Genomic DNA, 61,228 nt, shown 5'->3' on the forward strand with positions numbered 1-61,228 from the left:
CAGGTGACTGGCAGAGTCAGCCTTGCTTGGCCTCCAAGGTCCTCAAGCCCCAGAGTCCCCTCTGGGTAGCCCTCTGTGACCCCCGGCGTAGCTGTCCACTGGGCGGTGCCCAGCTCCTGCCCCTCCTGCCCATGTCCAGTGGGTCCCATGCCCCTGCCTCCTGTCTGTCTCCTGGCCCTGGGGTATTAGGCCCGGCCACTGCCCCAGCCTCCCTGCTTCCCTCTGGCTCTTTCCTTGCCCTGACGGGGCAGAGCAGCATGTGACCTGACCTCACAGCCCCTCACCGAAAGGTACTACTGGCCAGCCCTGGGAGACAAGCTGCACAGTCCTGACCGTGTCTCCCTCCTCGCGCGCCCCAGGGGCACTCAGCCCTCCCAGCCTCCTTCTCTCTGTCCCTCTGCCCCGACGCCCTTCCAGACCCCACGTGCCCCTGCAGTGCTTCTGGTCACCCTCCAGGATTGTGGCCATACTCCCAGGGCCACACGCCCAGGGTGGCCCCCGTGACCTCTCTCTGGTGCCTGCTGACGTGTGGGGCCCCCTCCCCGGGCTGCGGGTCCCAGAGGCCCGGCGGAGGTCCCCTGCCCTCCAGAGCCTGCCCAGGGTGGTGCTCTGTAAGCACCCCCAGCCCAGCGGCCTGGGACCCCCACCCTGGGTGTTACCCAGACTGTTGAGCACTGAGGTTGGCTGGAGGCCTGATACCCTGCAGAGGAAACCAAATTGCTTCCTGTGAGTGGCGGGCTCAGATAGCAGCAGTGTTTTTCCGTGTGCTGTCTAGGAGATGTCAGCCTGCAGAGGGGTGGGGGAGGGGAGGCGGAGGGAGGGGAGCCCCGTCCTGGCATTCCCCTCCCCAGTTCACTTCTGCTTTTTTCTGAATTGCAGAGGGTACCAGCAGCAGGAAGGCACAGGGGCCCACTGCTGAAGACCCCGCTGCCCCGGTCTCATCCAGGCCCCGAGGGCGAGCTGCCCCGCCTTTGGCTGCTACTGGAGTCCTGACGTCCACAGCGCCGGGGTTTCCCCAGGCCGGGGCGTGAGGCCCGGTGGGGGGACTCCTAGCTGCAGCGGGCAGCCTCTTCATGGAGGGGGCAGCGCAGCACGATCCCAAACCCTCCCCGCATCCGCCTGCCGGCAGAGCTCCCCCCAGCAGGAGGAATCATGGGGGTGGGAGCTGCCCTGTGCCGCATGGGTTGTTCAGCGTCATCGGTGGGCACCCCCCCCCCCCGTTGTGAAACCCCAGAACGTCTCCAGAAAGGCCAGATGCCCCCTTGAGTGAGGCATCACCCTGGCTGGGGACCACCGGGCGAGGCCCTGGCCTGGCTGTGCCGCAAGGGGTGGGGGTGGCCGGGGGTCTCCCTGAGGCAGCAGGAATCCAGCGGGAAGGGCCCGGTTTTCATTTCCCATCTGCTCTGACCTTGACAATGGGGGATCTGGGGGAAGGAGCTGGAAAAGAAGGCCACGCCGGGACACCGTGTTCTGTGAGCCTTGCCGGCCGCCTGGCCACGTGGCGCTCTGAGCTGAGTCCCCTGACAGGGCGCCTGGACAACAGAGGGGGTCTACGGGTGGTTTGGGGGATTTCTTAGGTCCCTCTGTGTCCTGGGCAGCTGAGACATCCTCTGGCACAGTCTCCTATGATCTTCCTCGGTCCGTGGCTTCACACGCAGCGTGCAGGTCTGTTGGTCCACTGTCCGTCCCGCCAGGTGGGGGCCTCCCTGCCTCGAGGGCCCGCGGCCCCCCAACAGCACCCACGGCGTGAAGACCCCTGCTTTCTTCTGTAACCATGTTGCTCTGTTCCCCACCTGCTCTGTGACCCCCTGCTGCGGGCGTTCCTGTGCGCGAGGAGCCCCTCGCTGTGCCCCACACGCCCCGTAACCCGAGCTTGGCCATCCTCCTCCGCCCACCCAGCCGGGGCTCTGAATGGCAGGACACTGGGCCCACGCATGATCTTCTGAGAGCGGTTTCCGCTGGTGGGGCGTCCGCTCAGAGGAGCTCCAAAGTAAATGGTGTGGACCCCGCCGCCCGTGGGGCTCGCGGACCAAAGGGACAGACAGACAGGGCCCGTGCGGGTCACGGCAGCAGGGCCGGTGTGGCTGTGACCCCCAGGGCTCTGGGATCCTCGGGTGCCCCCAGCACATACTGGTGAATGTGCACCCCCAAAACATGACTGCTTACGAGCTGCTCTCCTACGAGTTCTGGGGTGACAGCAAGCTTCTCGGCATCGCTGTTCCCGCTGGAAGGGCGGAGCTCTGTCTGCGGGCACAGAGGTAGCAACTCCGGCTAGTGCCGGTGGACCGGGGTCTCGCGGTTCTCCCCAGTGACCCTGCTTCCAGAGCCCGATGGCAGGGGCTTTCCTGTGGCTTCCGCGGGGCCTCCTCTCGTCCATCAACCCTTCGGGGGTCGCCCCCAGACCCCCTCTCCCCAGCTTCTCGGGACCCTTTCCTCATCTCGGGGCACTTTCATCCACCCACCTGCCCGGGACCTGCCCTTCCAGGTCAAAGCGGAGCTGGTGACCCCGTGTGCCCGAGGCACGACATGCCGCTTCCCGCTTGGGAAGAGCACCCAGCACGCATGGGCACAGCAAAGATCACCTTCCCCAGCCTCCCCTGCAGCCAGGCAGGGTCCCAGCCCTGCATTCCCAAGGACGCAGGACCAGGAGCCTGGGTGGGAATTCTGGGATGTCTCCTCGAAGGGGAGGGTCTCCGCCACCGTCCACTGCCTTCCTTCCCGACACCTGCAGTACCCATGAGCAGGCTGCAGGTCAAGCAGCCATCTTCGGCCGTGAGATAAGGCACCAGGTTCCCACGGCTGTGGAAGCCTCCAGGCCAGCCCCGAGACAGACAACCCCGTGTGTGGACCGTGGTGATCTGGGGCGATGGGCCAGCCTGTCCAGGGCTGAACTAGGACTCACGGTTCCCAGTCTGCCCCGGTCAGAGGAACATAGCCTGAGAAAGAGACTTTCAGAATCACTGAGCTCTTGGGGTGGCCCCTCTCAAAAGCCCCGTTCCTCCCCCAGCCTCTTCCCTCTCAGGGTGGCTCTGTTAGGAACTGCCCCGAAAACCCCTTCTGGGCTGGGGCCTGGGGAACTCCTGCCCTTTTCTGAGGACCGCCGGGTGCCTGGAAACCCCAGCAGCCCCTGCAGTCCTCTCCTCCAGCCCCTGACGCAGCAGAGCCTGCTGGAGCAAGCAGGGGCGATGCCTCGAGGGGTCGGGGAAGGAGGGAAGATGTGGCAGCCCACGGATCACAGTTACCATAGGAACAAGTCGAAGGAGACAAACCATATAATCAACCCCACAGAGGCAGGGTGGGTCATGGTCCAATTTGGTTCGGAACAGCTTCAGTGTCTTCCAGAATAATGACTGTGGTTCCCTGAGACACACTGAGGACAAGGAGCCTGGCGCCCCCACCTCCCCAGCAGCCAACAGGGACAGCAGCCCAGGGTCCACTGATGAGCACGGACGAGGGACACATGGTCCAGGCACACAAGGGGCGATGACTCCGCCTTCGAAAGGAGGAGCGTTCTGACACCAGCTTGGACGGGTGGTCCTGGAGGGCGCTGTGCTGGGGGAGATCGGCCAAACTCAGAAGGACAAAGCCTGTATGACCCACACGTATGCGGTCCCTAGAAGGTTCCGTGGACACGGGCGGCAGAGTGACGTTTGCCAGGGAAGGGGGAGCTTGTGTTTCCTGGGGACAGAGCTTCCATCCGGGAAGCTGACAGTCTGGAGAGGCTGCCGGCCGCCACAGGTCATGAGCTCAGTGAATACCACCGAGCCTATGCTTAGAGACTTTAAAGTGGTGGAAATTGTAAATGTTATATTACGTGTAATTTACCACATTAAAACAAATCTGGGGTGCCTGGGGGGCTCAGTGAAGCGTCTGCCTTCGGCTCAGGCTGTGATCCCAGGGTCCTGGGATCAAGCCCCGCGTTGGGCTCCCTGCTCAGCGGCGGGTGCGGGGGGTGGGGGGTCTGCTTCTCCCTCTGTCCCTCCCCCTGCTCGTGCGCTCTCTGTCTCTGGTTCTCTCTCTCTCTTAAGTGAATAGATGAAATCTTAACAAAACAACACAAAATTCTACGAGTCCTTCGTGGTACTCAGAGAGGGAGACTAAGTCCGTGGCTAACGCCGTTTGCCTCCCGTTGATGAGAGAGCTCCGTGAGGCTTAGATGAAGCCCATCTGAGATCTTCACGGTAGTGGTTACAGGAGGACTCGTTACATTCCCTCCTTCTCATTATAACGACTTCAGAAACTGGGAGAACGGACACCCTTGTTTGGGTACGCAGATGCCCCGAAGGGCCAGGAGCAGGGCGGTGGGAGAGAGGCCCACCCTTTGTACCTTCTGAAATTCAAATCCATAGGACCTATTTGAAATGGTGAGTGATTTTCGCTTCTCGAGAGAGGAGGAGCCCTTCCAGGTTTCGTGGGCACCTGCCCCCCAGGGGTACTGTCAGGTGGCTGTGGGCCCCCTCCCCGCTGCCTGGAAGGCGGTCGGCCCTCGGGATAGGGTCCAGACCCCTTGGCTGGGTGGGCTCATCCCTGGTTCTCTGCAGCCCCGTCCTCCCCGGCAGCCTTCCTCCCACACCCCTCCTTTGCCGCTCAGGACCGTGCAGGGGAAGAGACGATGCAAGCCGTAGGGGTGGAGGTGGGCCCCGGGGGAGGATTCAGCTGACCTAACTTGAATCAGCGGCCATCCTTGACCGGCCAACCATGGCACGGAGGTCATAATGGTCCAGGCTGGAACGATGCTTCACACCTGGACTCATCAATGGAAAACACGGGCCCCTGAGTGGGGTTCCAGAAGGGAGCAGGTCCCAGAGTGGGGCCTGGGCCACGAGCGAGGACTCAGCGTCCCTGGAGACCCCCGGCCCAGCTGGTCTGAGGTGGGCTCTGCTTCGCTCGGATCCAGGGCCTCTAGCGGCCGCTGCCGAGGACGGTGGGTCTCAGGCCCCCCAGAGCCTTAGCTGCGCTGGCTACGCCCTATCTGGGAGGAGCTGCCCTGGGCCTGAGCCCGGGGAGAGCAGTGGCCAGACCCTGGGCGGGTGTTTCTGGAAGGCTGAGGTAAGCCCTGCGCTCAGACCCACACACACTCGATGCCCAGCTTTCTAGGCACTCGGCAGCCGCCCACACCAGTGAGAAATCAGTGCTCGGGTGGGGCTGAGCAGACTGGGGCGGGCCGTGACCCAAATGTGTCTTAGGGAAAGTGCAGAGTGGGGGTGCACCCTCCAGGGGGGTCCCAGCCCTGAACGTGCCCCGAGTGCAGCGTCCTGGGTCCACCACCATTCACTGTCCCTGCTGCAGGCTGGACACCGATCACCCCCGAGTGCTGGCATGCCCAGCCCTGCCCCCGTGGGCTAAAAGAGCCAGGGCTGAGTCAGGCCTTGGTGGTGGGAGACGTGGTTTCGTCTCACCCCAAAGCCCAGAAGCAGCTCACTGGGCAGAGGGTGGTTGGTAAGGCAGGGGCTCACCTACAGCCCAGGGCATTTTCTAAGGCAAGTGGGGCAGGTGTTTAGGTCCAAGATGTTCGAGCCTGGGGTCATGTAAGCTGGACAGAGGGACAAGCAGGGCCAGGCAGTGCCTTGGGGAGCTGTATCCCGGGGAACCCACGTGCCTCCCCCCAGAGAAACTCACCTGTGGAGTCCCTGGGCCCCGCTGGGGTCAGCTCTAGGGGTCCAGAGGCAGAGCCAAGGACAGAATCTATTGGCCCCTTTCTGCTGGTGGGACCCCTCCCCAGGATGGGAAGCGGGGAGGGAGGGCACCACGTGACGTGGCTGGGCCTGCCCTGGGGAGGACGAACGGGGGCACTAGGGCGGGAGCTGTCCTGGGGCCACTGTGAGCAGAGCCGGAGCCGGAGTTCATCTCTGAGGGTCGCTCCCCATGCCCTGCCTGGCCCTGCCAAGTGTGGGGAGAACAGGCCGGGCAGCAGCCGCTCCTCTGAGCTGGTCCCCTGTCTGTCCGCCCAGCGGGGAAGATGGTGTAGCTGTCTCTCTGAGTGTTGGCACGGCCACGAGGAGAAGAGAGTCTGGGCTGGTTTCCTGCATCTGCCCCAGGAAAGTTCCGATGACACCCAGGCTGCGCTGGCCAACCCAGGGCCTGCTGTTTACGGCAAGGGGAGTTTGAAAGGAAACACTTGGACCCTGCTACTTCCTGAAAGTTCTCAGCTGGGCCTACAGAGCGTGAGTGTGAGGTTTACCTCCCTGAGTAAGTCATGGGCTCCACGTGCTGGGGGGCAGCAGGGTGGGGGGTGGCCGTGTGCAAGACAGGTGGGGGCTGAAAGCAAAGGTGATTCGTTGGCCCAAAGGTGGGGGCTTGGTCAGGGGTCTCAGCCTGCGGTCCTTCACCAAGAGAGAACCGGGGGCACCAGTGCGCACAGATGAGGTAAGCAGAAGGGTGTGGGGGTGACAGGGATGCCAGCTTCTGTCTGTACCCTGAGATTTCCCTCTGTGAAGTTCTCACCACGGCCGCCGGTCCACGTGGCCAGAGAGTCAGAGCTCAGGGCAGGGTCATCCCTGGAACCTCTCCAGGGTAGACAGGTGGAAACTTCTGGGTGCCATGGGGTTGTGGCTGATTCTTGGGGTGCCTGGTGGGTGAGATATAAAGGGTTTGGCTCCCTTGCCTCCAGGGGCTGCCTGGGCTGAGGGGCACGTGGCCAAGAGGAGGGACAGGTGGGACAGTGAGGTCTCCACCGGGGGGACAGCCAGCCTGGTCGCAGGGCATGGTCCTGGGGCACGGGGCTGGCAGGCCTCTCAGGATGCTGTCCGGTGCCGGGCATGGGCCAGTGGGGTGTTCCCGTGTCTGCCGAGCAGGGTGGGCAGGCCACCAAGGATGGGGAGTCGGGCTACACTGCTCTTTCAGGCGTGTCTGTGCTCAGGAGGGCGACGAGATGCTGTCTAGGGACCCTGCCAGGTGGAGGGTGGAGGCAGAGTAGCCTAGGCAGAGGGGGACAGGACAAGTAAGGAGGGACAGCGTGGGGTTGTCAGCCTCTCTATCAATCAAAGAAATGCAAATGAGATTCTGAACCATGCATTTAAAAATCTATCCGGGGTGCCCGGCTGGCTCAGTGGGGAGAGCACCAGTGGGGAGAGCACGTGGCTCTTGATTTCAGGGTTGTGAGTTCAAGCCCCATGCTGGGCGTAGAGATGACAAAACATATATATCACAGTGGAAAGAATAGAAGCGTGGGAAGTCCACATGGGTGATCCGCTGTGGGGGCCGAAAGCCCAGCAACTCCCTCCCCAGAGTTTACCCCAAACACGAGCACAGACATGGAGTCAAGGGGGCGCCTGGGTGGCTCATCGGTGAAGCGTCTGCCTTCGGCTCAGGTCATGATCCTGAGTCCTGGGATGGAGCCCGGTGTTGGGCTCCCTGCTCGGCGGGGGGTCTGCTTCTCCCTCTGCTGCCGCTGCCCCTGCTTGTGCTCTCTCTCTGTCAAATAAAATCTTAAAAAAAAAAAAAGAAAGAAAGAAACGGAGACAAGGATTGGGCGTGAGGTTGTGGGGCCCTTGGAAGAACCGGAAAGGTCTGGCTGTGGTACAGCCAACCCCGGCCCTGAGGGCTTCAGCGGCGTGCAGGGACAGGGCCCACGGGCACAAACACCGAGTGAGCCAGGGCAGGGCGCAAGTCGTCTGCAACCCGCCACTAAGCTTTTGGTTCTGCTTGAAAAGTTGCATAATACAAGCTGAAGAAGGTATTTTGAAAGGCTTGAGGGACGCCCCGCGGTGCTGGGACAGAGCGCCGGGAACAGTGCCCACGAATGCAGGCCTCCTCTCCTGGGACAGTGGGCTGAGTTAGCGCCATTGTGAGTGGGCCACGGGCTCGCGGGCTCCCTGGGGGAGGCACGCTGTGGGCCGCGAGATGAGAAGGAGCCGGGAGGGGGCCTGGCACAGCTGGAGACAGAGAGGCCTACTCTGGCCAGGAGGACGTGGGGGGACCAGGGATGGGGGAAAGAGGCTTCGGGCTGACCCGGCCCACCCACCCCATCGCTCTGTGGCTACCGTGGTTCCCCCAGAGCACAGACCAAGCACAGAGACCCCCGAGGCTCAGGCCCTTTCTGGCATTGCAGGCTTGGCCAGCTTGTCCCTCCCCTGCACCCCAGGGCTGGGAGCAGCCTATCGCTGAGTTGGGTGGTCCCCTGGGGTCTGTCATTCCACCTGCCCCTCCGCGCACACCCGCTTCTGTGGGTCCCCAAGGTGGCCTGCTGCCCGCATGGAGGAGCACAGAGGGCCCCCCCACAGCCCTTGTCCCCTCACCCACCATCCAGCCCCGTGGGAGGACCCACCCGACCCCGGCGGGGGAAGAGCCAGAGTGCTCTGGGGCAGGGACACCAGGAGGGAAAAGTGCACCGCCACCCTGGCCATGCTGGGCCCTGCAGCCAGCACCCGGGCTCCACACCTGGGTCTGGGCTGCCCCACATCCTAGCTGCCAAGATGATGCAGGGGCCCCCTGAGGTTGGCGGGAGTGAGGCCCTGGCCCGCTCTGAGGCTTGCTCACCTCGAAGGGTTGCGGGGGACACAGAATAGTAGGATAAAGTAGGGGCAGTAGGGGTGGTGAGCAGGGGAGACAGGAAACAGGGTCACCGGGTCCAGGAAGACCCTGGGAGGCCCGTGAGCTGAGGTCGAAAGCTACGTATCCATGGGGCAGGGAACAGGACAGGCTCCGGGAGCAAGAAGCAGGCGGCTAGAGCACTGGCCAGCGGCAGCAAGACAGCAGCACTCGATGTCAGAACATCCTGGAGGGCTAGGACCTGCTCTCTCGGGCCACCCCGCACCCCGCTGTTCCAGCCTGGGCCTGATGCTGGCCCTCGGACTCTTCCAGGGTGGTCCCTCTCCGTCCCCGGCCCTTCTGTCCAGCCGGGCTGGCCCCAGAGCTGGACGTCAGCACCTGGCATTACATAGGCCACGTGAGCAGGCCCCTCCAGGCCCCCCAGGAGCCCCACTCAGCCCTGAGCTGCATGGCCCCTGGGGCCCCAGGGGCAGCCCGGTGAGAGGGCCCTTCTGCCGGCAGGCCCCACTTGGGAGGAGAGCACACACTGTCAGTTGGGCCACCACTTCCTCTGGTATATTTGCAGAAGTGGCTTCCAGAGACACCACCCCTGCTCCTCTCCGTGCTGCAGGGAAGAGTGGGCAGTGCAGCCCCCAGCAGGAGGGCTCAGCCCCCCAGCTTCCAGAGTCCTGCAGAGTTCAGTGAAGGCAGCTCAGTGTCTGAGAAAGGAAATCCGGCCCGGGGCGAGGTGGGTGGTGTCCGTCCCACCCATGCTCCTGGGGCTCAGACGCGCCCGCATGCCTCCCAGGTGGCCTGGCCTCCCAGCCACACCTCCCTTGGGGGCCTGCCTCAGTCACCCCAGCCGGCTGGGTCTCTGTCCCGGCGGTGTGCACCGCACAGATGCTGCTGGGTGACCGCGGGGAGCTTGGTGGTCCATCTCTCTAAAGGGCAGAGTCCTGCACGTGGTCCTCCTGGGCCAGAGGCCACACACCTCAGTCAGAGAACCCCCGGGGCGGCCCCGCTTCCCAGCGCAGGTTGTCGGGGGCAGGGGGCTGATCTGAGACCTGGGGATGGGACAGGCAAGGCCCAGTGACCCTCCAGACCCACGCCTGCCGGCCTATTTGGGAATGTCAGCCTCAGAAGGTTAACACCACTTGGGAAACAACCATTTCTAGACTCCCTCTGTCTGGATTTTCCAGGTACAACTTGAAGGTCGTTGCTAAGCCAGCAAGCTTTCCGCAGCGTCAGGCACACACCCCAGCCACGCTACCTGGTGGAGCAACAGTGACAAGGGGGCTGGGCAGCTCATCTACCCCCATGGGCGTCTCCCCCTGAGCAGGCGGCCTGGGGTGGGGTTGGAGCCCGTGCAGGAGCCCCCCTGGGTCCAGCCTCTGCCTCACAGAGCCCCCGGGGTCTCCGGGTGTGCCGTCCGCACGGTCAGAGCATGGGTTTAGAGTGCTGGCCTCCCGCCGGACACTCTCTGGCTGATGAAGACCCACGCCGTTTCAGAGGTTCCTCTGGTTAGGGAAGGAAGTAGGCACCCTGGACGCTGCCCCTCACCTGCCGGGGCCCGCGGTGCCTTCAGACCGGCCCACGCTCCGTGCTCTGCAGGCCTCGTGGGTGCTGTCCTGGGGGTCCTGGTCCTGTGCACACAGGGCGATGTGCTGGGACGTGCTTCCAGGTCGCACACGCTTCCCATCCTGGCTCATTATTTCACCAGGAAACATTCCAAGGAAGGATTTTACGTGATGGAAAGTTAAGCACATTGAGGATTTGGGAAGCATGTTGCAAAATTGTGCTCAAACACATTTGTGCCAGTTAACGCTCCCATCAACACAGCCAAGGGCACCCACTCCCTCACACTTTTGCCAACACTAAGAATCAAAGTTCTTTATTTTCACCAACATTTTGATGTTTCTGTTCACGTTTCTTTGATTATAAGTGGAGTGAGCTTTTTTTTAAGGTGCTGTTTTTATTTATTTTGTGAATTATCTGCTTATTGGCTTTGAAACTTCTTATTTTTATTGATTTGTAGATGTTCTTTATATACTAAGGACCTGCTGTTGTATCCCATAGGATAAATACAAGATTTGGCACAAAGTAAATGCTCCCTAAGCATCTGTTGCATGCCTTAATTTGTGATTTAATGTGATTTCCCCAAAGCCATTTCCCCCCCCCCCCTCTTTCCCCAGGTCATTTTGAACTCTCAGAGCAAACTTCTCAATAGGCTCGACAAGATGTGTGACGGGAACTAGACAGCCTGTTAGAGCCGCCATGAAGTTGGAACCCTCAAATATGCCAGGTGAGAGCGCCCTCTGTTCTCCTCTCCTTTGACTTTAAATATTTGGGAGGGAGCCTGTAAGAATTCTTCTACAATGCGCTTTGCCTCACGCAGGGAGACTTACTTCAAAACTTAGCACGCAAAAATAGATTTACCCAAATAAGAACTAATTCATAAACAGTGAAGGTGGGGTCTCTCCGTCAAGACATCGGGAGGCATCTGTTTCTTTATTTTTTGAAGTGCTAGGAAAAAACCAGGAACAGGACAGAGGGGGTATCGGGGCCTCCTGTCACGCCCATTTCTGGTGCCGTGCGGAGCCCCAGAGCGGACGTCCCACAGGCGTCTCTCACCCCGTCTCCGGGAGCCCCAACCAGGGAGCTCTTTTTCCGGAGGTCACAGTCCCGGTGTGTCCCTGCCGGGGAGCCCCAGCAAAGACGGCGCCATCTCCATCTCCTGCCTGAGAACCGCGGCGGCCCCGCTCCCTGGGCTCCCTCCACCTGCCGCCGCGGCCCCCCTCCCCCAGCCGGGCCTGACCGTGTTCATGCCCCTTAGCGCCGGCCCCTGGCCTGCACGTGGGTTTGGCAGCCCCTGTCCCAAGGCCTCAGGAAGGGGGCGCCGGGGGAAGCCACACGACCACCCCACCCCCATCACGCGGCGACTCTTAAAAATCAAAACGCCAGGTGTCGGCGAGGCTGTGGAGGAACTGGAGCCCCGTGCGCTGTTGGTGGGAACACGGGCAGCACGGCCGCTGTGGAAGCCACTCGGGGGTTCCTCAAAAAGCCGGAAATAGAACTTCCCTATGATACAGCGATTCCACTTCTGGGTATTTACCCAAAAGAAGTGAAAGCAGGCTGTGGAGGTGAAGCTGCATGTCCATGTTCCGGGAGGAAGGGCTCACGAAGGACGGGCCGTGGGGACCAGCCGGGCGTCCCCCCGCAGATGGACGCAGGAACACATGACTCCAACACACACGGACTGTGATTCGTCGGCCGCCGGCTGGAACGTGGGTGGCCCTGAAGGACATGGTCTGAGGGAGAGAAGCCAGGCACAAGAACACCCATGTGGGGGACCTCCGAAAAGCAGGGGGCAGAGGCCCGGGCAGCGGAGGGGAGCTCCAGTGTCATGGGGACGGAAAATGACAAGAGCCCTGAGGAGGGACAGTGGTGGCGGTTGCAGTCGTTAGTGGCCCTGAGCTGCCCACACGGACGTGCAAAGACGGTAACTTTTCTATCATGTGTATTTTACCAGAATAAGAGTGTTGAGGGAGACGAGTGAGCGGAATGACCAGGTCAGGGTCCGGCCGTGAGGCGGACTGACCCTGTCGCTCGGGGACACGCTGTTGGAGGCCTGGCGATGAAGCTCCAGCAGGGAAAACAAGCCAGGCGCCCGCTTGGCCTCCCCTCTGCAGCAGTGGCCCCAGCCGGCCAGGCCGCCGAGACCCCGTGAGTCGCGTGTGGCCTGCAGGAGCCCGGGCCGGGCCGGCAGTGAGGTCAGCATTTGGGATGTGCTGCTTTCCCCCCTGGGTGGATGTTCACGTGGAGAGGTCACGGTGCTGGGACTCGGGGCCGCCAGGCTAGAGAAGCAATGCCACCTTCCGCACAGTCGCCGAGGCCCGGCCAGACCGTGGATCGGTCGCCGTGGCCAGAGAAGGCGTCGGCAAGCATTGGCGTGGAGGAAGAGTGGGGTCCAGGGCTACGATGCCGCGGCGTCTCCTGAGGAAGGGAAAGGCGGAGCCCAGGAGCACAGGCTCCGGAAGCACCGTCCCTACGAAGGTCACAGACGTTCATCTCCGTGACGGTCCCCGAGGAGGGCGGGGAGGGAGGAGAGGGTCCAGGGAGGCTCTGGGTGCAGGTCAGGCGGTCAGAGGGCCCAGGAGAGGAGGCTGGGCAGGAGCGGGGGGCGCCCGGGATGCAGCAGCTTCCGTCCCCATGTCGGGTCCCCAGAGAGCGTGTGAGTCACAGCCGTGTCCCTGGTCCTCAGCGCTGGGGGTCACCCCTCGCAGCACTGCACTTGTCCTTACGACTCATCACCCACCATGTTCCCTGCCCCCCAGGAGCACCGTGAGGTGGGGTGGGTGAGGACCGACCTTGGGCTCTGGCAGCGCGAGCGTGGGGTTGGGCCTCCCGGCTGTGGGGCGGGGTGGTGATTCGCAGGCGAGCGTCGGGCAGGTCACACCTTCCTCCAGGGTCCTCTATGACAAATGGGCACCGGAGTGGGGCCTGAAGGAGCCCTGTGTCTGGCGTGGATGGGACACGGCGGGGAGCACTCCCCTGGGACACCCATTTGGCCCATCAGCCGGCCTCGACACACTCCCGCTGAACAGTCCCTCAAAGCCCGGGTCACACGGTGGCAGAGCTCCGCGAGAGCTCATCTTCACTGTGGGCACTGGGCTGGCTGGGTGCCCGAGGCTGTGCACTGACGGGGCCTCTTGGGTCCCCGGAACGCCAAAGCCCCGAACGTCTCTGGGCCTTGGACTCCACGTGGCCTCGCACGGTGACTCCCCGCGAGGGTCAGCACGGGGACACTCACGGACGGGGGAGGCCACAGTCTGTTTTCCGTTCCTGAGCTGATTCACGGCTGTTCGCTTCCTCACTGATGGGGACAGCAGGGAAGCCCCGGGCTCTCACGTGGGGTGGGTGTGGGGTCCGAAAGGGGACACCTGCCTATGGGACCCCAAAGGACAGCCCCAGCGTGAGGACTGCTGGGAATTCAGCTCTGGAGTGAATCCTAGGAGCCCTGCCCGCTGGCCGCCCGAGCTCGGGGATGAAAGTGTATCACTGACCTTTAAAAAGGCACAGCTTAGACACGACGGAGAGGCTCGCCTGCTGTCGTTGGACATGGGCTGGCACTGAGGATGGAGGACGGGGTGGAGGCCACGAGCTCCCATGGACGGGACCAGGAGCCGTGCACGGCTGACACACGGAGCAGAGCCCCGAGGGACCAAACACAGGGTCTGTGCACAATGGTGGCTTTATATGCTCTCGGATGCAGAAGGTCCAAGGTCAGACCAACGGGTGACGGCTCCGCACGGCTTTAGAGGCCAGAAGCCAGGGCGCCTGCGTGCTGACGCAATAGCCCACCCCTAGGAGACCACCTGCGGGGACCAGGTGAAGAGGGCATCTGGCAGGCTCCTGTTCTCTGCAGGTGGAGGAGGTCCTGAGGTGGGAGAGGGAGGGAGGGGAGCCGGCAGGAGCTTGCCCACCACGTGGCCCGTCTTGCACAGGGCGGACAAGCACGCCCACGCGTGAGGCTGCAAACACAGGAGCCGCCACACCCGGGCCGGAGAGGCACACGGGCTGGTCGGGGCGCTGCATGGACAGCGCCTGGGTCTCCCGCACGGTCAGAAGGCTGCAGGCTCTGACGAGCTCCAGACGCCACGAGCCTGCACGTTCAGTCTTGCAGAGACTACAGACAGACCTAAGGATAATTTCCAGACCAGTGGAGGAGGGGAAACAGAATTCGAGAAGCGAACAATTCCAGGAGTGTGGGCTTGCTTGTCCAGAACGGAGAATCTGTTGCAGTCCCCCTCCCGGGCTTGTGGACGGCCGCCTTCTCCCTGTGTCCTCATGTGGTCTGCCCTGGGTGCGTCCCTGTGCACGAATGTCCCCCGGGATTAGGGCCCACCCAAATGACCTCCTTGTAACCTGACCACCTCTGTCAAGACTGGCTCCAAACACAGCCATGCTCTGAGCTGCTGGGGGGCAGGTCCTTGCCGTGTCTTTTTCTAGGGGTGGGGAACACAATTCAACCCGTAACAGAAGACGAAAGGGGAATAGAAACAGAAAGGGCAGACGGAGGAGCACAAGTGAGGGGCGAACAGAAGCGCATCGCTGTGAACGGGCCGCGTCAGTAACTGAGCTCAGAGTGCCCGGTTTTCAAATCCAGGGGTGAGCTTCTCGTGGGTGTCACCTCTAAAACATGGGGATGCAGGCGGTTTGAAGGTAGAAGGCTGGAAAAAATACACCAAATGGACAGTAATCAAAAGAGGGCTGCTCTTTTTATCTCAAGCAATAAAAGACTTTACACTTAAAAGCATTATTAGGAATTAGGCCTCCTTCCAACGGTTGCTGCTTCAAATTCCCACGAACTTCGAACTTCGAGGCTTAAAAGTGCAAACTTGCTATCCTCATTGTCCTGGGGCTGAACCGTGGGGGATGGGCTAAGATCGGGCTGCTCAGCCCGCATTCCTTCTGGAGGTGCTGGGAAAGGAGCCGTTTCCTCCTGTTTGGGCTCCGGAAGCAGCCTGTCTGGGGGGCGGGGGGGGGGGGGCTCGCGGCCCCTTCCTCCCTCTTCAGAGCCGCGGGGGCTGCCGGAATTGTCACATCTCTCCACACCCCTGTCCTGTCTTCCTCCCTCTTCTGCAAGCAAGGACCCTGTGCTTACGTCGGGCTCGGGATCATCCGTGATCGTCTTCCTCTTCCTCCGTCAGCTACTTAGCAAATTTAATTCCCTCTGCGGCCTCCCCTCCCGTGTGGCGTGTAACCAGAATGCACGGCAGCAGCCAATCAAGCTACCGCATTCACAGGCTCTGGGGTGAGGATGGGCACGTCTCTGGGGCGCAGCAGTTATGCCCACCGTGGGCATAACGAGCATCACGACATGAAGGTACGGGGGTCGGTTCATCAGGAACTGCAGCCAGGGCTCCAACAGCTAACCCACAGGTTACAATAGAGAAAGCAACCTCGCGAGAACCACGGGGAGGAGTGGACAAATCCACCATCAGCACGACGGGGTGGCTCCTCATTTTTCTCAGTAGTTGACAGTCGTGGCAGGCTGCAGGAAGGATGGCGCCGTGCCCGAGCTGGGGGGCAGGGGGGCAGAGCGTCCAGACTGTGGGAAATGTGCGGACGCCAACGCTCGCTCAGCAGTGAACGAATGCACTTGCCGTCCGAGCCCACCAACGACCCTCCGAGGACCGGCCTCGGTGAGTTGCGAGGGCTGGGTACTGCACCAGCCCGTGCGTTCTGTCCAGGATGCCGTCCAGTTGGAGACCAACGATCGCAGAGTCGTTTTAAGGAACACGCTTGCAAACGTGTAAGCACCTGGTGTGTGTAGTCTGGAGTCAGGCTGAATCTTCCCCTTTCTTAGCGCCACAAAGTCTCTCCCAGGTGGTTCCCAGGGACGCCCGTCCTCACGCTTGTCTCTGTCCCGCAGGAAACGCCAGCGCGGTAACCAGCTCTGTGCCAGTGGCCGTGCTTCCCGGCATGGGCGCCGCGACCTGCAACGGGTCCTTCGAGGACAGCAGAGTGCTCCTGGTGGTGGTGTACAGCCTGGTGTGCGTGCTGGGGCTGCCGGCCAACTGCCTGACGGCCTGGCTCGCGCTGCTGCAGGTGCTGCAGGGCAACGTGCTGGCCGTCTACCTGTTCTGCCTGGCGCTCTGCGAGCTGCTCTACATCAGCACCCTGCCCCTCTGGGCCATCTACATCCAGAACCAGCACCGCTGGACGCTGGGCGTCTGGGCCTGCAGGGTGACGGGCTACATCTTTTTCTGCAACCTGTACGTGAGCATCTTGTTCCTCTGCTGCGTCTCCTGCGACCGCTTCATGGCAGTGGTGTACGCCCTGGAGAGCCGTGGCCGCCGCCACCAGTGGACCGCCGTCCTCGTCTCCGTGTCCGTCTTCGTCGTTGTCGGGCTCGCTCACTGCCCAGTGTTTAAAATGGAGGAGAAGGAGACGTGCTTCGAGGCGTCGATGGACAGCGAGATCGCTGGCTACTACTACTCGCGCTTCGCCGTGGGGTTCGCCGTCCCCCTCCTCATCATCGCCTTCACCAACCAGCGCATCTTCAGGACCGTCAGGCGGAGCGCGGGGCTGAGCGCCGCCCAGAAGGCCAAGGTGAAGCACTCGGCCATCGCGGTCGTGACCATCTTCCTGGTCTGCTTCGCCCCCTACCACCTGGTGCTCCTCACCAAAGCCGTCGCCTACTCCTACTACAGGGGGGACCCGGGCGTCATGCGCACCTTCGAAGCCAACCTGTGCAAGCTCTCCGCCATGTTCCTGTGCCTGTCCACGGTGAACAGCGTGGCCGACCCCATCATCTACATGCTGGCCACCGACCATTCGCGGCAAGAAGTGTCTAGAATCCACAAGGAGTGGAAAAAGTGCTCTGCAAAAACAGACGTCGCCAAGCACGCGTGTTCCAAGGACTCAGAGGAGCTGCCACTGCCCATGTCGCTCACAAATGACTCCACGTTCCCCAGGACTGTCCACCCATCCGAGTCAGAGCCGGCCGCGTGGGGCTCACTGGACACTTTGGAAAGGCTGAGTGAACAGTCCCGCTGAGCCCAGTGTCCTGCAGGGCAGGGTGGCCGGCGTGGGAGCCCAGGGGCCTGGGGTGTGGCTTCCCCGTCCACTGAGCTTGCTAGCCAGTGTCCATGGCGCCAGCCACCAAGACCCCTCTGGAAAACATGCCGCTGGTTTCTCATTCCTGGAGCCATGGCCTCCCTAAGCCCCTGCCCCCTCAGGGTCCCACTGGACACCACACAGAAGGTGGCAGCGTGCCCAGGGGAAGGGTGATGCTCCAGGCTGCGGGGTACCCGGCCTCGCATGGCAGGCAGGACAGCCTCCTCCTCTGCACTCATGCTGGCCGGCCCACTCGGCTATTAGGAACAGCAGGGCCGCTGGCAGAGGCCTCGTGTCTGCCTAGTGCTGCCGGCAGCTGGCACGTGCCATGCATGGGGTAGGTGCCCGGTCAGTATCCGCCGCGATGACTTTATCTTCCATGCTTTTCTGCAAGCATTGCTTGGATGACCGTGTTCTGCCTCGAAATGCCCATGCAAACTGGGACCTTCACACAGCACCAGGTCACGGCGGGACAGCCGAGCCTGCGAGGTGGGACAGCAGCCCAGCCCTGAGGGCCCTGGGCTGCTCTGTGCTGAGCAAGTCTGAGGCTGCAGGCTGCTGTAGACCCCACAGCGGACCTTCCGGCAGGGTGGCCGACATATCTTCTCGAGGGTGCCCAGGTCGGGAATGCTAGTGGACACCCAGGAAGGGTGACACGGCCACCAAAGAGGCTCGGAGAATAGTTGGGATTTCTCTGCGTCAGGCTTCCTGGCTTCCCTGGCAGGGGCAGGGGAGAAGCCGCCGCGGGCTCGAACAGGGGGATCAGGAGTGAGCAGGTGAGGCCGCAGGCCTCCAGCCCCGCAGCAAGGTACGGGTGGAGTGCGGGTAGAGCACGGAACCAGGCCCACCACGAGGCCCGGAGTCGGCCAGGTCACGGCGCGGCCTGGGTTTCCCTCCTGTAACAGGGTCAGTAACACCTACCTCGAGGGTCAGCGTGGGGGGCTGACCAACCACCTCTGCTCGGGCACTCTGGAACGGAGCCCAGCAGGCTGCACGCCCCGCAGAGGGGCCCTGGCTCCCCCAGGCACCTGCCCTTCACGGGAGCTGTGCTGGGCCGTGGTGCCAAGTTATGTTCTCCTGGCTGTAAGGCAGCTAGCTGTCCACTGTCCTTCCTTGCAGTGAGAGACATTGAAAAGATACATTTAGAAAATGAGTCTAGAAATAAAGATGCAAACATGCAACCGGTCAAGCTCCTTTCTGATGAACTGACATCCTTGCCCTGTTTGGGCACACGCCTTCCTCCAGGGCGCTCTTGGAGGGGTGTGCGCCCCTGGGCTCCCAAAGTGATTGGCCGTGGCTGCTGGGGACCGTCCGGAATGCTCTGGGCTGGGGAGAGAGCTGGGTGCCGGCAGGAGGGGCCCGTGAGCCTTCCCTGGTGTGCCCTGTGCTGGTTTGCGGGGGCTGCTGTAACCAATTAGCACAGGCGGGGGTGGGGCTTGAAATGAAACCTGTTCTCCCCCAGTTCTGGGGCTGGAAGTCCAAGATCGAGGTGTCGGCAGAGCTGGTTCCTTCGGGGGTCTGGGGGAGGACCTATCCCGGCTCTTCTGTCAGCCTCGGGTGCTGCCGGCCATCCCCGGCCCTCTTCCGGTCTCTGCCTCCCTCTTCATGGGCCCTTCTCCTGGCAGAGCCTCTCTGCATCTCCTCTCTGTCTCACGGCCACATGTGGGCTCCCGTGGCCATCTGGACACCCGCGAGGTGCTGCTGGTTTCCCAGCTGTCTGGCCCCACGTGCTCAGCTGTGGCCGCTTTCTGTCCTCTTTCCTCAGAGCCTGCCCCTCGGGCACCAGGGTGACCAGGCTTCCTGAGAGCCCCTGGCAGGTGCACAAGTGTCCCACCCAGGGAGGGGGTGTCTTCCTGGGTCTTTCCACTCTTCACCCAGAGAAGCTGCCGCCAGCCCCCTGGTCTCCGTACTGCCCTGGGACCAGCGCTTTCAGACGGGAGGGAAAGACCACAGGGGGGCCGAGGTTCGCGGGCACGTGCGGCACCAGCGCCAGGCGAGGGGCCCGGTGGAGGCCTCCGGAGGTAGCCAGTCGCACCAGCCGCTGTGGCAGCCTCCTCGGGAGGTGATGGAGCGGGCCCAGGGCGGCCCGATGTGGGCGGGGCCGGTGTCGGGCGGGATCAGGAGTCTGGAGCCAGGGTAGGCGGGGCTAGGGCAGGGTGAGGCGGGGTCCAGGCTCAGAAGGGGTGTCCTGGAGGGTCTCGTTCCCTGGGGGGTCTCAGACGGTGTATTCAGTGACGGCACAGGGCCGCATGAACTTAGAACATGTGTATGAGGAAGGACGGTGACCACTGAGGACCAGAAGCTCTGTGCTGAGGGCCCAACCCGCTCGGGTGTCCACACTAAGGCACCAACCCAGCCACCGTCCACAGTGTGCAGGGTGCGCTCACCTTAGCCGAGGGGCTGCTGGGGGGACCCCGATGCCATGGACCAGCTGCATGCTGGATGCGGGGGCACCCAGGGCAAGGCCTGGGGGGCAGCAGGCAGAGGGCACCAGGCCAGAATCCCAGCTGGACAGGGGCAGCTGGCGAGGGCGGGCAAGGCCTGGGCCGGTCACCAGGGCCCAGCCTGACCCCAGGCGCGGCCTGCGTCAGTCTCCCCTGCCTGGCCGTTCTCCCCTCCTTGACCACGACTGATGGTATTGTCTTCACTCACTGACCACAGACCTGTCACCTTTCCATCTGACTCATGTTGTTCACGGAAACTTCTCGGGTGAGCAGTGAGGTTGCCGAGTGCTAGTGACCAGACCAGATATCCGTGCGTGAGACCTTCCCTCGCCCACACCCACCTGCTCCCTCACAGGCTCACACACACTCTGGGCCTCGCTCCTCCCTCACACACTCCCTGGGTGCTGAAGGGAGGTCCACCCTGGCAGTCCCGTGATCAGCGCCAGAGGTGGGAGCGCTGAGGCCCTGCAGCGTGGCCCCCACCATCTGCGGCACACCCCCCTACACCCTACACTCCTGGGCTCTTTCCTCAAGTATGTCCAGACAGGGTGGGCTCCCAGGGTAGGGACCACCCTGCTGTTTGCTCACGGCTGCCTTCCCGGCTCCCTGGACAGGTCCTGTGCCTGAGTAGCCCCCTTCCTGCTCCTCAAGGAACCATGGGGGACAGATGGCCATGTGCGTGGGCGAGCACCGTGCCAGCTGGGGAGGCCAGCCAGGCTCACCCGACATTTCAGCGCCCACACGTAGACCGACCTACTGGACCGTTTACCAGACACCCTCCAGCTTCCTGCCCTGACAGACACGCCTGGTCAGGTGCAGAGCCGGGCCCCTCCTCAGTCCTCCCCACTCTGCTGGCACTGCTGGCGCACCCCTCAAGAGAGGCCAAACCGCGGGGCATGTGGCTCAGAATGGGGTAGCTGGCAGTTCTGGGTGCCGTGTCCTCAGTGGGCCCAGAAGGGGTGCAGGTCCCCCACCCGGAAGCCTCCTGACTCTGGGAGGGATGTTGCAGCCCTTGGGGCAGCCATGTGCAGGCCCTCCTGAGGGTGCCCAGGGAGTGAGGAGCGCTGGCCACGGGATGTACCCCAACACGGCGCGGAGGGCTTAGACATGGGTGCACACGCTCCACGGACCAGCTAAAGCAGGGCCCCGAGGACAGCTGTCTGTGGAGAGGTCACTTCAGCCTCGGTCTTCACTGTTCCTGGGGAATGGCCACAGTACCTGCCCACAGGGCCGCTGGGGACACCGAGATCGTGTATGTCCCTGGCCTAGGTGGGCCTGACACGAGGGTGTGCTCAAAGTCAGTCAGACACGGGTCTTGGGGTCCTGCGGGGATGCCAAGTGTCTTCCCTGACAGAGGGCCCTGCGTCCCAGGGGTGGCCCCTGGAGGTGCAGCGCGTGGACACCAGGGGGCAGCACCACCGCAGCACCCCTCTCCCCGCCCCTGCTCTCCCGGGAGGAAGCTGCCCGGGGCCACAGACAGGGCAGGCAGAGCCCAGCCACCTCGGGCGGCCGGCTGAGCCCGAAAGTCCTCTGGGCTCAGAGCTGGGTCTGAGAAGAAGAGGAACGGCGAGCGGCCTTGAGCCCTGGTGACAAGTGACTGCCACAGCTTTGTTGACAGTGACATCAGCCCCCAGCCTGGCTGGTGAGATGCCGCAGGGGCAGGGGTGAGGCTCACGACTAGGCTCCCGGAGGGCGTGGAGGCCACAGGGCAGCCTCCCGCGCCCCCTCCCCCCCCCCCCCGCGCCCTGTCGGCAAGCTCCCCCTCGGACCTGCTTCAGGACAGGGCCTCCTCCTGCACTAGAATGCTCAGAGGGTCACAGGTGTTGGCGCAGAGTGCAGGCTCTCTCTCACGCGGTGCCGGCGGGAATGTAGAGGGTGCCGCTGCTTCGGGAAACAGCCTGGCGGTTCCTCAGTCAGCCACGCAGGAGTCACCCCTGCCCCAGCAGCTCCCCTCCCCGCGCTGCCCGAGGCTGAAAGCACGCGGCCACACACAGCGCGGACACTCACAACGGCCAGAGGCTGGAAACAGGCCAGACAAACTGCTGTGGGTCCCACGGTGGGACACAGGCGGCATCGTGGACAGACCGAGAACAGCGCTGAGTGACAGGAGCAGACACGAGAGGCCACAGCTGGTAGGACTCCATTTCTGTGAAATGCCCAGAACTGGGAAATCTGCAAGGACAGAGCAGAGGAGGACTTGTGGGGCTGGGGTGGCGACCGTGGCAGCGTCCACGGCAGCGTCCACGGCACCACCTGAGCTGATGTCGCGCACGCCTGTGAACACACTAAACACACGGCCTTGTGCTGTGTGATTATGTCTCAGTAAAGGAGTTTGAAAAAATACAGACATGCCAGACTGCGGCCCTGAAGCCCCGAAGGGACAGTCCGGGGCCGCCACGCCGCAAAGGGGGGTGCGCTGAGAACCTCGGCCACCATGGCCGTGAGAGGCCCACATGCAGCCCCGTGTGCGTTGAGGCAACAGGGGGGTAGAGCGGGCAGGGCGGCAGGGCGGCGGAGGGCCCCCCTCCCAGCAGCCTCAGCCCCAGGTGGTCGGTGGGGGCGGGGGGGGGGGTGTCACCAGGGCAGCTGTTGTTCCTGCTGCTCGGGAGAAGTCACCTTCCTCCATCACGATCACTCCTGACTGGCCTGGAGAGGAGCAGCCCTGCCCCACCTACCCTTCCGCCCCTGGGTGTGGGCCCGGGGTGGGCTCTGCTTCTCCACCATCAGCCTGCATCCAGATCACCCAGGGGGCCTGTAAAAGCAGGGATGGGATCCAGCCCCACGCTTTCTGAGTCAGAGAATTTGCATCTGTAACAAGTCCCCAGGAGGTCCTTGTTCAAGTCCACACACTGTGAACCTCTGGTCTCAGCCCAATGCCATCAGAATGGCACGTATCCAATTCTGGCCAGTGAGAGGGGGGCCAGGGATTCACTTTGCCTCCTGGAGGAAAGGCTCTCCCTTTTCCTGGATCTGCTGCAAGGCCGGGTGCAAGGTCCGGAGCTGTGGCAGCCATTCTGAGACTGTAGGCAAAGCCATCAAAGCAGAAAGCCTGCACAAAGGGGAGGGCCTTTGTGTCCTGCACCTACTCATTCCCCGCCTTGGCCTCATAACGGCTAGTGACGCTCCCCTGTAGTCCACCACTGCTCCTGTGCCCCGGCCTGCTCCACTCACAAAGAGGGGCAGCCGTCCCCCCCCAACTCTCCCCTTCTTCGGCTCTTCCACACTGGCACCCCTGCTGTGTCTGCTGTTGCCTCTCCCTACGGTCACACCCACATTTGCTCACACAAGCTGCCTGTGATTCCTCCTTGCAGACAGCAGGCCCCGCTGAGGCTCTCCCCACCACTGCCTGCAATCTTGCTGTGCTTTGAGGTCACAGGTTACATGCTTCTGCACACTTCTCCAGACTGTTCCTAAACATTTACTTGTCTATGTAGGCACCTGTGGAAACTATGTGGAATTGTTTTGCTTTTATCCAACTTTTTGTTTCGAAATAATTTCCAATTTACAGAAAACTGGTACACTTAGTACAAAACACTGTGGACTCTCTCTCTCTTTCCATAGATTCCCCAATTATCCACATGTTACGGCATTTGCCTTATTGCTCACTCTACGTTCCGTGTAACTTTATTTCTGCACCATCTGAGAATAAGCTGCAGACACGACGCCTGTTGCCCTTAACACCTGAGAGAGTATGTTCGGAGCCACGGGGCTCTCTCCTGCATAACCGTGGTGCAGCCTGACAGTCAGGAAATTGCCCCTGACCTGACACGCGCACTGTCTCGGTGACACCCTCTGGGGTCTCTGCACAATGCCCCCTCCTCAGCTTCATCTGTCTCAGGTGCGCTCTGCACGTCTGGAGGGAGGCCCAGTCCTCCGCACCACATGCTGCTGGTTGAGCTCAGCACTGCTCCTGGGGGGTCCCGTCCCCGGGGCAGGATGGCACCTGCCAACACCCCCCTCCGTGGACTTAGCTGGTGAGCTCCTTGCACTCCTTAGGGAATAAGTAGATAGTAAGTAGTTTGTGGGGAGAGAGCGTGAGATTCCTTCGACAAGGCCGGCGTTCCCTTCTGTCTTGGGAATGTCCGGACGGCTGCTTTGCCCGAGGGACTGCTGTCCGTAACTTTCGGTGGGTTCCTGCGTCTTTCAGTTACTCCTCCTTTTGTTTAGACATGTCCTTACCTTCTGGTACAAGACGCTGAGCTCCCTCGGCTTTGGCTTTTCTCCCGGGAGCCCTAGCACCTCTCCACTGAGAGCGGTGAGAGCATGAGCCGGGCCCGGGGGGTGCCCACTGGGTGGTTTACCAGAGCTGGACGGCATGCGCAGGCCTCACCAACATGCACCCACGCACGTGTCCGTATCACTCCGTGTCTGCGTGCGTGAAACTCAGTGTGCTCTGTGACTCCCAGCTGTAGCCCAACACCCGGGGACAGCCTGACCTGGCGCCTTCCTGTCCTCGCACCCCCCTTCCCCCATGAGAACACAGCGCCCTTCCGCACATACTCCAGATTTACCCGTTGGCTCCCCAGTGGCGGTCAGAGGCTGGTCCCCATGGAGGGAAGGGGAAGGAGGGAAAAGGGAGCTGAGTGTCAAACCCCGAAGGGTCTGAGATTTCACCCTGCTTGCAAGTGACAGGTGCGCCTCCATGTCAGGGATGCCGGCCGGAGACCTGGGACACGGGAGCCCAGGTCACTCACAGTGCAGCGGGTCCGTTTCACGCCACAACCCTCGGGCCCAGGTGGGTGTGGTGCACACAGGCCGGGAGCCTGCATCTGGGAACACCAACCTTCTCAGGGCACTGGTGGCAAGCCTGCCCGACCTGGGCCCAGAGGGAGGCGTCATCCGGGCCCTGGACAGCAAATCCGTCCTCCTCCTCAAGGGAGAGGTGATGCTGTCTATCCTCCCCAGTGATCTGCCCACAGCGTCCCTGGAAAGAGCTGCCGAGGCCGCTGCTCAGAAGACAGCAGAGCACGGGGGCCCAGGACTGTCCTCCAAGCAAGTCTGTGCTGTGTCATCGTCACGGATGGTTACACACTCCGGGTGTTGCTGCGGGTCGCTCTTCCTAATCAGCATGCCCGGCTGGGCACCGCGGTGGCAGGGGTGGGCCAGGGCCAGTGACCTGCCTGACCGCCTGGAGCTCCACACCAGGCTTTCCTGCACTTGCAGGTTCTTGGCCCGCTGGTGTCTGAACGGGCTGCAGCTCCTGGCCTTCGGGCAGGGACGGCACACGTGGCTGGACATGGATCTTCATTCAGCCAGCCATCCTTCCAACCTCGCGGAGCTCTGTTCCAGGTGCTGGGGAAACAGCAGGCGGCGCCTGTCCCCGCGGTCTGCAGCCACGCGCCCTGGCGTCACACCCCAGCACTGCCCCTTACTCTCCAGGACCTCCAGCTAGCGGCCTGCGTCACCCACCCACAGGGCATCTGACTGAGAGTCCGAGGCCAGGTCAGTGGCCCACGAGGGTGACAGCCTGCTGACACGTGGGAGCAGGGTGTGCAGGGTGGAGGAGGTCCCGGTGCAGGTCTGAGTGAGGTGGCAGCAGGTGCACTGGCAGAAGTGGGCTGTTCTGCATCTGTTGAGAGGCTGGGAGATTGGAGGGGCTATGAGCAAAAGAGGGTGTCGGGAGGACCCTAAGGTCTCTGGCCGAGCTGCGAGTGGCGGATTGGACCGGTGATGGCAACGGGAAGCTCTGGGTGGGGCTGAGACTTCTGTTTGAGGCGTGTTAGTTTGCCAGCTTCCACGAGACACGGAGGGAAGTGAGACAGGAGGCGTGGGTCTGGGGGACCCTGCTGGCCTCCTGTAGGTCAAACGTGTGGCATGGATCAGGCACGTGGTGGCCTCCTTGGCTGGAACTGGGGTCCTGCACGCTCAAGTGGTGCCGGGCTCCATTCCTGCCGTTGTCGGTTGTCAGGCGGAGGCCCCCACCTCCTGTGGCTGCCGGCCTGCCCGGGGGCTGCTCACTGCTGTGCAGAGTGCCCACACGCCTTCTCATGCGGCCCCTCCCTCCTCAACACCAGCATGGGGGGCGCCCCAGTCCATCTCTTGCTTGGGCCTCTGCGGCTTCCCCTTCTGCTGCCAGCCCCTTTCAAGGGCTCGCGTGACCAGGTCAGGCCCTCCCAGAAGTCTGAGTATGCAGGTCACCCTGCTACATAACAAGGCGGCCACAGACTGGCATCTTGCCACGGCCACGGTCACAGGTTCTGGGTTGGTGCAGGGGGTCCTCGGGAGCCACTGGTAAAGCCACGTCTGCCACGGCACTATGTGAACACGACGGGAGACCAGGGTGTAGACAGAGTATGTGAACACGACGGGAGACCAGACTGTCGGGCATCGACGGGTGTAGACAGAGTATGTGAACACGACGGGAGACCAGACTGTCGGGCATCGACGGGTGTAGACAGAGTATGTGAACACGACGGGAGACCAGACTGTCGGGCATCGACGGGTGTAGACAGAGTATGTGAACACGACGGGAGACCAGACTGTCGGGCATCGACGGGTGTAGACAGCAGTGGTTTGAGGCCTAGGCCCTGGGTGCTCAACATTGGGAGAGGGTAGAAAAGGAGGAGCCAGCGAGGGGGCCCTAGAAGAAGGGCCCAGGGAGATGCAGAGGAAAAGCAGGTGGGGGGCCCCCAGGCCTCTACGGAGTCTGGAGATGGGGCCCCCCAGGGGCCGCTGCGGACGGTGACGGTGCATGTGGAAATAGCCAGCGGCTATCCGCATAAGGAAACCAAGGGCTCCTTCAACAAAATCACAACCCAGCCCTCCAAGGGCGCCCACCCACAGGGCTCACCCTCGGAGGTCGTGCATGGGGACGCAAGCCCCAGAGCTGTGTGTGTGGGGGGTGGCCAGAGAGGACCCCGAGGGCACCCCCTCAGCCACCCACCCAGGTCTGGTGGCATCTGTGAGTTCAGGGACTATGGTGCCCATGTGCACCCCAAGGCTATGCTAGGGGGATGGGCTGCCATGGGCAGATTTGGGGTTCCCGCCCATGACCTTTTGCCTGCCCCTGAGGCCTGGACCCACACAGAGGGGACGGTCCCCCTGCTCAGCTGGGGCTGGCGGCACCAAAGGCAGATGCTTGGCCCTGGCAGACCGTTTCTCGGGGCGCCGAGAGGGTCTGGGCTGTTCACTTGGGCAGGAACACAGAAGCTGGGGAGCTGGGGAGCTGGTGGCAGGGGCGGGGGGATCTGTACAGGAGAGGACAACATGGTCCCTGGACAGAGACCAGGCATAGGAGCAGTGCAGGCAGTGAGTGGCCAGCAGGGGCTGGGGGTGCCAGGAGGAGGCCAGACTCCCTGCCCCACGCCCCCCCGACCTGCCCCACCTTCTCTTCCAGGGAAGCCGGGCAGGCTTCTGTTCCTGCAGCCGACCAGAGCCGGCGGTGTGACGTGAATCCGCTTCCACCCTTCACGTGGCGGCAGCTCTGTGAGCGACCCCTGCTCTTTACAATACAAATATCAAACGACGTAGAGGAAAGCATCTCCTAACGTCATTCTACTCTTTTGTAGACAACAGAGTCCAACGAAGGACCTTCCAGGGTTGTGGATAACTAAGGAGGTCTCGTGGGAAAAGTTCACCCGAACAAGGCGTGATTAAATGAAGTCCGCTTGTCCAAGTGTAAGTGCAATTCTAACTCTGGCCGCATCCAAAGGACTGGGTGATGCCACCAGATGGGTGAGGTCATAAGTCCTCTGACTTATTTTCTTCGGCATCAAAAGTGTCCCCTACCCAGTGGGACCCCCTCCAAGAGTGGACGAGAGATCCTGGGAAGGGTGGTGGGGTCTCAGGGCTGGGGTCCAGCGAGGGTCCACGCCAGCAGGTGGGCCTGGAGCATCTCTGGGGCAGGGCCACTTGGCCCACGGCCTCGGAATCTCCTCTGTGACTGGGCCTGTCACCTCCCCACCACCCCACCTCTACCCGTGAGACTGGGGCAGACAGGTGGACCCCAGAGCATGGTCGCCGCTGAGCCCCGGTGTCACAGAGCGCGGTGGGGCAGCGGGGGGCTGTGGCTCCCCTCCTCCTGCCTGGAGGTGGCTGGGCACATGCTCCCTAAGGCTCTAGGAAGGGGCTCTGCTGTGAGGCCCGGAGAGCCACATGTGTGGTTTCATTTATTACAGAAAAGACTGGACTCTTGGACCAGGTCATACACACGTGTGGTAATTGCAAGGGTCTCGACCGACCGTGAAGCCCACAGCCAGTGCATCGCCCGAGACTGGGGACCTGGGGGATGGCCTGCTGTGGACCCTGCCTTCAACGCCTCAATCACCATAGTTATTGGAGCACAAACAGAGAATGCTCCCAACGGGAGCGTTCTCAACAAAGGTCAAGCCCCTGCACTCAGATCAAGCATGGACAGTCCTGGCATCCCAGGAATCTCTCTGGGCCTCCCTGCATCCCCCCATTCCCCTTTCACAGCACAGCCCCACCTGCTTGGAGCTCCGCACCTGTGCAGCCCACGCGCACTCTGGCGTCAGGCTTCCTTTTCCGTGCGCAGCCGTGGCCGGGTCTTAGCCGGCGGTGTGCGTGCTGCCATATGCCCTGCTCATTCTCCTGCTGGGGCACTTGGGCTGTTCTCAGTTTGGGGCTATAATGGAGGCCCCCCCTTTTTTAAGGTTTTATTTATTTGACAGAGCAAGAGACAGCGGGAGAAGGAACACAAGCAGGGGAAGCTGGAGAGGGAGAAGCAGGCTCCCAGTGCAGCAGGGAGCCCTACGTGGGGCTCGATCCCAGCTCTCTGGGATCATGACCTGAGCCGAAGGCTGTTGCTTCACCGCCTGACCCCCAGGCGCCCTGAGGAACCCTTCCATCGATATTCGTGTGCAAGCGTTTTTGTGAACACATGTCCATGCCTCTGCTGGGCACGCCCCTGGCCGCAGGGCTGTGTGCGCCCCTGCCCTGAGGGTCTCCAGAGCATCTGTCCCGACTCACGGGCGTGACTACCCTTCTTGAGGACAGTGTGGGCTTGCCCCCTGCCCTTGGCTTTTCCATACAGATTTTAGAACCAGCTTGTCAATTTCCAGGAGAACAAGTTAGGGTTTTGATTGGGATCGCACTGACTCTACAGGTACGTTGGCGAGAGCCGCTATCTTTACAATGGGGAGCCTTCCAGTCGGGGACCTGGCATAGTCCCCAGCTTGTCTCTGACGTTTGTGCACGGTGGTTTGCGCTCTCCCGGGTACAGCTCTCGCATACTGGTTAGATGCATCTGGTGCTGATGGTTTTGGTGCTTTGCAAAGGTATCATTAAAACATTTTTTAAAATTCTGTACTGGCTTGTTACTTGTATATAGAAACAGGGCCATCTGACGGTTGTGCCTAATTCTTCATTCATTTGACCCATTTATGTGGAGATCTGCTATGGATGGAATGGTGTCCCCTTCCAGTTCCTATGTTGCAGTCCCGGCCCCCAGGGTGACTGTCTTTGGAGGCAGGGCTTTCTGGAGGTTGCTAGAGCTCCTAGGGCGGGCCCTGCTCCCACGGGACTGCTGGCTTCAGAGCAGGGCAGCTCTCTCATCCTCCCACTCCCTCTGCGTGTCAGAACCTTCCCTCCAGCCTTCCAAACTTCAGAGCCAACAGAAAACAAATCATGCGAGTCTAGGTCACCCATCTGTGGGTGACCGTCCACACTGGCTAGGACAAGATTCTTTGGATTTTCTACATTCAAAAACTGATCTTCTGAGAATAATGATCCCAGTTCCTTTCAAATCCTTGTACCTTCTACTTGTTTTCTTGCCTGTTTGCCCCCCCCCTCCCCCAGGCCTTCCCTCATGATGCCGGGTAGAAATCTGCCCCTAATTCCTGATCATGGGAGGCAGCTTGCACAGTTTCACTATGGCACTGCTCACTGTAGTGTTTCCTGTAGGTTTTCTGTAAATACACTTTATTTAGGTGAAGGGAGCCCCTTTGTTGTGTAGCAAAAAAATGAACCTTGCCCTAGGAGGTCTGGTCTCTGCCCCTGGGACCTGGGAGGGGATCCCCAACCCCTGGGATGTTCTGCCTCCCAGTGGGACCTTGGGCCATTTGGTGTGGAAGCCCTGTGTGGGGGAGGGGGGACACCCGGACCCTGCCCCTGCAGGACTCTCGTAGTAATAAACCACGACCGCAAGTATGAGTTCTTGTGAGTTTGGTCAGTCTTCGTAGTGAATTATTGAACTGACGGCGGTCTTGGTGGCCCCCAGACTTGCTGTGGTGTCGGAAGTGAGGGTGGTGTCGTGGGCTGTTCCTAACCTTGCACTCGTGTACTCAGTTTGCTCGGTATTTCATCATGAATGGGGTTGAATGTTATCAGGGGATTCTTGTCCACCTGTGGAGATTTCCAACTATTTCTTCATTTTGTTAATGTCATGAATTATTTTGTTTCATTTGGAATGGTAACCTTCTGTTTCCTGGAGCAACCCTAACTGCGCTGTGCTTTATCTTCTTTTCTGTGTATCGTGGGACTTTGAGTTGCTAATATTTTTGGAACTTTCAAGTGTGGATATGAGTGCGATCAGCCTGCAATTCTTTCTTCTGGCCTCCTTTCTCAGTGTTGTCATCGGGGGTTATGCTGGCCCTTTCATTGAGTTCCTTCTTTATTATCCAGAAACCTTTGTGTGAGGTCAATGCTATGTCCTCCATTTGTTCATTTTGATACATTCCTGTTCTGTCATTACTTCTCGGGAATAAAATGCTGTTTCTGAAAGTCCGAAAACTACAGTATCAGGGTCACCCACGAGTCTATTATCTGTAGGGGTTTGGTTTTTTTTTTGCCTTGTTTTTTCCCCCACTTTTTGGTCTTCCGTCCCGATAATCCTCTTCATTTTTCATTTTACGACGGACATTTTGGATGAAAAGAGTGACGGCTCTAGAAAACAGACTCACTGCAGAGAATAATTTTGATTTCTGCCAGCCTGACAGCAGGAAGCGGCATCCAGCGCATCGGGAACAAGCAGCGCTCTTCTTCCCGGGCCGAGGGCCCTTCCACTAGGGAAAGGCATTTTCCCTTTTGCTCTGAACTGTGTTAATATCCTTTGCCCAGTTTCTATTGGTTTGCTCATCTTGCTTTCATTTGTCGGGTATCTGTGTATTAAGCAATTTATTCTTTGGCATATGGGTAGGAACAAAAGTTCCCCCCCACTTTTCCACTGTTTGTCAGGTGAACGTTTACATTTGTGCGAGTCACAGCCCATAGTCTCCCCCACCCCCAGCACTGCAGGAACAGAGGTGGACTTTCTACTTCTCCCCTCTCACCCCCCACATCTGTTCTCAACAGCAATGCTCTCCAAGCCCCACTCAGAACCTGCCCCTCTTCTGCCCAGCGTCCAGTGGTCTCCATCCCGTTCCTCCCCCCATGTCACCTTCCCCAGATCCCAAGGCTCCTCCTCTCCAGCCCAGTCCCTTCCCTGTGGTGTCTGCACGGGGAGCCCACCTCACCTGGGCTTCTCCCGACACCACTCATCACCTCGGGTGGCACACAGGCCTGTTGATTTCTTTAGCCCCAGCACATGACACAACAGAGCCCAGAGGCTTTTACTTGCTCAGCACGGCAGCCCTGGACTGCACTCAAGCAACGTTGCTTCAATTAATGGACTCAGGACTTTGTATTCTACTTAAGACCTTTTTCCACTAAGAAATTATTTTTTAAAAAACCTCCCCTGCTTTGGGCTTTCATGGTTTCATTTCTTGCATGTAAACCTGGGAAGTCCCTGTATTGACCCCAGGCTGTCCAGAGAGCTGCTGCCCCCTCCTCCTCTCCCCTCCAGTCCACAGTTGACTCCCCTCCGCTCCCCAACCTCTTCCTTCCTCCCCCTCCTTCCATCCCCTCCCCTCCCCTCCAGCCCACCGCTCTCCCACCCCACTCCCCTTCCTAACATCCCTCTCCCTTCCTCCCCGCCCCTCCCCTCCCCCTCACCGCTCTAACTCCCACCCCCCACTCCTCTACCTAAGGTCCCTTTCCCCTCCCCTCCCTTCCTCCCCGCCCCTCCCCCCCTCACCGCTCTGACTCCTCTACCTAAGGTTCCTCTCCCCTCCCACCTTCCATCCCATCCCCTCCCTTCCAGCCCACCACTCTCCACCCCCACTCCCCTTCCTAACTTTCCTCTTCCTTCCATCCCGGCCCCCTCCCTTCCAGCTCACCCTCTAACTGCCCTTCCACTCTCCCCTCCCTTCCCAATCCTCTCCCGCCACGCCCCGCTCCGCTGGCCCTGCGCAGGCGCACTGGAGCCGCGCGCGGCGACCTGGGAGCGGGAGGGGGCGGGGCGATCAGGGCGCGGGCCCCAACGGCCAACGCGGCCGCGCGGGAACTCGCGCGCCAGGCCCCGCCCACGGTTTGAACCGGAGGCCCCGCCCCCGCTCTCGGCCAATCGGCGGGCGGGGCGGCCGGCGCCATGGCGACCCTTTGTGGGCGCGGAGCGGCCCCGCCCCGCCCCGCGTGGCCCCGCCCCTCCGTCGGCGGCGGGCGCGGGCACAGACGGCGGCGGCGGCCAGGTGAGCGTCCCGGCGCGGGCGGCGGGCTTTGTGCGGCGGCGGGCCGCCCTGGGCGCCCCCGGGGCCGGGGGTCGGGGGCCGGGGGCCGCGGCAGGGGAGGGGGCGCGACGCGGGGCGGCCGGCCGGCCCGGCGGGTCTTCCGGCGCCCGGGGACTCGCGCTCGTGCGGCCACAGCCCGAACTTCGGCTGCCCGGTTCTGTGTGAACCGCAGAGCGGTGCCTGGCCCCGGCCTGTAAGCGCGCTGGGGGTTCCCTGGGAGGGAAGCGCGCCAGCCGGGGCAGTGGGCGGCGGCGCCGCCCCCCAGGAAGCCCCTCCGCCTCCCCACCTGGGGCCCGGGTCGGCGCCGGCCCCGCCTGCCGAACCCCGCGTCGGGCCGGCCGGTGTTTCCAGCGCTGACCGGAGGGCCCCGCGCTGCCCGCCGCGCCCTCCCCCTCCCTTCCTCGGGGACCTGTGGTGCGCGGGCCCCGGGTCTCCGTAGTGCTCTGGATTCCTGACGCTGAGTGCGGGGTGCATCCGAAGTCCTTTAGCGAAGCTGGGTTTTGCTGGTACTAGAACGCCTTCCACAATGGCCCAGCCAGGGGCACCATTCTCTGGAACCCTGGAGTCTGCTGCGGGCTGCAGGCCTCTGAGTGTTCACTTTGGCTCCTTTTCCTTTGTTTCTGCGTTTTAATTGCTATGAAAAGGAACGTTAAGGATATTTTGCAATGCTTTCCGTCTCCTGTCCTGTTGTAGACCCAACTTCTCTCTAACTGGCCAGGGAATATCAGGGAGCAAATGATGACAGCCTTGGATGGTCTCCTGCCCTGCTGCCTCCTGTGCAGACCAGCTGAAGCTGCCCAGTGCAGGGGAGACGGACATCGGGGAGGGCAGTGGGGAGTGGGAACAGGAGAATTCCCAGACCCTGGCTGGTAAACCGTCTTCAGTGGGCTCCTTGTGCCCTCATGCTATGCCACTCAGGTATGTGGGAGGGAGCTTTGCTGTGACCAGGAAAAGTATCAGAACCTCTCTTCCAGAAGGCAGAGTCAAGCTTAACTCCACACATTTTCAAAAGCTTATTGTCTGTGAAATAGGATTACCAGGAAAAGAGCTTACCAGGTAATAGTTTGCTAGGAGATGCTCTGGTCCAAATGGAGGGTTTCCCAACTCTGTTTCCTCTTCTGGTGGCCCTTGGGTTGCATGCACAGGACGTCAGGACTGAGTTAACTGTTCTTTAAGAGAAGAGAAAAAATGCCTGCTTACAAAATTAAGTTTAATATCTTATACACTTCCTGCATATAACTTTATTTTCAAGTTTTGCCATGTTTTACAACTGAAGTTGAAATTCAGAATGAAAAGTCAGTTATGAACCTTTTCTAGAAAGAATGGCAGGTTTAATCTTGGAAAGATGGCTAGGAAGTTTTTTTCAGCTTCCTAAGGGAACATGTTTTCAGGCAGAGAAAGTTTGTGTATTTCATTGCAAGTAACAAAGTACCTGAAATACACTTTTTTTTTTAAGAAAAAAAATTTTTTAAGGTTTTATTTATTTGACAGAGACAGCCAGCGAGAGAGGGAACACAAGCAGGGGGAGTGGGAGAGGAAGAAGCAGGCTCCCAGCGGAGGAGCCTGATGTGGGGCTCAATCCCAGAACGCTGGGATCACGCCCTGAGCCGAAGGCAGACGCTTAACGACTGCGCCACCCAGGTGCCCCTGAAATGCACTTTTTAATAATAGCTTAAGGAAAATTTCAGACAGTGAAGATGAGCCCCCACAGGTGGCCTCCGAAGCAGCCCTTCTCAAGACTTCGGCACACTTGCTCTGTCTTCCCGTTATCCTTTGATGGGGTATTTCAAAGACAGTCTGATCATGTGACAGAAACTGAGAGTTCATGTTGATTTGCCTGAAAAACCTGAGTGATCACGAGTGTGCTTGGTGGTGGCTGAAGGTCGTGGTGACAGGTCAGGTCAGAGCTGAGTCTGTCTCCTGTTCTCCAAGCTCTCCTGCTTGGAGTCTAGGGATTGCTGGCCACAGGATGTGCAAGCAGCTGCAGGAGAGGGAGAGGCCACTCGCCATGAACCGTGGGGAGTCCGCCTGGCTGGAATCCCCTTTGTCTTGGGGGCACCCTGATGGGACGGGCACAGTGCCCCTCCCTGGCTCCACCTACCACCTGGGACCCTCAGTCTTTCTGTCTTCTCCAGTTTTCTCTGTTTGGTCAGCCCTTGGTCTGGAGGCTGCTGTGCTCGGACCAAGGGCTAAACACTAATGGCCTGCTTGTCCACTGACATTGCAGGGTTTTGAGCAAAACACTGTTAACCTTGAGGAGTTGATGGGACTCAGCAAGACCTTCTGGCTGTCTGTGGAGTGGATGGAAGTGTGTGATCCCTAATGCTTTTTTGTTCAGAACTGAATGGTGAGTCAGGCTCTGCAGTTAGGACAGCCTGGGAAGTGTGGGGTCAAGTGCCCCAGACCACCATCATGGGCTGCTCAAGGAGCTGTGCTTGGGGTCTGTGTGCCCACCTCCGCTGCCTTCAGAGCCGTACTGTTTGCTGTGTTTGTCCCAAACACAAATGTCTGAGGAGGGCCATCCCCACCGGCCACTTCAGCCTGACGCATCACCCCGACTCGGCTCTGGTGACAGCACCTTGGCTCGTGGGATTGGGTGTGCTGCCCTTGAGCTACTCCTTCTCAAGTCCTAGGTCTGCCAGCATTTTCTTGTACTGAGTGCAACAAAAATTAACAGGTGCTCAGGGTTCAGAACATTTGAAGGGAATAATTAGAGTGACTTTGAACACATACTTGTCCTGGCACGCCGAATGAGATCCAAGCACTTAGCGATGCATGGGAGACAGTACCTAAAATGGTTTAGACTTAAGTTAATGTGGTAGCCTCCCCCCATCAACTTATGTATTTTTCTTTATAATCAAGGTATCATTTCTTTTTTTTTTTTTAAGATTTTATTTATTTATTTATTTATTTATTTATTTATTTATTTATTTATTTATTTGACAGAGATAGAGACAGCCAGCGAGAGAGGGAACACAAGTAGGGGGAGTGGGAGAGGAAGAAGCAGGCTCATAGCGGAGGAGCCTGATGTGGGGCTCGATCCCATCACGCCGGGATCACGCCCTGAGCCGAAGGCAGACACTTAACCGCTGTGCCACCCAGGTGCCCCTGGGTATCATTTATTTCTTGCAATGCAGTGAGCAGTTACTAGTGGTGCAGTTCGGTGAATCTCACCAATACCGTGCTCCTGTCTAGATGGGGTGAGTCTCCATCGACCGTGCCTGCTCCTCTGCTGGCAACCATTCTGCTATTTTACAACTTAGGTTAGCTTTACCTCTTATAGAAGTTCATAGAAATGGAATCATATGGTACCTATTTCTTTGTTCCTGCTTTGTGATTAGGCATAGTATCTGAGGTTTGTCCACGTTGTTGCATAGATCAGTGTGGATTGTGTTGCTGGGTAGTGTTCCATTGCCAGACACACCACAGTTACCCATTCCGCTTGCTTATTTTGAATCTGAAAATAATGTTTACAACCCGGGGTGGTGAAACAGGTTAATGGCAGGGGCCTGGAGGATGGAGCTGGGCTAATGGCTAAAGGGGAGGGGAACTGACCAGCAAATGTGAAAAAAATCCATCCAGCAAAACCTGGTGGACGGTGACTTGATGGCGCCTTCCTAGAAAGCAGCGTGATGGTGTGTGTCACGTGCCTCACGGATGCTCCTGCCTTGCCCTAGTAGAAACGCTGCGGAGTCACGTACTGCCAGTGTCCGCCCCCAGAGTCGGACCGCCCCCAGAGTCGGACCCCAGCATCACTGTCACTGGGGAGACTGCGAGCGCTGTAAATGCAGAGAATAAGGCTCAGCTCCTTATAATGTGTTTATACCTGAGGGTCACCTCGAGGCTGTCCGAAGGGACGTTCAGCGTTTGCGTGTCATGGAAAATGTGATACGAAAAGCAGAGCTAGCAGTGAACTCTCGTGCACAGAGGAGAGCTGCTTAGGGAGATGCTAGGCAGAACCTGCGTTGTACCTGGTTCTCTGAGGGGTCGGCCACGGCGATCTTTTGTCTTGTACTTTCTGATGCTCTTCCCAATATTGTATGGTAAGCTGCGGAAACGAATGAAGGCACCTGAGGGAGAAGAGCAAAGGCTGTTTATTGGAACAGCTGCAGCCAGGAGTGGGTCACCTCCTGGCTTGGAGACGGATACTTGGGGACAGACCGGGAAGTGGCAGCACTGCCCACTGGAACCGTCTTCCAGGGCCGGTGATGGGGATTGCGGGCTGGGGAGGCGAGCAGCCCTTGTGGTTTCGTGAGCAGCACGTTTGGATTTTTCTAGGAAGTGGGGACATATATTAGGGAAGCCGTCAGTTATTGATGAAGGGCTGGCCCTTGGGGGTGGCTGTTACAGATGCTATCGGCTTCCTGGGCTGTGATGGAGATAGAAGTCTGACTTCCTGGTGTTAACCTTAAAAATGAAAGTCAGTTATTTTACTAGCAAAAATGGGTTTATTTGGGCATAGCAGGTGTGAAAAATTGGTAAAAGGACATCTCGTTTAGAATGGCATCAGGAGGCCGGCAAGGGGCAGCGCTCCCGCCACGCACTGACCACTGCAGACCCAACAGGAAGACACACCCCTTGCTCATGGATACTGTGTTACCATCCCAGCAAGAGGAAGGAAGGTTTCCTCCTCCCCTGGCAACAGCCCAGCCAATGAGAGACAGTCACGGCTCAGCCAATGGGAGAGAGTCCCACCCAGCCCATGAGAGACTATCATGGCCCAGCTAAGGGAAGGCTGTCCCAGCTCAGCCAATGAGAGACAGTCACGGCTCAGCCAATGGGAGAGAGTCCCAGCTCAGACAGTGAGAGTCCTAACCCAGCCAATGGGAGACGGGTACGGCCTAGCCAGTGAGAAACGCCTATACTTAGAGCTCCCAGTTTACTCCAATAGACTTTCCGTTTACATCAGCCCTACCTCTCCCCCCATAAAAACGCCTCCTCTGCTTTGTTCTGGGGACTTGAAGCACGGTTTTGCGGTGGCTTGCTTGTACTTGTTTGTAGTTCTGTTATTCCCAGGTACACTCATCTTTTGCTGGTGAAATAACTGGCAGTTTTATTTTTAAGGTTAACAGGACGTGCAAGCTACGGCAAAACCATAGGCAAATCCATCAAAGGAGAGTAAGGAGGGAGATGGGAGGACACGAAGCCCTTGGAGAAAAGTAGGAGTTGGGGGTGAGGGTCTCCCACTGGCTGAGTTGCAGGTGTCCGTTCCCTGTGGGAGATGCAGTGAGCATATTTCCTGGTGGGCCTGTAATTGACAGTGAGTGGTACTGGCCCCCCCTTATAGCTTCTCCATTTAGTGAGGTTTGCCCTTTAGTAATTTTCATAGCTGGTTGCTGCAGGTAAGGGGTTGGCGTCCTGGATGGCTCTAGCCGGTATCCTGTGTATATTCAGTCTTTCAAAGCACATATTAACAAGGGCCCTCCCCGGGCTTTTCCTGATGTGATGTGTTCCTAGTGCTGTCTAGGGCTGGTGTTGCCCGTACCAGCTATGGCTGGGCACTGAATTCAGCCTTGGTGCGAGAGGCTCCCACTGGTCCGTCCACTCATGTCTTGGGCTTTCTGAGGACCCTTCGAGGAAAGGGAGGTGGGGCCCCAAGGAGTTGGGTGCTTGGTGTGGCATCTTGATCTGTGCGAGCTGTGGGTCTCTCGCTGCTCCCAGCAGCTCTGGTGTTGCTAACCGACCTCGCTGTGCGGGACTCGCGGAAAGGGTGGCTCCGAGTCATTCTGTTGATAACTTGGGCTTCGTTATGTTATCTGAGTGAGTTTGGTTGGGCCCTAAATTAAGTCGGTTGTCATATGGTTGGACTTTTATTATTTTGTTTTTTTAAAGATTTTATTTATTTATTTGACAGAGATAGAGACAGCCAGCGAGAGAGGGAACACAAGTAGGGGGAGTGGGAGAGGAAGAAGCAGGCTCATAGCAGAGGAGCCTGATGTGGGGCTCGATCCCATAACGCCAGGATCACGCCCTGAGCCGAAGGCAGGCGCTCAACCGCTGTGCCACCCAGGCACCCCTATGGTTGGACTTTTAGATTTGGTTGAAAGAAGATACTAAAAGACAAAGTAAAGTGACTTGCCACAGAGGAACCCTGGAGACTTAATTTTTTTCCCCAACACAGGGTATCTTGTAGTTTGACATAATCTCATATTAATTCTCAATATACTTATCAATCTTAAGCAAGTGCTTTTTACACAAGTATTGACAGAAAAAAAGCTGTGAAAGTTGAATTTGCAGCCACAACAAAAACTTGAATCATTTTGCTACCAGTAGTGAGTAAAATTTTTTTCATGTGTTTGGTGGTAAACCCTTTCATTCATTTATTTTAAAATAACTGATAAGTGTGTGGCAGATGTTCTGGTAGAAGTGGTTGGTGGTTTCAGGCTTCAGAGTTGGTAAGTCAGACCTGTTTGCTGTTCTGGGGAAAGTAGTCTGGGAGGGGAATAAACTACAGTTACTTAACATTTTAAACTTTTTAGTTTGAAATAATTAACAGATGCACAGGCCACCGTGAAGAAATGACGTGGAGGTACACCTGCCTCCCCAGTGTCGGCATTTAAATAAGATGCATAGACGCATGTGTCTTCTGTGTGACTACAGAGCTGAGTGAGATCCTGTGTGCACACACGTGGTTCTGTGCAGAGCACATGTATAGCTTCATGGACCCACTACACCCACCTCCTGTCTAGGTCGTGGTAGAATATTCCACATATGTAGTGTCCATGTGCAACAATTTGAGATTGGCTTTCTCCCTCAGTGTAATTCCCCTAAGACCCATCCAGGTGGGGTCTCTAGGGCACGCTGCCCTCCTGCTGAGTGGCAGTGTGCAGCTGGTGCCTTGAGTGGGTCACACACTGCCTGGTGCTGGGCTATGTTTCCACTGGGTCATGATGGGTAGAGCTGCTATGAACATTCTTGTGCAGGTTTTTCCATGAAGGTTGGCTTTCATTTCTTTGGGATAAATGCCCCCAAAGTCACTAAATTTTAAAAACTTCTTAAAATGTTAAATGTATAGGGGTGAGATCAGTGACATCCAAAGGAAACCCTGGGGACAGGGGTCATTTTTCTGTCTATTTAAGCATGTGGCTGGCAGGAGTGAGTCCTCAGAGGAGCTGCTGGCAGGGGTGCGAATTTTGGGGGCCTGAGCACAGACAGCACAGGCGCCACTCCCACCCCATCCTGGTTCTCTGGGAGCCCCTAGGCACACCAAAGTAATAGGCCAGCAGCAGTCACAGAGCCACTGGATTGATTTTTTTTTTTTAAGATTTATTTATTTATTTATTTGACAGAGATAGAGACAGCCAGCGAGAGAGGGAACACAAGCAGGGGGAGTGGGAGAGGAAGAAGCAGGCTCATTATGGAGGAGCCTGATGTGGGGCTCGATCCCACAACGCCGGGATCACGCCCCGAGCTGAAGGCAGACGCTTAACCGCTGTGCCACCCAGGCACCCCCTGGATTGATTTTTCTAAAAAAAAAAAAAAGGAAATCCAAAAATTTGCAAATTTAAAAGACAAACCCTCTTTTTTATTTTTTTAAAGATTTTATTTATTTATTTGACAGAGAGAGAGACAGCCATCGAGAGAGGGAACACAGCAGGGGGAGTTGGAGAGGAAGTAGCAGGCTCCCAGTGGAGGAGCCTGATGTGGGGATCGATCCCAGAACGCTGGGATCGCGCCTGAGCCGAAGGCAGACGCTTAACGACTGAGCTGCCCAGGTGCCCCAAAAGACAAACCCTCTTTATGAATAACTCAAATTAATCACTTGAAATAAGGGGCGCCTGGGTGGCTCAGTCGGTGAAGCATCTGCCTTCAGCTCGGGTCATGATCCCAGGGTCCTGGGATCAAGCCCCTCATCAGCCTCCCTGCTCAGTGGGGAGTCTGATTCTCCCTCTCCCCCTGTCGTTCCCCCTGCTTGTGCGCTCTCACTCTCTCTGTCAAATAAATAAATAAAATCTTTAAAAAAAAGTTACTTAAAATAAAGATGTTTAGCTACTTTACGAACTTGAGAAGAGAGAACTGGATGCATCATGGCTTACCTTTGTTCTGGAAAGGGTAGTCGTCCCACGCTGCTTGCAGTATGCCCTGAGAGCTGGCTCCGGAGCCCTCCTGGTGCCTGGCCAGGTGGTGCAGGTACCAGGCCGGGGCCCAGACCCTTCCCCCTCTGCTCTTCCGTTCTCCAGAGATCTCTCAACCTACAGTCAGTTCAAAAGAGCAGTCTGCTCACATTCTGGCTTCTGAGAGCAGAGATGTGGGGAGCCTGCTATGTGGCATGAGACCGGTGCCACCCCAGAGCCTCTAGGTACCCCCTAACCTACCCCAAGGTGTCTGGTCCTCCAGCTTGCGGTAGCAGCTGGCCCCACCTGTACCCGGTGAGGCGGAGTCCCAGCTCTACCCTGGAGGAGGGGGGACAGGGTTGTCTAGGGAATCAGCCCAAATGTTGTTCCTTGCCCCACCCTCCCCAGCCCAGGGTGTTGCCAGGACCCTGGGCTGTGAAGGCTTGGGTCCTCTGGACCCAAGGGACACATTTCGGCAGGGCTGTGGCAGCCCTTGTAGCGTTCTTGCTGTGAAAGCCCTGAGGGGACAGTGGCAGCCCGTGGCTGAGACCTAGGGTTGTCAGCTTGGGCACAGGCGGGTGGCAGCAGGCAGTCCCGCTTCCCCCACACTCTCCTCCCTTGTGGGCACCAATGCCCAGAATCTGGATGTAGAGTTTCAGCCTTGCTCTTTACAAGTGTATTTCCCGTATTTGTAGTCCATTTATCTTTTCTGATGGAGTCCAGGGGCTGGGGGCGGAGGGTGTTGTGGCTGGTTTAGAGCTCTGTGGTGTGTCAGAGCCCTCCCAGAAGCAGGGGCCCCGTGGGCTGTGGGACCACAGCAGTGGCGTTACTGCAGCTGTCCCCCACTCCCAAGCCCATCTTTGACAGTTGCAGACTGGGTCTTGGGGCAGGGTCTGCTGGGGACTCTGGGATGTGCTAAACGGCATCCTCCTTGCTTTCCACAGGGCACGATGTTTGCACGAGGCTTAAAGAGAAAAAGCCCCGAGGATGGGGAGGACATGGAAGGAGGGCTGGCAGGCGCCCGGGCCACGCCTTCCTACAGCCTGCAGCGCCAGTCGCTCTTGGACATGTCCCTGGTCAAGCTCCAGCTGTGCCATATGCTGGTGGAGCCCAATCTCTGCCGCTCGGTCCTCATAGCCAACACAGTCCGGCAGATCCAGGAGGAGATGAGCCAGGATGGGACCTGGCGGGTGGTAGCACCCCAGGCGGCAGGGCGGGCGCCACTGGACCGCCTCGTCTCCACTGACATCCTGTGTCGCTCGGTGCGGGAGCAGGAGGGGGAGCGCCCTGCCCCTGATGTGGGAGATGGCCACACGGCAGACCTGGTTCCAGGACTTGCCGTGGTCCCCTCTGCACAGGCCCTGAGGAGCCCGCAGAGCAGCCTCTGGGAAGTGGACAGCTCTCGAGAAAACAGAGGCGGCTTTCAGAAGTCCCTAGATCAGATATTTGAAACGCTGGAGAATAAAACCTCTGGTTCTGTGGAAGAGCTGTTTGCAGACGTGGACAGCTCCTACTACGACCTGGACGCGGTGCTGACAGGGATGGTGGGCAGCACCCCGTCGGCCCACGCCAGCGGGCTCCAGGCCTTCGCCTCCGCGGCCGCCCCACCTCCCAGTTCCAGCTGCAGGTCAGATCTGGGCGAGCTGGACCACGCGGTGGAAATCCTGGTGGAGACTTGAGAGGGCAGCTGTGCCCTGATGGGACACCTCGCGGATGGATTCATAAGGCATCCAGAGTGCTTGGCCTGTGATGCTCACTGCCCTGCATCTGCGGGCTCAGCGCCTGGTTTGGGCTGGTCGTCTGAGCCAGTCTGACATCCCACTGGCCTTGGGCGCTCGTCCCCTCGGTCCTGCTGCAGCTCTGTGGAGGGCTCGAGTCGCCAGCTCTGTATCCAGCCTGGTGTAACTTTAGATAGCTGAATTTTTTTAAATTAAGTTTTGTATGTTTTGGGCAATATTTTGTCTTAAGATATATTTTTAAACTTTTTATACTTTGATCTTTTTAGATTTTTTCAGCTATTTTCTTAAAAGTATATTTTTTCTATAAACATTTTCTGCTGCTACATTAGAAACTTATAACCTAACAGTTGCAGTGGGTGTATTTCTTTCTTTAAGGTTTAAATAAGGACTTTTTTACATGAAGCTTCACTCCATGTAGTGTACCTAGATCGTGAATTTTCACCTGACATTTGTGTGAACCGTCTCCTGTCCTCTGTGACGATTAGAGCACCTTGCACAGCCCCACCTTTTCTTCTTGAGTGTCATTACCAGATCTGCTGTGCCAGCCCTGTCGCCTTATTACGTGGGGATTTCGGGAGGTTTTATTTATGCCTATTTATATGTATATGTTGGAGGCGAAGGTCAGGGCCCCTGAAGATCACGGGCACCCCAGGTGTCTCAGGCGGTGCCTTCGGAGGATCTGTCTCTCGGGGCCCCTCTTGTGTGGTTTTCCCAGCACAACGGGCCTCTTGTTGGAAGATGCTGCCCTCCAGCGTGCCTGGCCACTGTAGAGGGCCCCCGACTGGGATGGACATTAATCAAGAGAAACCTCACCAAAATGGAGTGGGGAGGCCTGAAGGGGGGCTCTCGCTCCGTCCCACTGGACATCAAGGATTGTCAATCACAGACCCAGCGGAAGAATCCTCAGCAGGAAAGAGTTAAGTACAGGCCCCATAGGAAGAGATGCGCATTGCATCTCCCACCACAAACTGCGGGGGGCAGCACCTCAGCCCCAGAGGAGCCCTCATCACCCAGGACTCCCACCCACTTCTCTCCAGCTTCCTCCTTTCTCCATAAATAATGTTCCTCTCATTTGTTTGTTGGACTTGCCTATGGTTCTGCCGTAGCAGGTTGCAATTCTGTTATTCCTGAATAAACCCATTTTACTGGTAAAAAGGTCAACACTAGCCTGGCTGCTGGACCCACATTTGCTGGGCTGGTGTGCTCAGAGGCCGCCATGTGCCAGGTGTGTGTGGAAAGGGTGCTGGACTGGAGAGTGCCCATGCTTGCTCTGGGACGTAACTGTGAGGTTAAGTCTATTAAATCTGGACATTTGTCCTGTATGACTTCTCAACCCCGAGGGTGGTTGACGGGGTTGGTGGAGCAGTGCCGCTTAAGTGAGCTTTGGGGTACCCTGCGTGCTCCCCGTGACCCTGCCCTGGACACTGGGAACACCCACACCTTTGATTTTTCTCACTGGTTTACAAGTAAGCCTGCACTCTCTGCCCCACCTCTGCCCAGCTCCTGCTTGTCCTGCTTTTTCTTCTTTACCCAGCCCTTAGCCAAAGCTGTTTCCTTTCCTGCATAAGCTCTTTCTTTAATATCAGCCATGTACCTGTTGCTTTATTAAAAAATCACCCAGCAAACAAAATGGAAATGTGTTCATTGTCAGCTACACTGTAATCCTTGAGTGGATCTTTTTTCCTAGGTCAGTTCAACTGGATTACCTATTTCACTTGCATGTGTTAAATCGGCGTTTTGCCGAGCACACAGGCTTCGTCGTTCAGCACCCGCTCACTGCCCCAGTTTTGGGGCTGGAGGGAGGGACAGTGCCCTTGGAGGAGCCAGCAGCAGGCTGAGACTTCCACCGGCTGCTTCCTTCAGATTCTAAGCGCGCTTTCTCCTCGCGGAAAATAATGTCTCTGTGTTTTAATAAACAGTAAGCCTGAAACTGTGAAAATTGGTAAAAGGACACCTTGTTTAGAATGGCATCAGGAGGCCGGCAAGGGGCAGCACTCCCACCACGCACTGACCACTGCAGACACAACGAGAAGACCCAGCCCTTGCTCATGGATACTGTGTTACCATCCCAGCAGGAGGAAGGAAGGTTTCCTCCTCCCCTGGCAACAGCCCAGCCAATGGGAGAGAGTCCCAGCTCAGCCAATGAGAGACTGTCATGGTGCAGCCAATGACAGATGGCCCAGCCTAACCAATGAAAGATTGTCATGGCCCCGCCAATGACAGATGGTCTAGCCTAGCCAATGAGAGACTATCATGGCCCAGCCAAAGGGAGACAGTCCCAACCCAGCCAATGAGAGACTGTCACAGCCCAGCCAATGAGAAGCCTCTATACTTTGAACTCCCAGTTTGCTCCAATAGACTTTCAGTTTACATCAGGCCCCTCCTCCCTCCCCCCCATAAAAGCGCCTCCTGGGCGTTGTTCTCAGGACCTGTGTGTCTGTGGTTTTCCTTAGCTAGCTTGTCCTGGGTTGATATTCTCGGTCTTTCCCAGAAACTATCCTCTGCTGGTGAAGTAACGGGCAGTTTTGTTTTCAAGGTCAACAAGCACCTTGTCTCTGTATGATTTAAGAATTACATTTTCGGACTCAGTAGCTGCAGCGAGCACCTGCCAGATGTCAGAGAAGAGCAGTTGGGAGAACCGGTGCGCTCAGGACCGACAGCCGAGCGGGGCCTCCGCCTGGGGTGTCCCCACCTCACTGACACAGCTGAACCCTGAACTCCTCCCTGCTCCTGCTGGCGGCCCTTCCTTCCCCCCCTTTGCTTTTCTGGCTGCCTCCCAGCGGCCCGCTTCCATTCCAGGGGCTCCCCCCCGTGGGACGCCACACGCCCACTTGGTCCCCGCCAGTTTCAGGAGCCAGCCCACCTGGCTGCCCTGGGCAGGGCCAACTCTGCAGGCCCTCTGTCATCCCATCCGGGCTGGCTGGTGGGCACCTGAACGCGGATGCCCCTGGAAACATCTGAGGGCTTCCAGAGAGGTCAGAGGCAGGTGGGCAGTTGCTGGGGACGGATCTAACCTGCAAGTGCAGGACTCGGTCTGTCCCAGCTCCTGGTCGGCCACAGCACGCTAAGACCGCTGTCTTCACCCCGCCTCTCCTGCTGCCTCTCTGGTGGGGTAGGGGAGCTCTGTGGTTCTGGGCTCTGGGCAAAGGAAGCAGGGTTTGAGGGCAGCAGGTCTCGGCTCCATGTCTCCAGCTGCTACCGAGCGCGGCTGAGCTTCTGCCAGCCCTCCTTAGTCAGGAGGAACTTCGGGTATGCCTGCCGCCCGCTGCCCCTGCTGCCTTGGCTTGTGGCTCGAAGGGCAGGCAGGGCACCATGCTGCTGCACTGGGAGCCTGTGGACGGAGGGGAAGCAGGTTTGAGGCATGGAGCTGACAGCCAGCCTGTGAAAAATTCCAGCGGGGCCCGGCCCTGACTGACAGCCCCCAAGGTCACACAGCGTGGCCACGGATGGGCCTTACGTTGGAAAAGCCTTCTGAACCAGCAGTCGTAAATGTACACGGAGCTTTCTGGGTAGCAGTGAGAGGAGGAAAGTGTTGTCACAGGGCAAGCTTATTAAGAAGTGCAGCAAAAACTCCAGAAAAGCATGGACATGCGTAAGGCGGTGGTTGGTCAGACTGCTGCTTTCCTGGAGTTTGTGACATTTCTTGCTATTGCCTTTTTAAATTCTTGGAAACGGTTTCTTTTCTCATTCTGTTCTCTTTTGGTGGCTAATTTTGTCCTTGTAGTTTTGTAGTCGTTTGGGGAAAAAGCCCCCACATGTGTATAAACTGCAGGGCCGGCGCGCTGGGGAGGGCCGCGGGCCGCCCCCACAGGAGCAAGCTCACTGACGGTGGGGGCCCTGGGCTGTCGGCCGTCGGAGCCATGTGGCCTGTAGCTGCGCTGGCCGTGTTAACCCTGGAGCACTGCGCCTACTCGGAGGCTGCCGTCTAAACGGCCGTGCCCTCCCAGCACCTGCTGGCACGTTGGTACCAGCTGACCGGAGTCTGAGGAAGGCCGCAGCTGCTGTCCAGACACTGGGCCCAAGGAGGCGCTGCTCCACGGTGGCCCCACCTATCAGATGGCGGAAGACCTAGGGCCGAGAGCAGGGCAGAGGCCAGGCTGTGCTTCCTGCCCCTGCGCCAGAGGGGCCTAACCCCTGGAAGCCAGCCTCCAGGAGGCCTCTGGCCCGGGTCTCGCTCTTTTCCCACCTAAGCTACAGGGCTGAGCGCGTCATCAGCACCAAGTCACCAGATGCAGGACAACCCACTCCCAGGGAGGGCAAAACAAGGAGGGGAGCCTGGGTCCACTGTGGCCCCGAGCAGCTGCTGAGCACCGCGAGTCAGTGACCTGTGGCCTGTTGTGCCCTCATGCTGGGGGTGCCTCTATGCCCTGTGTCCCGGGATCCACCTACCCCAGGGCCCAGGTGGGGCAAGGTCTTTAGCCAGCGCCTGTCTGCCCAAAGCCCAGGCCTCACAGTGAGGACGGAGACGTGGGTGAGCTCCCCGCCCCGTGGCCCTGCTGTGGGGGCCGGCCCAGCGGGATAGGGAAGGCTCCCGGGGGAGGTTTGTTGGCATGTGTGTGTGTGTGTGTGTGTGTGTGTGTGTGTGTGTGTCTGTTGGACGAGGCACATAGAGGATGATACCCTGGGGGTGGTTTAAGGTTTGCTTCATGTCCCCCAAATTCCTATGTTGAAACCTAGCTTCACTGTGCTGGTGGGGGGGGGGCTCTGGAAGGTGCCCTCGTGATGGGCTTGGGCCCCTGTCAGAGGAGCTGTGTCCGCTTGCTTCCCGGCTGCTCTCTGCCCCGTAGACGCACCGTGAAGGTGGCCGGCTGTGAGCTGGGAGAGGCCCACAGGACTGTGGGAAGGAGCTTGTCAAAGCCTCCCACGTGGTCGCATTCTGCTCCAGCAGCCTGAGCCCGCTGAGACAGCATCCCCTCCAGCACCCCCTCCTGTGGGCTGCCCCGCACCCACCTGGTCCCCGCTGAGTTCCAGAAGCCACCCGCACTGTGAGCTTGGTGCTCAGAGCCCCGGCTTCAGCCCCTGGGTCATCCTTGCAGACAGACCCGGTGGCCCACTTTGAGGGGCTCCGATGATGGGGAAGGGCCCTGCCGAGACCCTGCCCACTGGGGCCCCACGTGCAGCCATGGGGCCTTGTGCCGCTTGTCACAGGCCAGTGGTGGGGGCGTGATGATTCTCAGGGAATGGGGGGCACTCTGGCCACGGAGAAAGCTTCTCCTGCAAGAGTAGAAACATCCTAGAGTCAGGGAATCGGCACTGGCCTCTGCCTGTTGCCACAGGTGGCCAGTTGTGAACTGTGGTGTTTGTTTTTTCCTTAAAGAAGCATAAAGCAGGTCTGAGATGTGGATACATTTTGCCTGTAAATACATATTAAACTTCAGGACTGCAATCCCGTGTCGCGGTTAGAAAACGAACACTAATTCCTTCCCACTGGCCGACACTTGGTCATACTCACATGTCCCCGCTAGCTGTCCTTTCCCTGTCACTTTGTCAGCGGGAAATCGCGGTCCGGCTGGAGACGATTTACACGGGGAGGGAGGACGGCGCCGGGTCTGTGAGGTGGCAGCCGTCGGGGCATATCCCGCTGGTTCCGCCCGGGTGCTGGTTACCGTGTGTCCGCGTGGAGGACTGAGCCTTGGCTCCTGTCTTCACTGACTCCCCATGTGCTCCCCATGTGCGCTTCTGCTGTCCTCACTTCCTTTCTTCTACTTTCTTTGAACCTAAATCTCTCTCCTGCACAGCCACGCGACAGCCTTGCTCATGGCTCTTACACTCGCCTCATTCCCTGCCGCCGCCCCCCCACCCCCATCACGGCGGCCCCTCCGGCGGCCCCTCCAGCCTCTCTGTCCTCCGTGCCCCCCTGAGGTGCTACACTTGCCAAGTGTCCTACCTGCGTTCTTCCAGCGTTGCCCCGTCCTCCCCGCAGGGCCGCTTACTGGGCTGGTCCAGATGCGGCCTCCAGCCTGCGGTTGCCAGGGGCCAGGCACCCGCACGGCAGCCTCCGCGGGCCTGCATCTGAACTGCTGGGCGTGTGGAGTGCTCCCTGTCCCTCCGGGCTGGGCTCCCGTGCGGTCAGAGCGCAGTCCGGTCTTCCTCCTGCAGTTCCTGCTCGGGCTGCAGGTCTGTGCTGTCAGTTTTGGAAAGTTCTTAGCCGTTCTCTCCTCTTGGCTCCTGCTTCTGGGACCCCAACGATGTGGGACCGCACGGCCTGGCGCTGCCCCCGGGTCCTGGGCACTCTGCCCTGTGTCTTCTCCCTCTTTCTTCCCTCTGCATCCTGCTCGGATGGTTTCTGCTGACCAGTTCATGCTCACGGACTGGTCCTCTGCGGGGCTGGGCCTGCCGTCAGGCCCGTCTCAACAATTGCTCGCAGACGGGTGACGGTGTTCTTTTCTGGCACTTCCATTTTGTTCTTCCGTGTAATTTCCGTGTCTGTCCCGTGTGAGTTTCACTTTCCCACTGGATCCTCACTCCTACCAGTGCCATATTACGGCCGGCCTTGGACCCGCACTGTTTGGACAGCTCCGCTTCTGCTCCTGTGCGCCAGGGATCGGGTTCTCGCATTTTCGTGGTCTTGCCATGTTTTGCTGACTGCTGAGCTCTCGGTAAGAGAACAGCAGAGACTGAAGTTGGTAACGAGGAGCCCGTCGGAGTCCTGGAGGGCTGAGTCTTCGCCTGCCGCGGCTGGGCCTGGGCCCCCTGCAGCTCCGAGAGGCTTCCGTGTCTCCGGGTGGTGGCAGGGCTCCTGCTCCGCGGGGCCCGAGGTCTGAGCGCTGGCCGGGCTCTGGACATCAGCCTGCCCTGCAGAGCCTGGCCACCATGTGTGCAGATCCCTGGAGACTCCCTTTGCCCCCATGCCTGGTCCTTCCAGCCTGCCGTGGGTGGCCTGGAGCGCCTGGGGCAAAGGCCCAGCTGCCCCGCGGAGCCTCTAGAGTGGGTAGCAGGAACCCCGGAGCACCCCTCAGAGGGGGGTCTCTCGCTTCTCCGGCCCCCACTTCTGAGAGAGGCTGGCTTCTTGGGGATTTTCTGTCAGCCTTCCCTCCTTACACCCCACTCTGAGCGCTCAGCAAAGGCCGAGTGCTGGACGAGGGGTCCAGACCTGCCTGGCGCTGGGGTTCAAGAGCCAGTGGGCGTGGAGCTGCCCTGGGGTCCCCCTCCTCCCGCTCTGTCCCTGGGGCACTGAACTGAGCTAATGTGGGCTCCTTGGTGCCCTCAGCTCTGTGATTATTTTGTAGCCGATGGCGGCACCTTCTGGCTGGGGTGACAGGGCCAGCCTGTGAATCTGAGGGGACCAGGCAGCACTCACTGTCCCGGTTCAGAAGGCCCCTCCTTGAGCAGCCGGGCCAGACACCCGGACACTTGATGTCTGCTTGGACACGGAGTGAAGGCCAGGGACAGCCCTGGCCTCCGGCTTGGGGAGCAGGGCTGGGGTGCGCTGGGCTGGCTGGGGGTCAGGAGAGCTCAGCTTTCTGAGGCCTGCGAGGCGCTGGCTCAGGGGCTGCCAGCAGCAGGGCAGGGAAGCCGCCGTGGGGAGTTCAGTGCCAGCGTCCGAGAGTGACTCTGGGGGGAGGAGGCAGAACACAGAATGGCTTGTTTTGGGTTCAAGTCTGATTTTAACCAAAGGCTGGGAAATGATGGCACATCCCAGCAGGTCTCTGCTGGTGGGGCCCTAGGAGACCCCAGGGCGGACGCTGCCCTTTGGTGAAAGAGGCATGGCGGAAAAGCAGTTTCCAAATTTCCATGTCTTTCTGGCTGAAAATGAAAAATTAGGGCAGATTTCCCAAACATACAGCACTAAAAAAAGTCTGCTTACCCCTTCACATAAGCCTCAAAGACACCTGCATTCTGGTGGAGAGTGGCGGCCAGCACCCTTCCCCCTGTGACAGGCGACATCTGCTGGTCACCGTGTCACTGTTTGGTCTGACACTGGGGTTGATGCAGCATCCGAGGCCAGCCCCCACCCGTGGGCTCCCAGCCGCAAGTGTGGCCCGTGCGTGCGGGGCAGCGGACGGGCCAGGGGCTTGGGGAAGGGGCTTCTGGCAGTGGTCCGCAGAGAGCACCTGAGCCGGCAGGAACATAGGCTTGTCTGAGCCATTTTATTTAATAAAATTTTACAAAAATCAGTGCCTCCACCAGAAACAGAGAAAGGTTGCTTGGAGTCAGAGGGGAGGGCCGGGCGCAGAGAAGGGCCAGTGGACGGGCAGTGCGCGGGTAAATGCTCCCAGGGCCTTCGCTCTCCCCCAGGTGTGACAGTAACGTGGTCTGGTCTCCCTGAGCGTGTGGACGCTGCCTCCTGTGCACAGTCCCAGCAGAGAGCCAGGATACCCGGGTGTGCCCCGGCAGGGCCATGCGGGCGGCCAGGCCTGGGGTCCCTCCCCGGGTGCCCTCAGGGGCCAGCAGCACCTGCACCGGGCAGAGGGCCCCCAGTGCCACTTTGCTTCATGTCAGGCTGGGGCGGAGCTGCTGGGGACCCTGGGCAGCTCCTTCCTGTTGCGAGCGGCTCTGCCGAAGGACGCGCTCTTCTTCTAAAGTGGTCAGACCCCGACGTGCACCACTGGGCACACGACGGGTTTGCACAGGGCATCCCCGGAAACATGCCCGCAAAATAGTTCCGGTTTCCAGGACCAAAAATCAAGCCAGTAAGAAAATGTAAAACTCCTCATAAAAATACAAACTACTCCCGTTTTAGCAAATGTCACTATTAAACAAGGTCATTTTTAGGTTACGAGGACTGAAAATCTTCTTTTTCCACGGAACTGTGATGTGCTGTCCATTTCTGCATAAGGGGGTCTTCAGAAAGAGGCTGCATGCCAGCAGGCTCCCCTGTCTGCCGCCGGACGTCCCTGAGAGCTGATGGGAAAGGAAGGGCACGGTCAGGGACTGCAGAGGCCAGCGGGCCGCCTGTCCCCGGGCCGGCCTGCTGCACCTGCCACTGAACCCCGGGACTTCCTCTCCTCCTGCCCAAGCTCCTGTCATCGTGCAGTCACACAGAGGTGTGCAGGACAGAGTGGACAGCTCCGTGGCCTCTCTCAGAGCAAAGGCAGCACCACAGCACCGGCTGTGCCGTGGGCCCAGGGCCACGCAGGCCTCTTCATCCCAAGTGATCCTATGACCCTGGCCTGAGGGCCTAGGTGGGGTCACAGGGCCCTTCCTGCTCGTCTGCAGTGTCCGTGGATTTCCACCTACCAGCTGCTGTGGACACGTGAGCTACCGTGAGTGATGCTGCTGTGGATATTTCTATGTCTTGCTGCTCTAAGATGGCCCCTGCCTGTCCTTCTAGAGGTTTCTACCTCCTGCGCTGGAGATGGCCCTGGCCCGTGCAGCCAGATGACAGGGGGCCTCCCCTGCGCTCTGTCTGCCCGGTTGATCAGGTGGTGTGTGCTCCCAGCAGCCAGAGGCAGCAGCCCGACCCCTCCCCAGCCAACCACCATCAGAGCAGACCCTGCAGGTGCGTGCCCCCCAGGTGTCACTATTCTCCTGGGACAGGGATACGTGCAGAGCGAACCCCCAGTCCCAGGGGGAACAGGCCCCTCGAGGCTGGGCACCACTCCCCGCAAAATCTGGCCCATGAGTGGGCAGGCACCCCCACTCCCAGGAAAAGCTGTGCCCTGTCCTCAGAAGAGGGCGGCAGGAGAAGCCCCTGCCTGTGCACTCCTCCTTCCCGCCGCTGAGTGGGGCCTGTAGTGCCCCTCGTGTGTGCCTCGCCAGTCACCCCGCCTGCCCTGCTGCTTCCCTGCAGCCCCCACCGCCGCCCACCGGTCGCCCAGGACACCTGCCCACCTCCCAGCGCCCGGTGGTGCTCTGCCCGCCCCAGACGGCAGCAGTGCTCCTTTCTCCCGAGTCCATGAGACTCAGGTAGCAGGTGCCAGCACACAGACCCACGCGGCCGGCGTGGCCAGGGCCTGTCCCGGGGGCAGCTCACCTTGGTCTGGATCAGGGCTCTGCAGGGCTGCAGACAGAAGGTGGGCACACCCAGTTCCTCAGGCTCTTTGAGGTCAGAACATTCCAGAGTGTGACCCGGGTCTCCAGAAAGGCTCTAGTGAGACAGACCACTGTCACCCAGCGGAAGGAAGATAAAGGACCGCTTTCTCTGCGTTGGCCTTGTTAACCCAGACCCCTCTGGCACGTGCCACTGTTAAACTGCAACGTGGTCGTGTCTCGGTGTCCACAGGGCCGGGGCAGCCCGCTGGTCTCCACCCTCCCGTCACCCAGCTCACGGCCACTCTCTCCCTCCAGACCTGCAGGCCCCACCGCCACCTCACGTTTTCCACCGCCCCTGGGGTAAGCCCCGCCCCCGTGCCCCCAGCCTGGCTGCACCTGGAGCTCTCCCACCTCCCGCCTCCTGTTCAGGCTGCCTGTCCCTCCCCCATCCTCCCGGCTGTTTTCCTTGCACAAACACAATGCCAGGGTGGCCTCATTGGGCCGCTCTGGCTCCTTCCACCCCTTGCATCCCTCCTGGCCGGCCCCACGTGGCCCCTCAGCCCACACAGCAGCCATCCCCGAGGCCTGCCAGCCCCTTTTAGGTTTTCCATGTTTGAAAATTTCCATAATACTAAAAAACAGAAGAGGGTCTTTCCCACGTCAGGCACTAGGGATCCACCTGGTGCCTAACCTCACAGCTCTGCCTGCACCTGCTACTCGGCTGGCCTGGTGTGGCCCCGCCCCGCAGCCCCCCGAGCAGAGCCTGCTCCTGCCCGGGCCCACTTCTCCGCCCTCCCCTCTGCTGGGGAGCTCCCCCCCCCCCCCCGCATGCTGTGCATATCCTTGTGCTCCACCACGGCACCTCCTCCACCACGTGCCAGGGGCTGGGCTGCACCTGGACATCGGTCAGCCTGGCACGGGGCAGGTGCCTGACACCGACGCGCTGAACTGTCTCGCCCCTTCCCTGCCTGTGTTGCCTCACCCCCCCACTGGAAACCAGTGTGTTTTCTCCCCCACCTGCTGTTTTCTGGCAGCAAGGCCCCCCTACCCTCATGCTGTCCGCATAGACGGCTCCCTGCAGCCTCAGGGTGGCCGGCAAAGTCGCTGTGGAGTCCAGCTGCACCCTCAGGAGCCCCTGGACACCTGACTCACCTTCCAAGCAGCATCTATTCCGAGAACAAGGAAGAGGTTTTCCTGGCAACGGGACTCGCTCCAGAGACAGCGAGAGGTCGATGTGCTGTTTGTGTTCTGAAGGGCTCTCCAGAGTCTTCTAGATTCAGAACTGGAAAAGACATATGTTAATTAAAAGGTGACTGAGAAACCTTCAGAACAGAAGCCAAGAGGGCACCTGCCCCCAGGGGTTGTGAGAACACAGTGCTCCCCTCCGAGACGTCTCGTGTGCTGCTTTCTGCAGACGATGAGTGCCCCCCACGAGTACCCCAGCACTCCTGCCTCCTCCCCCGGCACCGCCTGGCTCAGCGTCACGGCTGAGTGGCCCCTCCAAGGGGCCGACGCTCCTAGAGGCCCAGTACTTCGCGGTTTTGTTCCTGACGACCTCAGGTACCACGAGCCCGGGGGCCACAGGGACACTTGAAAACCAGGGGTGGGGCAGTGCTTAGAGGACGACCACTGGGTGTCTGACATGCACCATCCACACCTGCGAGCCACCCCCATCAGCCACGTGCTGCCCACGGCTGCTAGCGCAGCTCCTACGAGGGAGGAAGCTGTGCACGTAAAGAACCACAGGAGGGACAGTTATGCTAAGGGCCCACATCATTTCCAAGTCGTCCTCATGCTTTCACACCCCGAAGTCACAGCCACCTCCCGTCACACTCAGTGTCCAGGCCTGCCACGCCTGACACCCAGGACCACCCATGTCTCTGGGTGTCTGAGGCTCATGCTGCCACCAAAGTTCCTTCCAGCTGCCTGCTGGCCTGGACCACGCCCTGGGCAAGCGCCGTATCCAGAGGGCACACAGCCTTCTGGGTCACGGTGGTGACAGCCTTGTGGGCTTCAGGTCTCCGTCCTCAGGCCCCTGCTGGGGGTTCCCTGGGACGGGCACCGGCTTGGACCCCAGCAGTGGCCCTGACTGGACGCAAGGCCAGAGCCCAGAAGGGCGGGTCTGCAGAACTCTCTGACAAAGGGGGCACAGAAGTCAGGAAGCCGGCTCACGCCGACTTCACCCCCTCCTCCTGTGGCCTGGCCCCGTGGACCTCGAGCTGCACTCGCTTTCCCTCAGCGCCCAGTGAGAGCGCATCTGAGGACACGGCCATCCGCTCACACCACGTTTGTGATCTCTGGGGAACTAGCCGGGGGCCCGCCGGCCTTGCCGGCAGCGCCAGACACACAGGCCGACCCTGGGGGGCACCGGCATGTCTTCTCTGGCTGAGCGTCAGCCGGTCAGGTCCCCGGGAGGGCTCTGTGCCCACGGCCCAGACCCTCAGGCCCCACCGCACGCCCGGCACTGGCACTGAGACGCCAGGAGCTGGCGCCCCCGTCCACCTCGTTCCAGGTGAACGCAACTCTGAGAGGGGTGACCGGGGCCTGAGCATCGGCCGTGCTGTCCGGTCCCTCCTTGAGGACCCCATGAGCCCAAGGCTGCCAAGGTCCACTTGGTCAAGCAGAAGTGTGAGCTCAGACTTGCCGCAGGAACGCAAGTTCATTACCACGGTGGAGGCCCAGAGTCACAGCCAGGCGCTCTAAGATGCTGTCCTAACGGGGAGGACGCCTTCAGTTGCCTGCTCGGCTGGCACCTCTTGAAAAACAAACCTGAACACGTCCTCATAGCTGCGCAGAAGCTGAAAAAAGAGAAGAACACACGTTGCGTCACCGTACGCCCAGTGTGTAGTTTTGGTGCAGATGAAGCGTGGTGAAGGCTCGTACTGTCACTGCTGCTACAGCAAGACACGCCTGCTCTGCACGCTTCCCGATGAGAAGCCCTGGGCGCGGGGAAAGCGGGGTTAGGGCACAGCACTCGTGAGCTTCGTCAGTGATACACGAGAAGGAGGCACCTGATGAAAATGGTAGTGGTTTCCTGTATGTCAGCTGGCTGGGACATCTACCCACACGGCCGTAAAGGTGGCCCTTCCTGGACGAAGACCTGAGTCGGGAAGGTTGGGAGTTAGTGTGAAGTGCTGGAATGAGGGCTGTCCAAAATATGGCAGGAAGGTGACAGGAGTGCAAACCAGGAGGCTGGAGGTGAGGGCGGGTATGCACCCTGGGCAGGTGGAGGTGAGGGCGGGTGTGCACCCTGGGCAGGTGGAGGTGAGGGCGGGTGTGCACCCTGGGCAGGTGGGAGGTGAGGGCGGGTGTGCACCCTGGGTAGCTGGATGGTGAGGGGGGCGGGTGTGCACTGGGCAGGTGGAGGTGAGGGCGGGTGTGCACCCTGGGCAGGTGGAGGTGAGGGCGGGTGTGCACCCTGGGTAGCTGGAGGTTGAGGGCGGGTGTGCACCCTGGGCAGGTGGGAGGGTGAGGGCGAGTATGCCCTGGGCGGGGGGCTGGAGGTGAGTGTGGGTGTGCACCCTGGGCAGGTGGAGGTGAGGGCGGGTGTGCTCTGGGCTGGTGGAGGTGAGGGCGGTGTGCAGTGGGCGGGCAGGGAGCCCCGAGAGCTGCTGGAGGTGTGCGTGTGTGCAGTGCATATATGCACGTCAGCTGGGTGCAGTTTTCTGCATTCCCCTCATGTCTCCTGCAAAGTTCACGTTATTGTCAGATTGTTCCCTGAGCTATTAGCCCACTGGAAGACGAGTCCTGTTTTCAGAACAAGTCTGCTAGCAGAGTGGACTGCACGGAGAGTGCCTCCCACCAGATGTCCAGGGAAACACTGGTTCAGGAAGCAGTTCATCCCTAGAACCAGCGACACCTTTTCTCTCATCCCTTCCTCATCTGACTCTTTCTGTTCTCATGGTGTTCGGGGTTTCGGGCTAAGCCCTTGGGAAGACATGGCAGAGAAAGAGGTAACAAGGGAAGGAAGAGGAAGACAAGAAGAGAGGGATCAGATGCAGTCACAAAAAGGTGAAACCGGTGGTCAGGTCAGGAAGGGCAGCGCCAGGGCCTATGGGATGCGGCCTGGGCTCCCGGGGCCATCTCCAGCACCTGTCATCACACACAGGCGGGAAGGGACTCTTGGTGAGGCTTTCTAAATAAGGAGAGTGAAAATTCGGACAAAAGCTCTTTCCTGGTGTGCCCTGAATGGAGCAGGGAAAGTGGGCTGGCAGGATGGTGGAGGCCACCATGCCTGGCCCCGGAGCACCAGGCACACAAGGGGCCCTGCTCCTGAGTTGCCCCCATCGTGGTCAGGAGGACAGGACAGCCAGATGCACAGGCAGGGACCAAGGCCAGCAGAGAAGCAGACCCCCCTACCGGGCCAGCCCATCGACGCCAGAGGGTCTGCTGTAGAAATACCTCATAAGGTGAGCTGCCGGAGGCTTCTGGCACCCCAGGCCCGCCCTGGGGAGGCTGGCGAGAACCGCGCTCCTTTTGGGTAGAAGCCACTGTCTGCCGCCGAGGATGTGGGGGTCTCTCCGGGCGTTCAAAGTTTGGGAAGAACTGTTCAGACTTGGACGAAGATTCTTGAAAGCCTTCAAACTCCCCCCAGGCGCTGTTATGCTCCCCGGGGTCCGGGCCGCCGGGTGGGGCAGGTCGAAAAGCCCTCCCCGCCCCCGGAGGATCCGCTCCGCGCCAGCACCTCTTCGTCCCCCGGGCGCCTTGCTCGCACCGCTGTCTTTAGAAGGCGGGCACAGGGAAATGTCGCCTGCTTCCTCGGCGAGGTCGCTCGGACACCTGCTCGGAGGGGGCGTCTGGCCAGGCCCTGGCCCCCGCTGCCGCTGGCCCTGCATGTCGGTGCCGCCCGGCCCGCATCCACGCAATGGGGAGCTGGGGAGGTGAGCACCGGGACACCCACAGCGCTGCGCCGGAGACGGCCCGGGGCTGCACGGGGCGGGGGCGCGGGGGGCGTCGCCCCAGGGCGGGGCTGAGGGCAGCCCGGGGCCGGGGTCCCCGTGAAGGCCCGGCCTGCGGCCCCGGCCCGCACCCACCTCGGCTCCCGGGGAGCAGCTGCCGCCGCTGTCCCCACGGCCCGCCCGTTGCCCGGCAACGGAGCGCGCCGTCCCCCCGCTTCCGGCGCCGCCGCCGTGACGTCAGCGCGCCGGCCCACCCCGCCGTGCGCCTGCGTGTCTCCCCCCCCTGCCCCCCCCCCCCCCCCCGGCCCCCCCTCACCTCCCGTGAGGAGGGGCCCTGGTTTCATTGGAGCGGCCCCGGGCCTTCTGGAGCCCTGACTCGCTAGGCCGCCCAGAGCGCGCCCTGCCCGGTTCCGCGGCGCGCGCGGGCCACTGCAGTGGGGCTTCCTCCCGCAACGCCCGGCCGATTCCCGAGTCCCAGGACCGCGCTCTTCCCAGCGTCAGGGCAGGTTGGGGGTCCGCAGCCCCAGGAGGAGCAGGCCCGGTCTGAGCCCTGGACACCTAGCCCGTCCTGTTGCTCACCCCGTTCCCGGGCAAGGGCACTACTGCGGCAGCCTGGCCCGCCCGCCAGCTCCCTCCCAGCCCTTGCAGACCCTTCCTTCCCCATCCGCGCGCACCTCCAGGCTCTCGAAAACCACCGTGATGAGTGCCCTTGACTCCATCCTCCCCAGAGGTGGTGGAAGCCCTGATCCACACTTCGCTCCCGGGGCTCCCTCCATGCGCACATTTCTCCGCCCTGTGACCTCCTTGGGCCCTGTCCTGTCGGCATGAATCACCTGCTCTCCTTGGTCCTCGTCAGCCCAACTACTGAAAATTTTAATTTTGAAAATTACCAGATGAGATCATCCCTGATGCCTGGACCGCAGCCTCCTGTCCCCTCCCGTGTTTCCGGAGGGTACATCAGCCAGCAACGTAGTGTGCAGGCGATGCAGTCTGACTGCCCAGCTCTGTGCAGACACCTGGGTGACCCTGCAGAAAGGTGGCCAGATGCTGGCTCTCCTGCCTTGATGTCACCCGGTGGACAGTGTTGGGCCCAGGCCTTTCTGCTGTCTGCCCACCACTTGGACACCCTCATCCATTGTCCTTGCTGTCCTTGTAGTCCAGGGAGCTGGAAAGGAGTAGAAGAAGTGTTGTCCTCGTGGACAGGTGGGGAAACTGAAGCCCAGGCCCAAAGGCCCAGGTGAGAAGTGTTGCTGGGGCTGGAAGCAGCCCTCGGGAGCTCAGCAGTTTCCCACACCCTGTCTGGGCCTCAGCGAAGACTGAGAATGGTGCTGTGACCCTCAGGGTGCAGGTGAGCTGACCTGTCTTACTAGCTGTGGTAGCTGAATAATGCCACCCAGAGATGTCCATGCCCTGGTCCCCAGAACCCGTGAATATGGGACCTTACAAGGTCTTACGAGGGACTTCACAGACATGATCATGTTAAGGCTTTTGAGTTGGGGAGAAAGTCCTGGGTTATGCTGTTGAGCCCGATGCCCTTACAAGTAGGAAGCAGGGGGGTCAGAGTGTGAGGAGCTGGAGAGACAGAGGAGAGGTCAGAGCGATGCAGCGCTCTGAGGGATGCAGGCCACCTCTAGGACTTGACAATGGCAAGGAAGTACACCTCCCCTGAAACCCCAGAAGGAATACAGCCTACGGACACCTGGAGCCGCCAGGTCACTTGGTGTCAGCCATGTGTGCTTACTTGTTACAGCGGTCATGGGGAACGGATAGACTGGGTGACCTCTGGCTACTGAAAAGGTGCTGCCTTGGGGGAGCCAAGACTCAGAGGAGGTGGCAGAGGTGACCTGTTGTAGGGTGCTCAGCCTTGGCTGCAGGCGTGGGGGGGGGGTTAGGGGTGTAACCCAGAGAGCCGACAGGTGGCCCCTGGCTCCTCTAGCCAGCATTGGGGCAGATGGGGCATGAGACACGGGGCACAAACCGAGGCCAGGCCTCCAGGTGGGTGGGCAGGGCAGGTATCCATTCAAGGTGACAAGGCTTCACCTGCTGAGGGAGACTGGTCAGAGGGGAGCATGGTGCATTAAAATGGGGGTTCAGGGGACACGAGCACTGTCTCCGAGGAGCTGTGAAGGGAGTTGGCATGGTGTAGTCAGGAGAAAGAGCCCATATGGCCCCCCAGGCTCCTCTCAGGACACCTCGGTCCATCCCTGACTCCCAACCCTGCCAAACAGGGGTGGGGGACAGCTTCTCTGCCACCAAGCTAAGTTTCCCCTGTCCCAGCCTCAGGAGGAAGGGGCCGCCACTTGGCCCAGAGCCCCACAGTATCCTGGCACCTCCCAGCCATTGCCTGATGAGCGATGGGGAGGTGTCCCTTGCTCCCAGAAGCACCTAGGTATCCTGCTCCTCTGGGGTTCTCAGACCCAAACCATTGGGATGAGTCAAGGAGCCCACCTGCCCCCAGGCCTGGAGCAGGCACTTAGCTTGGGGGAGACTGAGGCAGTTAGAGGCCAGGGGTCAGCAGACCTGAAGCCCGCCCCCTCCCCACCATGTGAGGACTGCATGGGAGGGCAAGATGGCAGCCGGTGGGGTCCTACGTGGCGCCGCACTCAGCTGTGGCACTTGGGCGGGGCCGGGCTGGGGCAGGGACAATGCAGAGCTATTCTGGCTTATGGTGCAGCGGCTGCCGCACGGAGACATCAATCATTGATGCCCTGGGCGTCCCTGCCTGCCTGGAGAGGCCTGGAGAGTGGCCAGCGGGAGGCGGGAGCCCCGCTGAGGAACCACAGCCTGTGCAGTTGGCAGCCACGCCTCCTCGTCCTGGCCCCACCAGTGCCCTGCATCCACCAGTGCCCTGCATCCTAGGCCCTGGTTCCCAGGCACCCCGGCTCGGGGGGCTGCAGGCAGGCCTGAGGACCCCGCCCATCAGCGAGGGTGTGTCCCTAGCACGGTGGTCCCAGGGAGGAGGTTGAGCCTGTGTGTGCCAACGGGAGAGAGCACGGGGCACTGCAGAACTACTGTGCCCCACCGAGCGCTCAATGCTGGGGGCCTTGTATGGGCCAGGGGTGGCCATGGGGCAGGCCCGGGACTCCATGCTTATGGGAGAACAGGGACTCCTGAGCCATGTCCGACTGCTGTCACCTTTCCCAGCAGGGCATCTGTCCCTGGAGGGGCCCTGGGGACAGGGCTGTAGCAGGGCGTGATGACGGCAGCTCCTGGCAGCTCAGGGCTCTGCGGCAGGCTCACGGCCAGGCTCCAGCTGGGGGTGGGGATGGGCGGGGAGTGGGGGGGGGGGCATGGATGGGCTTCACAGGACCCACCTGAGCAGCTTTCTCCCCGGGCTGCCCTGTGATCCTGGGACCATCCTGGGGGTTCTGGGACACCCCCAGGAGGGAGGAGGGATTGGGCACAAGGGGGCAGGGCCCAGTCTGGCCGGCCCAGGGGGCGTGAGGGCCAACTTATGGGCCATCTCCCTTTACACAGTGGTATACACAGCTGAGGCGCTAGGCCCTCCTAGAGATGAAATGGGGCTCCCAGGGACCCCCAGGGAGTGTGTAGGGCTGAACATAGCAGGTGATGCCAGCCTTCTGCCTGAGATCAGGCAGGAGAGGGGAGGGGGCAGCCTCTGGGGCAGAAACGTCCTGATCCGGGGCCCTGGGCCAATGCCGAGCCAACTCCCTTGCTGCAGAGTGAGCAAGGCCCCAGCAGGGCAGTGTAAGCCCACCCGGCCCTCACGAAGGCCAAGTGCAGAAGTGGCCCCAGGGAGGGTCCCTGCCCTAGTCTCCCCCAGGCGCTGGGCCAGCCAGGAGTCCCAGGGACCACCCAACTGAGCTGAGCGGAGCTACCATAGCCCCAGCTGCATCACACTGGACAATCAGGATAGGTCACATGGAATAAGGCCACTTCATTTGGACATGGAGCCAGGGTCTGCACGACTTTGCCAAGGTCACTCATCTAATGGGGCGGGGGGACACAGAACTGGGTCTGTGCCCTAAGGTCCCTGATTATACACCTGGTGCCAGACTCACATACACAGATGGGCAGGCTGAGATCCCAACAGATCTGGACAGTTGTGGGATACAACCGCGGACACAAAACGCGCCCCCTCCCTGCACCCATGAGTGACTGGCTCCCAGATGCATAGAGCGGGGCAGGACTCCAGGGAGAGAGGGGAGCACAGGGTCTCTGGCTCCAGGGCCATGCTGCCCAGCCCGCAGGAAAACACCAGGGCAGGAGGGGTGCGACGCACGCCTGAAGGACAGGGCTGTGCCCCGTTGTGCCGTGGGCTCAGTGGAGGAGAGGCTGCCGGAGCATCTTCCGAGCAGTGATGTGCGTGTCTGTCCGACCTGCTGCTGGCAGGCTGCCCGGCTGCAGCCCAGCTAACGGGAACTGGCACGCATGAGTCATCCTGCTGGGCAAGCTCACCTGGGCCCCTCTGGCTGTGTGCATCCCCAAGGAAGACCAGGAGCAGAGTGCGCCTGTGTGTGTGCACGGGTGTGTCTGTGTCCTGCTGCACCAATCTGGGCACGTGCGCACAGGTGGGTACGCCTGTGTCAGTCCGTGTGGGAGTGTGTGTGCACCGGAGACATA

The 61,228-nt window shown here is 60.1% G+C and overlaps 3 protein-coding genes across 4 annotated transcripts; 2 read left to right on the forward strand and 1 right to left on the reverse strand.

Annotated features, from left to right (window-relative positions):
- The first annotated feature begins 5,829 nt into the window (after positions 1 to 5,829).
- GPR132 (G protein-coupled receptor 132) lies at positions 5,830 to 18,272 on the forward strand. 2 transcript variants are annotated; one of them, XM_044390054.2, is made up of 3 exons: positions 5,830 to 6,189; positions 10,662 to 10,771; positions 15,905 to 18,272. In XM_044390054.2, exons 2-3 carry the CDS (start codon positions 10,744 to 10,746, stop codon positions 17,029 to 17,031), a joined length of 1,155 nt encoding a protein of 384 aa, XP_044245989.1. In that variant the 5' UTR covers positions 5,830 to 6,189; positions 10,662 to 10,743; the 3' UTR covers positions 17,032 to 18,272. The 2 variants fall into 2 exon arrangements, with proteins under 2 accessions (XP_044245989.1, XP_057174701.1); XM_057318718.1 differs by having other exon boundaries at positions 6,148 to 6,366.
- Positions 18,273 to 31,947: 13,675 nt separating this feature from the next.
- Positions 31,948 to 43,461, forward strand: CDCA4 (cell division cycle associated 4). The gene is made up of 2 exons (XM_026515160.4): positions 31,948 to 31,999; positions 41,037 to 43,461. Exon 2 carries the CDS (start codon positions 41,043 to 41,045, stop codon positions 41,769 to 41,771), a length of 729 nt encoding a protein of 242 aa, XP_026370945.1. The 5' UTR covers positions 31,948 to 31,999; positions 41,037 to 41,042; the 3' UTR covers positions 41,772 to 43,461.
- A 6,450-nt stretch (positions 43,462 to 49,911) lies between these two features.
- Positions 49,912 to 57,780, reverse strand: CLBA1 (clathrin binding box of aftiphilin containing 1). Its single transcript, XM_026515118.3, is given in 7 exon segments — positions 49,912 to 50,675; positions 51,748 to 51,861; positions 52,899 to 53,028; positions 54,413 to 54,457; positions 54,459 to 54,544; positions 56,148 to 56,466; positions 57,716 to 57,780. Coding segments are annotated over 7 exon segments (924 nt in total). The 3' UTR covers positions 49,912 to 50,510.
- Between the last annotated feature and the right edge of the window lie 3,448 nt (positions 57,781 to 61,228).

Source organism: Ursus arctos, unplaced genomic scaffold (genome assembly GCF_023065955.2).
Source record: "Ursus arctos isolate Adak ecotype North America unplaced genomic scaffold, UrsArc2.0 scaffold_25, whole genome shotgun sequence".
In the NCBI taxonomy this organism is placed as follows: domain Eukaryota; kingdom Metazoa; phylum Chordata; class Mammalia; order Carnivora; family Ursidae; genus Ursus; species Ursus arctos.

Bases quoted from the DNA above. Each gene is read 5' to 3' on its own strand.
- CDCA4 (XM_026515160.4), top strand. From the start codon at position 41,043: ATGTTTGCACGAGGCTTAAAGAGAAAAAGCCCCGAGGATGGGGAGGAC.
- GPR132 (XM_044390054.2), top strand. From the start codon at position 10,744: ATGAAGTTGGAACCCTCAAATATGCCAG. The intron at 10,772-15,904 runs GTGAGAGCGCCC...TCTGTCCCGCAG, and splicing joins GGAACCCTCAAATATGCCAG to GAAACGCCAGCGCGGTAACC.